The 72,089-nt window shown below is 49.1% G+C and overlaps 1 protein-coding gene across 2 annotated transcripts; it reads left to right on the top strand.

Moving 5' to 3' along the window:
- The first annotated feature begins 41,850 nt into the window (after window positions 1–41,850).
- Window positions 41,851–71,555, top strand: LOC116942707 (R-spondin-3-like). 2 transcript variants are annotated; one of them, XM_076067316.1, is made up of 6 exons: window positions 41,851–42,116; window positions 42,596–43,278; window positions 61,543–61,731; window positions 63,177–63,326; window positions 66,297–66,488; window positions 70,357–71,555. In XM_076067316.1, the coding sequence occupies exons 2-6, from the start codon at window positions 43,185–43,187 to the stop codon at window positions 70,512–70,514; spliced, it is 783 nt and encodes a 260-aa protein (XP_075923431.1). In that variant the 5' UTR covers window positions 41,851–42,116; window positions 42,596–43,184; the 3' UTR covers window positions 70,515–71,555. The 2 variants fall into 2 exon arrangements, with proteins under 2 accessions (XP_075923431.1, XP_075923430.1); XM_076067315.1 differs by having other exon boundaries at window positions 41,851–42,409.
- The last annotated feature ends 534 nt before the right edge of the window (window positions 71,556–72,089 follow it).

Genomic DNA, 72,089 nt, shown 5'->3' with positions numbered 1-72,089 from the left:
TAGTAAGCAATCCAAATCAAATTATGTACACGTAGTTCTCCCCTCTTCCAAGAGTTTGAGATACACTTATTATTCTTGCCATGCCGCAGTTATTTTTTTTTGTACCTCAGAGGTGGCAACCCCAGTTGGAGCTCTGGGTATTGCTGCCAAATGAGTGTGAAACCACCCCGAGTGGCAAGACTCGCAGAGCGACAACAATGTCACAGCAGCCGCCAACGCACCACCGTTCTGGGATGTCAGCAGCTACCCAGCACGTGCCACTTCATCTGTGTGCTGTGTGTTTTTTTTTTTAAGATCTCCTTTTAAAGTTCGCTCTTCCAGCATGAAGACCATTTTCCAATGGCCTTCAGTGCCGGCATTCATGGGAATGAAAGGCCTGCTGCGAAGGCTTCTTTTTTACGCCTTCACTAGTATACATCATGTAACGCCGTTCAAATCTAAAGGACCTATATTGTGCCGTTAGAGGACCGGCGAGTAAGACGTTTGTTTAAGTCCGCTCTTGCCGAGGCCTCGCCGATGTGCGATTGAAGCTGTGGCACTTGTATTGTAAAGATGGAGTGTCTCCAGACAACTTTCTGAGAATCAAGTTAAATGGGAAACGATGTACCCCATCACATTTCCTGAAATGGGGAACTAGGCCGGTGTCCAGGCCTGCAGTAAAGAAAATAATCTAGAACTGGATTAACAAAATAGTGAGGTGATTGATCACTAATCGATTACGCGTCTTATCTGATAAGACTAAAATAGTTGGGGGGGGGGGGGGAGAAATATGTATTGAGGTTTGTTCCCACGTTTGCCGATTGGACGGGAGGCGATGGGCGGGGCTTGGTGACACCATCAGCATCATCAGCCAAATCACAGTGGGCATGGCTAATAGGGGGTTTCCTGCCTTCAGGAGGCAAGCTGCCATTTTAAAAGGGGCTTGAGGAATCTACCACAAAGAAACGAAGTCGATTATAATTGTTTCTTCATTAATCATCCTAAGTAAAACGCACATTATTTGTTAATCGATGTTAACGTGTACGACATTACACGATGATCTGTCTGCCATTGATTTAATTTAAAATAAGTTGGGAAAAATGTAATAAAATGTAAGGCAATGCTTTCCATATACATTAAGCATGGCTTTTTGTCAGCGGAAATTGATGACACGTATTGTTTATAAAGGTAGCATACATTGTTATCAATTAAAAATGATTTTTTTTGAAAAGTTTCTCAAACTAAACACGTACACTTGGAATGTATCTAAATTTTATCGTATGCCATTCCCCCCCTCCTCTAAGTCTCCACATATCCGCCTGGCATTGGCAAAACACATCACGTCGGTGTGTGAGAGAGTCACCGGTGTGTTCACCAACATTTCGGCTGTGATTGTTTCAAACGCTTTTGTTACGTACACCGTGGGACGTTGCCCCAACTTTCGGTTTATTGGCAATACATCTGTGCCACAGCCCGGACATTCCACCCCGCGGTGCAAAGACTTGTTTATCGATAATTATTTAACAGTATTCTTTGGGTCTTTCGGTAAAGTCACGTAGATAGGTTCAAGAACATTAGGACGCTGTCTTTCCGACAGCTCTGTTTTGTTTTTTAACCTGAGGACGGCTGTTTGTGTTGTGGCCGAAACGTCGTGAGAATTTTATTTTGTTTTATTTTTATTATTTTATCATTTCCCTTCTACGTGACTTTACCGAAAGAACCAAGAATATAGGTTCAAAGAAAATAACGAAAAATAACAAACAAAAACTACGACGTTTCGATCGCAACACAAGCGTTCGTCATCGGGAACAAAAAAGAGAGGGGCAGAGGGGGACAGCTGTCCCCCTCTTTTTTCTTCCTGATGACGAACGCTTGTGTTGCGATCGAAACGTCGTAGGTTTTTTTGTTCATTTTTTTTCATCCTATCTACGTGACTTTACCGAAAGACCCAAAGAATATGAATTCCTGCAGTAACGAAAGCTTTAGGTCAAGATTTAACAGCAGATGATGCTTTTACGGACACCCCTATATACACAGCATACTGATTAGAACCCAGTGACAAGTTAAAGGAGTCAAGGGAAGTTTTGGAGCGGGAGAAAGTGGGCAAGGAGTGAGACAGAGTCTCGTGCCATTGTCTGCTCAGTAGCCTGCCCCCCCCCTCCCCCCCGTGTGCCTTTAGCACTCTGGCATCGCGGGGGGCTTGCTGTCGCACCAGACGTAGGGAGCAGTCTGCCATCAAAACACCCTTTTTTATTGAATTCCCACTTGCATTCGATATTGTTAAATCAGTGCACTTAGGCCGTGCCCCCTTATAAAGGAACCCCAACACACATTTGAAGCCACGTGGTGGTTCTTTGTTCGGTGCGAACAGTAAAAGCGGTCGCGCCGACAATGCCGGGCTCCCCGCTAACGCTGACCAGGTGGCTTTACAAGTTGCCTTGTTTACAGAGTCTGGAACAATGCTTGTTTACACGCGCCAATAATTGACGGGAATCTTACTCGAAGCGCACGTTGTTTTTAATATATATGAACATCAATGTGTGAACATTGCTCAATGTAAAGTAAAAAAAAATGGTCGTTTTGATAAAAAACAATGTTTACTGGGTAATTTTGTATATTTTTTTTATATTGAGACATGCAAATGGTACGTCGTAAGTTGTTATTGTTGTTGCAGTTGTGCTGCATAGTTCCCTGATGTGTTTTCAGGTTGTACTGCGTGCTGTTGGCCACGATGCCCATTGCATTGCAACGGAATACTCTTCAGATTTTTCAGGAACTCAAAGCTCCATCAGACATGGAAATACGACAGTAATAATTCCCTACAAGAATGTCCCGGCACACGGCGCGAAACATCGGACATCGCGCCGAACAGCACGCGGCGTGAACCGAAAACTTATCGAAGAGCGGACGTGCAAGCAGCATCCGTGCCAAAACAAAATCTGCTCAGTCTTGGCAGACGCACTGCTGGGCAGCGGGGGGCTGTGAGGGCACAGGGGTGAGGGGGCTTGAAAACAAATACCCCTACAAAAAAAATGGAATGCGCCTTTGTCACAGCGTCCACCTGTTAGCGTGGAAGCAGCCTTAATGAGGCCACACATGTAGGGAATTAGCTGCAGAATGCTCCATTTTTATAGGGGGTAGTTTTGACCCTGCCCCTTCACCGCTGAATTCAGACATTATTCTATAAATGGGGGAAAAGAAATACAAAAACACGTGGAAAAAGAGCTAGAAATAATAAGAGGGCAAAGACAAGTTAAGTTTACAAGTGAAATATTATGTCTATTAATAGATATGTTTTTGTAGAACTTTACTGAAAGATAACAGAGAAATGTAGCTTTATCACGGTTGTGTTTTCGGGGTTGTACCGCACACTGTTTGGCACAATGTTCAACGCTGCACGAATTTCCATTCAGCACTTGAAGAAGCTCCCGGCATGTGCAGCGAAACGTCGGACAACGCAATACAGCCCGAAAACTCATTCCGAAAGTCAGGGGGGGAATAAGAAACAAACAGCATCGTGAACAAGTCACGTGGTGCCTTGAGTCGTTTTTTTTTTGCTCTGGACAAGGCGGCCGTTTATGTGCCCAATGCCTTGCCGTACCTGGGCCCTCCCTGCTCGCTCGTGAACACAATGCAATGTTTATTCACACACGGGCACAAGAAAACATCGCCTGCTCTTGAACTCTCCGCTGCACGTCGCTGTCCAACAATAACTACGGTGATGCTTCTCTTGAAGATATTATGCAAATATATTCTTGGTTCTTTCGGTAAAGTCACGTAGGAGGGAAACAATAAAATAATAAAAAATATAAAACAATAAAATTCTCATGACGTTTCGACTGCAACACAAGCAATCATCATCAGGTGTGAAAACCACAAAATTTCTTGTTGTCGAAACGTCGTGAGAATTGTATTGTTTTATATTTTTATTATTTTATTGTTTCCCTTCTACGTGACTTTACCGAAAGAACCAAGAATATGAATCCGTGCAGTCACGAAAGCTTTAAATCAAAAGATATTACGCAATTTATATAAATATTCATGTTTGCTCATTCACATCACAAAATAAAAAAAAATGTCGGGGGTGGGTTTTTTTTCTCTTTCAAACAATGTACAAATTGTATATTTCCCCCCCAAAACAACAACAACAATCTCCCATGAATCATTGCAGGGTATTTTCAGCTCAGTTTGTGCTTTATTTAAATTGTATTCCCATTGCTGTGCGCCCCAGTATCGTTCCCGTTCCATTGTAAAGTGCACCGATACCTACTTTATCGTGGGCGATATTGGCACGTAAGAAAAAGATTCATTGATTGATCATATACAGTTGTAGGCACACACTCACATGCACATCAAGCGTAAGACGTTTACAAGGCCATTAATTTGCCCGATTAATATTTATTACTGTCAATAATCTAAATATTCTAGATTTGAAGCTTTCGTGACTGCAAGGATCCATACTCTTTGGTTCTATTCGGTAAAGTCACGTAGGTTATTTTATTTTTACCTACGTGACTTTACCGAATAGAACCAAAGAGCATGAATCTAAATATTTCTTGCAAACGTATCCTCGGTGGTATACTTTGTAGACAATGAGTTGGTATATTCCATTTTCTAAGTATATAAATTATAGAGCAGGATCTCCGAAACGCCATTCCTTGAGATCCACCACCACGCTTCGTCTTTCCGCGTTTTACCAATTTACCCCTCCCGTTCAGATACAAATGAACTCGTTCCACGCTGCACGCGCCCGATGATTGTCTAAACATCGGGCGCGTGACACGCTAAGCATTCACCGCTGTCTGCATCTCGCGGAACACACGTACAGACAGACACGTGGAATATCTCTACACATACACCGGGATCTTAATTAACGCAGAGCACGCGAATTTACATCCCGTGGCGGGTCGCGGTTGCACTGCTGAAATCCATGTTACTCTTTAACACGTAGGCTTTCGCGACCAATATCATCCATAATGCAGGTTTTTATTTGGGTTAGATCGCGTAAATATATAAATGTGTCGTTAAACCCGCCACCACCTGACACAGCCAATAAGTAGGGGTTGTCACGTAAATCGAACATGCCAGTTTGTTACTAGTACAGAACACCGGTGTGTTGGAGAGCAAATCCACAACATTTTACAATCTGCCTAAATATTTGACGAACGTGGCCACCTTTGGATCCTCAGTTCTTGGCTTCCGCTGATCGCACTCAATTTCCAAACTTCATTTCGCTTTTTGAAAAGAGACACTGCCTCTGCCGATCGTGTGTTTCACTGTGGGGGGCAAGTTGCCTCCGGCGCGGTGAATCGTGTGACACGGACAGACACGGACAGACACGGACGTGCTGACAATGCACTGACTACGCTCTCCGCGTAGACCAACCTTCGTCTCGAGGGCATTAAGTCGCGTCGTCATGTTCGTTTCCTCGCATTGTTTGGGAATGACGTCCGACGCTTTCCCTTCACGAGCTTGGACCACGTCATGAAGAGCGACAACGCAACAAATCGAGCGCACTAAGACAAAGATCCCCCCGTGTAGCCTTAACAGACGGTAGGAGCAAGCGCTGTTAGCGAGCAGCACCTATGAAGGCTGGCACGGCACACGAGGTGATGGGTGGCCAAACCCAACGCTAGGTTTTAATTTGAGGCTGAGTCGACCTGGGTGAGACCCAGCACCGGTTCAGATAATCGTCAATGGTGCTGGCCGTGAGCGGGAATCGAACCCGGGTCGCCAGGTTCGTAACACAACGTGCTGACCACTACACTACCGCTCCCCATCAGCAATAGAGCACAACCGCAAAGACCTAGGCAGGAATACAGGTGTAGTTTACATCGCGGATGTCACTGTGTAATACCAGCCCTAGAGAAGCACGGCGTGCGGTGTATTCACACATCGCGGGCACCACGTGGATGTGGGTGCAGTACCGGCCCTGGAGGGGCTCGGTGAGCACTGATTGACAGCGCTGGATGGCACCACGCTTGGCGTGCAGTTCCGGCCCCTACAGGATAGGGTGTGAGAGTGCCGGCCATGGGAATGTGGTTACTCAGGGCCATGGCATTCTGGTTGACCCTGAAGGACACGTGACCGGTAAAGTCTACACAGGGGCCCCCAGGTACGGGCTAGGGGTGGTCACGAAGGTAGACGTGGACAAGGGCGGAACCAGCCACACCACGGAGGATATAAGCCGGGTCCCCGAGAGGGACCGGCTGCTGTTGTTCATCCTGAAGAATCTACGTTCTACGTTTTACGTCCTGCAGAGTCTCCAACACGTGAACCTGGACCCAAGCTGTGGTCCGGTCCGTTGTAGCAAGTTACCGTGTAATTAGTGCAGTTAGCCTGGTGGTCCACCACCATAGGTTGTTATCCTGTTAAGGGGAAGTTATCCCGTGTATTGGTGTTAATAAATGTGTTGCCTCCAAAGAGTACGTCTGCAATTCAGTTGAACTCACTACACAGGCATTTTTCATGGCTTCCGTCTTTGCGTTATTGATGTTCAATGCGACCTCTTTGGCTTTGCGAGATAATTTGCTTTCTACTGCATCTCCTCAAAGGACCTGTTTATAGGGCAGATGTCACGCATAAACGATATAATTCAAGAGACAGCACGTGGCCTGCACATTTGAGCATGGCATGATGTCAATGCGAGTCTGGAGGCTCCTGCAATGCACATTTGTTCTAATGTTTATAAATCCAGATGCTTCAAATACAGGCGAAATGTTTCGATTAATGCCTTGAGCAACAGTGTCAACCCTGTAATTGCAGCTGATGTTCGTTTGTTTTCAGTTATTTTATAACTCTTCCATTTAACACGGTTTTTTTAATGTTAAAGTTGTCTCTCTTTTCATTTTTAGCCAGAGTGCATGAATAATATTGGTGGGTGACACCTGGCAAGGTGAGAACTTTTTCCAGAGTAGATTGAAAAAAATAAACCTGTATATTAGAATCAGATTCTGTATTTATCTTGGAAAAATCCGATGAGCTATGAAGCTGTTTTTTTCACAGATGTCCAGTAGCGGCAGGTCACAACGGTACAACATCAGTACAAAAACGGTATGAGTGGAGACTGGATAGACGGAACGTATATCTTACGTAAACGCAATTCAGGAATAAATAACGCACACTTACATTACACTGGTGAAGGGAAAGCAAATGGTAACTTCTGATACAAGCACACTACTTGTGTTATAAGCAGACAAGCGAACACCCACAAGGAGTGTGCTTAAAATAATGAATCTTTGAATTTAAAGTTAATGCAATTTATGAAACTAGAGTGCACATTTATCGACACATTAATCACATATATTTTTTTAATCTATAGTGTTAAAATACATCCACAATATATTTTAAATTGTCTTTTATATCGTATTGATTTTTTTAGTTATGAAAGCAAATAACTCAAGATATTTACTTGGATGGCTTATACGTGGGGCTCAAATCCAATTCAGTTGACTGTAAGAGAAAAACGAATATCTCATCAGAATGCCTTTCTTCTATTCTACATTTACACCCATGGAATCCTCGGGCATATTTTCATTTTATTACATTTCCGTGCATTTTTCTGGCAAGAAACAATTTCTGTGAAATTCTAAAATGTGTGTTTTTATTCGAATATTTATAGACGCAGTAAAGTGAACCCCCTTATCTGCTTGTACGGAGGTGGGTCAAGAGTAACAATGTTCTTACAACACGCTTGGAAGCACACGAGCCTCCGCATGCAATACCACATCGGTAACTTTAAAGGCGATGAAGGGAAATGCGCTGCAAGCCCAGACACCAAAAAATGCTATCTGTTCAGAAGTGGCTGACAAGCTCAACAGCTGTGCTCAGCGGGAACTATGGGGCAGGAGTCGACGTTATGTAAGCGATGTATTTGGTTACCGTGCGTTTCCTATAAAGCGTCGCTGCGCGTTGAAAAGGGGTTAACACAATTAAAATCATATTCTTGGTTCTTTCGGTAAAGTCACGTTGAAGGGAAACAATAAAATAATAAAATATATGTAAAACAATAAAAATTATCACGACGTTTCGACTGCAACACCTGATGATGACTGCCTTGTGTTGCAGTCGAAACGTCGTGAGAATTTGATTGTTTCATATATATTTTATTATTGTATTGTTTCCCTTCAACGTGACTTTACCGAAAGAACCAAAAATATGAATTACTGCAGTCACGAACGCTTTAAATCACTACTAAAATCACTGTTTTATGTCAGTGAGCCTGACAGGTTGACGCAAGAAGAATGTGTTGGGTTGTTTTAGTTTGCAAAAGATTATCTTAGGTTAACAAATCACTTTCGATAGCCGTCCGAGGTGATTTGTTAAACTAAGATAAATCTTTGAAAAAAATAAATCAAAATGTTTTCGGGCAGCATTTCGAAGCAGACGGCAATAAAAAAATATAGAGGTGGATGAGAGCAGCTAAAGTTGATCGTGAAAAGTAAAGAAGAACATGTGTGTACTTTGAACTTCTTCCACCCCGTACGTAACCAACCATGCTAATCGGAGGTGAGAGGGGGGGGGGGAAGGACAGCAAACGAAACACAAAAAGCAGTTCTAAATAAATTGAGTTTTCCATCTAGATTTGAAAGTGCATACCTCCAGTTGCTTCCAAATATCGGGAGGAAGAGCGTTCCAGACGGCCGCAGAAGCGCATCTCAAAGCGCGCGATGTGGTGACCGTCTTTGTTCGATAGCTAGCCAAAAGCCGCTGTTGCGAGGATGGCCAGAGTGTACGTGATGGTTCTTGCTCCTTGAGATCAGCAAGGTATTGTGGTTCATTCGTGGCAAACACGTTGCGCGTTCAAGTGCGCACTGTTTAATCAGCATGTACTCACTACTATGAAATTTGGTTCAGAAACTCAGCCTTTAGCAAACAAAATTCAGAGTATAAACTAGAAAAGTGCGCAAGGAAGAGGACATACGCAGGTTAATGACATCATCCACAATAATTGGCCTTGGGCAGGATGCGTTACTAGAAGGAATTACAGAAGGTCAAGAATAATAACGGCATTGGAAGCCAAGAAATGCAACGCATCCGAGAGGCAATCCACCATGGAGATGGAACGGTGATATCAGTGCATGTGATCGTAATAATAATAATAAACTCGAATTTCTGTAATAGCGCAATTTGCACACAGGGCCTCAAAGTGCTTTCCAAGAAGTTCAAGTTACGGAGAAAGCCTGAGTGTGTAAAACAAGGGAGTTTTAAGACAGGATTTAAAAAGTATTGATTTTAAGATTATGTTGCTGGTATTCAAGGCCTGAAATGGACTTGCTCCTCCCTCCATTCACGACCTCCTTCAGCCACATCAGGATCATTAAGTTCCATCAGATTGACCATTGCTCACGGTCTAGGCTTCACATTTGGAGGTAACGGCGTCTATGCGATTGCGACAGCAAGACTCTGGAACTCCTTGCCCCTTCGAGGTCAGGGGACTTCCAAGATTCTGTACTTACAAATCTTCAAATCTCGACTAAAATGTATCTGTTTAAAATGGCTTTCTCTCTCTAGTTATTTTCAAACGTCTTTCTCACTTCTTCTTTCCTTTGGTTGATGTTAACTATTTCTGTTTTTTCGTGCATAGCGCCGTGAGAACGATTGTTTAAGGGAGCTTTATACATTCCAATTATTCTTAATTGTTATTATTATTATTGTTATTCCAGAATGGACCGAGAAAGGAAGGGAATTCCACAATCGCGGAGCCTGGCTGCAAAAAGCTCCGTCTCCTGTAGAACAACAAAGTCAATGGTCTTTGTAATAATGAGAAGACTAAGCACATCTAAGTTTCCGCAGTGGAATATACAACTTTAGCAGATCCGTGAGATATTTAGAAGCCAACTCATGGATTGATTGTTGCACCAAAGGATCGCGAAAGATTGCGACTTGGGGAGGCCTTCATCCAGCAGTGGATTGATCATTGCTTATTATGATGGAGATATCCTCTCTGGTTACCATCTCGACATTCGAAACACCACTTCACATTCCATTTATTAATTCGATGTTTACTTGCATCAAATAACACCTAAATGATCATTCATAACACACGACCAATCCGAGTGACGGCCTTTTCACGCCGTGCTACTCGTGGCAGTGGTTTGACGATTCTTCACCGCGCTGGTCAGTGCGGGACGGTGAAGGGGCAGGGAGTCAAAATTGTTTCAGGTATTACTCACCACTGCTAACATCACTGATCTTGCGCCATGGCCAATGGATTGAACTCAGGCGGATGGGTTTCATAGATCAACACGCGAAGCAGTGCCGCCACCCAAACTACTTGCCTGGTAACATCATTCAAACAATGGAGATGAGTAGGCAGGACACGTCTTGATGGCCGCTGGTCAAGAATAACGATCGAGTGTTAGCAAATAAATAAAACGTGTCCGAGAAGTCGTACATCTGTATGTACGTTGAACTTCTTTCGCACCGTACGTAGCCAACCGTGCAAATCGCAGATGCGGAGGAAAGACAACAAATGAACCACAAAAAGCAGTTACAAAGAAATGCGTTTTCAATCTAGATAATTTAAAAGTACAGAGCTCCAGTGCCTTCCTAATGTCGAAAGGAAGAGCGTTCCAGACGGCCGCAGACGCGCATCTAAAAGCGCGCGATGCGGTAGGCGCCTTTGTTCGATATCCAACCAAAATCCGCTGCTGTGAGAATGATAACAACTTCAATTTATAAAGCGCCCTCAAGCAATCGTTCTCAGGGCGCGTGGTGGTTTACGCTCCTTCACCAGATCAGCAAGGTATTGCGGCTCATCTGTGGCAAGCACTTTGTCTATAACGAGTGCCACCTCGTTATGAATTCGTTCGGGAACCGACACATTTCGGTCGCTTCATCTCATAGACGAAGCGATTAAAATCAGCTCGTGCAATTGCGCTCGGCGGAATATCGCATCGCAGGATCGCGAGAGATGGCGCCTTCTTGGGAAAGCCTTCATCCAGCAGTGGATTGACTATGGCTGATGATAAATTCGTGTGGACTGCACCGACACGTTCTCGATATATATACCCTGAACGTCAACTAGAGCCAGGTACTTTTATGGGGACGTGGGAGTTGTGGAGAGTAATAAAAAGTACACAACCGAAGGGCGGCACAAAGTCACCAATAGCCGCCAAGGCATGCACAACTCGGGGTATTTAAATGGGTGTCTAGAGCAAGTTTAGTGCCCGCAAGCTGTCTTGGCTCTGCCGCCGGGCGCTATTGTGTGCGTGTGTGTGCGGAGCTACAGTATTTGTTTTAGTTCTCACATACTGCTGCGGTAGTTTGTCTTTTCTCTACTCGACGTGAACAAAGAGTGAAAGGAGGAACGCGTGCGCAACTGCTGATTAATATACCGCCAGTGAAGTGTCTGAATTTCGGAGATGTGACGTGAGCCGGTGGTGGGGGGAGGGGGCACATGTGAAAACACAAGTTTGTTTCCCGTGAAATGGAGAAGTATTTCGGGCGACAGATTTTTTTTTGCTTTTTGACGCAGACGGTTTGTTTCCAGCTTCTTTGCGCGCCGTTGAAACCCGCGCGGAACGAGCGATCGGCAAAATCTCGGTCCGATTTGTCAAACTAAACGAGCGTAACGAACCGCTAATTTCATAAGCTGGTGTCACTATGCCGTACCCCACTGCCGATGGTATCATTTTCCCTTCTTTCACTGCCATATCCATTACAAATCCCATAGGATTTCAAAAATGTCCTTCTAAAACCCAGTAGGATTTTTTAGGTATTTCTTTACGTTCTAATAATAGACCTTCGTGAATCTTAAAGAATGTATTTCACTAATTGAAAGTTTAGTTATATTTGAAAATGGTAAATGAGAAGCAAATACACATTCATCGTATTCTTTTCAACTATTGAAACTATTTTCGATACATTTCGTAGGAAAAATGTTTATGTAAGAAAGTTAAACCTTGCAGCTTTATTCACCTAAAACAACTGCGAAAATCCAGTCGATATACTGTTACCAAATATGATGGAATATCGTAATAACAGCCATAACAAATTAGTCGTTACATGTTGTTATTCAAAAAACAAAACATCCATTATGTTTTGTTTACTGGAAGCACAATATTGCTTTGTTTTCATGAAATAATATAACCCATCTGTGTATACAGCGTCAGTGAATGCAAACGCATATTTCATAAACGATTAAGGAAACTAATTTCGTTCACAATTAAAATCATAATGAGTAAACCAATAATGTGCTACAAGATTCCAGCATTTCTAAAATTATATATTTATTAAAAAAATTATATTAAAAAAGCAAAACTCACTGAATGCCACGTGCGTCATTGTATGAAGTGCAGGACAGATTGAGGTTGTGTTGGGGGGGGGGCTGTGTGGTATATAGACCAGCTGTTTGCTACCCGCTTTGCACACTGCCAAGAGGCTGTCATCTCTGTAAATGAGACCAAATGCTGCCGTTGTAAAAATGTTTGCAAGAGTGGCGGGAGGAAGGATGGGCTCAGAGCCAGGTGGTACAGCTGTAAATTTACTCGTTATGCTCGATGCTCGTTGCGAGTGGGGAGAGGGGGGGGGGTTATTTTTTTTGTTGCTTTGCCCAAGGTTTCGAACACAAATTGATGAACAATGTCGTTGTGTCGTTTTTGGCGTGTCGCTCCTACTTTCAAATGGCAGCAGCAATTTCGAGTTGTGCGCCCCGCACCCCTGCCGCCAAAAGGGCAAGAAAGAGAACGTGAACGCATTCTGCGTGCAGACTGCGACCTTGCTGATCGATATCGGCCCAGCACCCATAGTTGAAGAATCGCAGCGTGTGTTTCAGCGCACGATTGCATCAGCGAGTGCGGCCTCCTCTTGATGCGCGCCTTTTTGAGATCCAGCGATAAGGATCATGCGTGTGGTTTCTGCTTCTTCTTCTTCTTCTTCATAGGATTGTTCATCAAATCCCAATTTCTCATGTTCATCCCAGGTCTCCCTTGTCGTAACAAAAAAAAAAGATTCGCTGCCCCAATGGTCTCTCGAAACAGCCATGAATGAAGACATACGAACTACATCGTTTTCACGCGCTCGCGCGCGCGCGCTCATTAAGTCGCATTGGAACCATGTAGCGCTGCTGTAAGTTAACCTGGGGCTCACCGTTTCCCCGTTCGCCGTTTCACTTCCAATTGTACGAACGCTTAAAACTACCGCGTGGAAATGTTACGTGACAAGCGCTTCGAATTACACACGCGCGGCGCTTCAGAGCCGTTCAAACGCAAGCGCCTCCGTGCTGGAGTCGTCGCCACCTTCATCTAACATTTCGTACACAACCAAGGGCTCGTTTCGTTCACGCGGCGTCTCGACGAAAAACGAAAGCGAAACATGGGCCAACGTTTCTGGCACCTCTCCTGGAAAGCGTTCGCCGACGTTCCAGCGTCGCCGATGAAGCGACGTTCGAGAGGGGTGGGGGGGAGGGGGCAGAGCGAATGCCGCGCGCTCCCTAGTGCTAGCCCGTCTTCGTGCTGTGTATGTAGAACTTCTTTCGCACCGTACGTGTGTGTATGTAGAACTTCTCTCGCACCGTACGTGTGTGTATGTAGAACTTCTTTCGCACCGTACGTGTGTGTATGTAGAACTTCTTTCGCACCGTACGTGTGTGTATGTAGAACTTCTCTCGCACCGTACGTTTGTGTGTGTAGAACTTCTCTCGCACCGTACGTGTGTGTATGTAGAACTTTTTTCGCTCTGTACGTGTGTGTATGTAGAACTTCTTTCGCACCGTACGTGTGTGTGTAGAACTTTTTTCGCACCGTACGTGTGTGTATGTAGAACTTCTCTCGCACCGTACGTGTGTGTATGTAGAACTTCTTTCGCACCGTACGTGTGTGTATGGTGAACTTCTTTCGCACCGTACGTGTGTGTGTGTAGAACTTCTCTCGCACCGTACGTGTGTGTGTGTAGAACTTCTCTCGCACCGTACGTGTGTGTGTGTAGAACTTCTCTCGCACCGTACATGTGTGTGTGTTGAACTTCTCTCGCACCGTACGTGTGTGTGTGTAGAACTTCTCTCGCACCGTACATGTGTGTGTGTAGAACTTCTTTCGCACCGTACGTGTGTGTGTGTAGAATTTCTCTCGCACCGTACGTGTGTGTGTAGAACTTCTCTCGCACCGTACGTGTGTGTGTGTAGAACTTCTTTCGCACCGTACGTGTGTGTATGTAGAACTTCTCTCGCACCGTACGTGTGTGTATGTAGAACTTCTCTGGCACCGTACGTGTGTGTATGTGGAACTTCTCTCGCACCGTACGTGTGTGTGTGTGTGTAGAACTTCTCTCGCACCGTACGTGTGTGTGTGTAGAACTTCTCTCGCACCGTACGTGTGTGTGTGTAGAACTTCTCTCGCACCGTACGTGTGTGTGTGTAGAACTTCTTTCGCACCGTACGTGTGTGTGTATGTAGAACTTCTTTCGCACCGTACGTGTGTGTATGTAGAACTTCTTTCGCACCGTACGTGTATGTAGAACTTCTCTCGCACCGTACGTGTGTGTATGTAGAACTTCTTTCGCACCGTACGTGTGTATGGTGAACTTCTTTCGCACCGTACGTGTGTGTGTGTAGAACTTCTCTCGCACCGTACGTGTGTGTGTGTAGAACTTCTCTCGCACCGTACGTGTGTGTGTGTAGAACTTCTCTCGCACCGTACATGTGTGTGTGTGTTGAACTTCTCTCGCACCGTACGTGTGTGTGTGTAGAACTTCTCTCGCACCGTACGTGTGTGTGTGTAGAACTTCTCTCGCACCGTACGTGTGTGTATGTAGAACTTCCCTCGCACCGTACGTGTGTGTGTAGAACTTCTCTCGCACCGTACGTGTGTGTATGTTGAACTTCTTTCGCACCGTACGTTTGTGTATGTAGAACTTCTTTCGCACCGTACGTGTGTGTATGTAGAACTTCTCTCGCACCGTACGTGTGTGTGTGTAGAACTTCTCTCGCACCGTACGTGTGTGCATGTAGAACTTCTCTCGCACCGTACGTGTGTGTATGTAGAACTTCTCTCGCACCGTACGTGTGTGTGTGTAGAACTTCTCTCGCACCGTACGTGTGTGTATGTAGAACTTCTCTCGCACCGTACGTGTGTGTGTGTAGAACTTCTCTCGCACCGTACGTGTGTGTATGTAGAACTTCTTTCGCACCGTACGTGTGTGTGTGTAGAACTTCTCTCGCACCGTACGTGTGTGTATGTAGAACTTCTTTCGCACCGTACGTGTGTTAAACTTCTTTCTCGCCATGCGTATGTTGAACTTATTTTGCATTGTTTAAGAGTTGAACATTTTTCGCATCATACTAAAGTCGAACTTCTTTCATGCCATATGTACGTACGTTGAACTTCTTTCGCACCGTACGTAGCCAACCTTGCCAACCAGAGGTGCGGGGGGAAGGACAACAAACTAGACGAAAAAAACAGCTCTAAATAAACGAGTTTTGAATCGAGATAAAAAAAAAATTTGCATAGCTCCAGTGGACTTCCTGATATCGGAAGAGCTTTCCAGACGGCCGCAGAAGCGCATCTGAAAGCGCCACGCGATGCGGTTGACCCGCCGCCTTTGTTCGATGGTTTCGCCAAAAATCCGCTGTTTGCTGCGAGGACGACCGAGGGCTCCGCGTGATCATGGTTTATGCTACTTGACGAGATCAGCAAAGGTATTGGGTTTCAAGCCGACGAAGTTTGGACACAGAGAGCAAAGTTTCATTGCCTCGGCACCCACCCCACCAGCACAGACTGCAACACGTGTTGGTACATGTCCAGACTGCAGAGTAAATATTTCCTGGTAAACGAATTACGTTAACTAAAACAAAAACAATAAAGGAGTAATGTAATGTTTTTTTCTTGTTTCAAACAAGTAGCGTCAGAGTCGGCGCGGCGTTGCTAGATTGAAGAGTTTTACGAGACCAAGCCAGTCATCTCACTGCGAGCCAAGCCTCCTCTGTAAAAGAAGCACATTGTTTAGCTGAAAGAAGAAAAAATACTTCCAATAAAAAGAGACCGCAACTGGGGGGGGGGGGGCATAATTCATTCCGAAAGCATCGGGCGGTGAAAACCTTTTCCGATAAACACATCCCTGTATTTTATGATTAAGTGACAGTAAATATTAGTGCCCCCCCACCCACCCAGCCACCAATGTTGAGGAAGTTTTTTTTAATTATAATATTTAAAGTTACGTTCGTTCATCGTTCGTGCGAGTAAATCAACGCACGGGATGGTTTAAAGATCATAATTATATGTGCACAGCAGCATTGGCCAGCCCGGCCATCTGTACACCACATGGCACGCCTCTTTACGCATCCCCGGTGTGTAAATATTACCCTTACAGTGATTCCATATATTCGAGAGAGAGAGAGAGAAAAAAAACCGGCACTGCAAGCGAGATGTTACATTACGGTTGGGGAATGCTTGGCGTTTGACGCAGATTTAAAAAAAGGTGCACGTGAAATTGATTGCGTTGTCATTCCGCCATCTCGTTTATTTAGCCAGGAAAGCCTAGCTGAGTCTCAAGACGATTTAAAAAAAAGGTTTTTTTCTGCGTTGAAATGTTTGGCCAAACTCAAAAAAGCGCGTGCCCCAATGCCTTCTACATTTAACTTCTCAATTCTGAGATGGTCAGGATATATCTGGTATCCAGTTCGTGGGTTGGGTCCCGACCCTGGAGCCTTAGGAATTGGAGTTTGCATGATCTCCGTGTGGTAGCGTGGATATTCTCTCCGGGTACTCGGGTTTTCCCCTCCACAATCAGAAACATGCGTTTAGAGTATTTGGGTGCTCTACATTTCCAAATGATAGGAAGCTTCGTTGAGCTATCATTTGCGGTCAGGACGCTTCTAAAAGAACTCTATAGCTCAGTGGGCCTTACTTGGTAGAATAAAATCAAAAGTTCAGTTTATATCTCATTCAGTGGAGTAGGTTGACTTGGGCCCTGGTGGAAGGAACGAAATGCAGCCTCATTTTCCCTAGCCCCATGTCCACTTGCCCCAGCCCCATGTCCGCCTTCCCCAGCCCCATGTCCACTTGCCCCAGCCCCATGTCCGCCTTCCCCAGCCCCATGTCCACTTGCCCCAGCCCCATGTTCACTTTCCCTAGCCCCATGTCCACTTGTCCCAGCCCCATGTCCGCCTTCCCCAGCCCCATGTCCGCCTTCCCCAGCCCCATGTCCACTTGCCCCAGCCCCATGTCCGCCTTCCCCAGCCCCATGTCCGCCTTCCCCAGCCCCATGTCCGCCTTCCCCAGCCCCATGTCCACTTGCCCCAGCCCCATGTCCACTTGCCCCAGCCCCCATGTCCGCCTTCCCCAGCCCCATGTCCACTTGCCCCAGCCCCATGTCCACTTGCCCCAGCCCCATGTCCACTTGCCCCAGCCCCCATGTCCACTTGCCCCAGCCCCATGTCCGCCTTCCCCAGCCCCATGTCCACTTGCCCCAGCCCCCATGTCCACTTGCCCCAGCCCCCATGTCCGCCTTCCCCAGCCCCATGGCCCACGGTGCAGTTGCACCTCCTGCACACTCGAGAGCTCACGCCACTTATCTCACTCGTAAAAATCAGCGGGACTCTCGGTTGTGAAATTCTAAGTTCGGTTTTGGTCCCAAAAAAAAGAAGAAGAGAGGCCACATTTCACACGTCGAACTTTGTTTAAAATGGTATTCGTCCCCAATGAATCCAAGGACACGTGGTGCCGGGATGTGCGCTGAGGAGGCATGCGGACATGGAGGCGCGCATCTTCAAGGTGGTTGGGCAATGGGCCAAGAGCGATTCGACGAAGGGACAGCCCGTGCGAGTTAGCAGTGCGGGTGCACGAGGTCTTAATGGATAGCGCGCATGACAGCGTTAACTAAACACATCAGCCGGGAAGAAATTAATCCGTGTAAACACAATCAGTAGAACGTCATAAATTAGGCCTCGAAAGTAAGTTAAATGAATTGTGTTAAAAGACTTGTTTAATACTTCTCAAGGCAGAGTGGAATTATTTTGACTTTAAGTGGTCGCTGTTAGAGCATAGATGTTTGGTATTTATTGTACTAAACCTAATATGTATTTTAACTTGTTTCAGAAAGACAAGGATAATGCAAGCACGATGTCTAACAGTAATAACAAATGAAATAGCATTCGCGCAAATGTTTACGTTTCATCGGGGTTCCATCGGAAAGGCAATTTTAGACCTGTAATAAATTATAATTCACATGGGGATGGTTTTTTTAACATAAAACCAGAATCAACATGCACTTTGCTTTAGCACAAAAGCATCGCAGCGGATGTAGGGTTTAATTACGCTTCAATTTCCTCGACTTAAAAAAAAAACCCAATCAAATGAAATAGCACGTACGAAATTCTACTGACACAGTTCCGCACAATGGTTTTGACAACTGAAGTATACCGGTCATAACGTGAAACGAAAACAATGAAAACAGCCCTTTGTCGATCCATTGCTGGATGTTCTCTGTATGCCGCAGTTATGGAGGCTGCTCGACTAAACTTTACTGTGATCGTCAGTGCGGGTTGGAGATGGTGGAGGTATACCAAGGTTCGGTTCATGAATCACATGGCACTGATCATAGTAGACATGGCTGAGAATCGATATTAAAGTGTCCGCTGTTCGTCGTGCAGTGCGCTAACCACCGTACCACCGCTCCCCATAAGTAATGTAGGTGTGTCACGCATTCTGTGTCAAGTTAATGAGAACAAAACTTTACCTCTCAACGGACGAATCTGTTGACTAAAACACGTTAAATTTTGATTTAAAGCTTTCGTGACTGCAGTAATTCATATTCTTAGCTCTTTCGGTCAAGTCACGTTGAAGGGAAACAATAAAACAATAAAATATATATATAAAACAATTGTTATGTTTTATTGTTTCCCTTTAACGTGACTTTACCGAAAGAGCTAAGGATATAAAACACATTACTTTAATTCCTACTTTTAACATATAACCGTTGGGGACAATGCACAATAAACCAAGCGATGGCTAACATAGCCTTCATCTAGCAGTGGATTGACAAAGGCCTGCAATTATGATGCAAACATTTTACACAGGTATTTCCACAACTGCATAAACGAAGTATGATTTAACAAAAAAAAGTATGCTGCTTGGATATTTTGCCAATTCCTCACCTTCCCTGGCGAGATGTTAACAAGAGGTCGTGGGTTCGATCCCGACTTCGACGCCTGCATATTTGGAGTTTGCGTGTTCTCCCCGGATTTTTCTCCGGGTCCTGCGGTTTCCCCTCCCCATTTAGACACGTGCGTTTCGAGTAATTGGCTTGTTACATTTCCACGTGAGAAGCCACTTCATTGGGCTATCATTTGTGGTCAGGTCGTTTTTGAACAGGAACCATAAAGCTCAGTGGGCCTTACCTGGTAAAATAAAAAACGAGTTTACTATATTTGCGTCACCTAAGTAGCCCTATACACCACTCGTCATCCACCACCCATTACGACCCCCCTTGCGACACGGCTCCAGTACACAACAAGGGTCATCCTTGTGTTGCTTTCGTGGTCTCGGCAAAAGCAGAATGACGGACAGGACATTCAAACCGTGCATCTAAATCAGCTCCAGCCTCCTGTAAAGCACGTGACCTGCGTGTGCCCCCCCCCCCTCCCCACTCTGAATCCCTCCCCTCTCTCATCCCCACCCACTGTGACCCACCCACTGTGAAAACAGACGCCGTTCCTCCATCCGTACAGCAGCGACGAGGCCCTTGTGTCGCTTCTCCCTATCCTCGTCTATCCTGACCATTTTCTCCTGTCCCTCTGTTCCTTTACCATGCTTTCTCTTCTCTTCTCTCTTCCATTTTCCTCGTCCCACACCATTATATCCTTGACTCTACTCCCCTTACCGCGGTGTGTCGTGGGTGAAAAGTTGTGAGTGGCAATAACTAAGTATCTGATGTCGATGATGATAACACAAATATTAAAGTATCGATAAATAGGAGTCTCCAATCAGTCACCACAACCAACCGGTCACTCCAGATCAGGTCACACGCTCTAAGAAAACCATTGAATTTGGAAAGGAGTTTTCTTTGCTCATTTTTGGGGGGGCAGCTCAAATCTTTTTGTACCACGTGCTCTTTTCAAGTCATAAGAAAAATTGACACACATCACCCAACAAATGAATACTAATAATATGCCTATATGAGTTATTGAACGTGCTGTTTTGTTACGGTGTAACAGTTTATCGTGGAATAAAAGATACTCAACTTTCCTTTGTTTCAGATAGTTCCTCTACCCTGCCCTCAACTTCTACCCATCATCATCATTATTGACATCACCTTTAGAACACCGTCTTAATAATACACCTACAAACAATGTGGAAACATCCAACCCTGAGAGCCTATACAGGATAGTGGGGCAAGGGCCATTAGCAAAAACTTATAAAAGCCGGTATGGAGCACGAGGGAATAGAACGGACAGGACCACGCCCGGCCGCCTTTGTCTCCCCAATGATTGACATTGACACGCTGCACCAGATACTCATTTAAGGAGGAGTCGACCTAGGGGAGACCCAGCACTGCTTCTCAGCTGAGCGATCAAATCTACGAGCAGGTCGCTTGAAAGTAGAGTTCGTCTTAGCTGCAAGCAACCGGTTGTACATACGCAATTCAATTGCATGCAACCGAGTCACTCAACTGATGGCTCAAGTGTGGACCTAGCCTTAAGAGTTGTGAAGAGCAGGGCCCGACCTCGGGGTGGGGGTGGGGGCAGTGAATCCACCAGCACGCGTTAACGGTGTCGTGGAAACGAGACGCCACCCGACCCGCTCCAATATTTGATCAGTAGCGCTTGGACGGAGAAGTAGCCCTCCTAGTGTGTTGCGGGAGGAAGGGGTTGGGAGGGAGGATGAGAGGGATGGATGGATGGATGGACGGAGAGAGAGGAGCAAGCTCCTCGGGGGGAGTGGGGGGGGGAAGAAGTGGTGGGGGGGGAGGGAGGGATGTACCCCGGGTGAGTCATTAGCAGTGCGATGCTATCTCGCGCCGTGTTGTAACACAAGCCGGGGATTTATCTCGGTATCTCCGAGCCGGTCGTGGTCATTGCACGTGTCGCCGAGCCGAACGGACGAGTAGGAAAAACAAAAAAACACCAGCCCGACGGGATCCATCACGCCGACGTGCCCGCTCTCAAGACAGCGGCGTAATTGATCGGCTCTCATCATCGGTGGCTTCCGAGGCTGCATGAGAAAAACAAAAAATTGTTGTGAACACCGTGCGGTAATATCACGGGTATGGGCATATTGTGTGAGATGTTAACTACCTCGCCTGGTACGCAGGAGGTCGTGGGTTTGTTTGATCCCGAACCTGACGCCTGTATATTTGGAGTTTGGATATTATTTCTCCGTGGACGCTTGGATTTTTTTCCGGGTCCTCCCGTTTTTCCCTCCACATTTAGAATCAACATCACGCGTTTATGAGTATGTGGCTGCTATCCATTTCCACGTGATAAGCCACTTCGTTGAGCTTTCATTTGTGACCAGGTCACTTCTGAAGAACAGCTATATATATATTCTTAGCTCTTTCGGTAAAGTCACGTTGAAGAGAAACAATAAAATAATAAAATATATATAAAACAATAACAATTCTCACGACGTTTCGACCATAACACAAACGGTCATCATCAGGTGTGAAAAACCAACGGCAAGAAACATTTGAAAGAAGTGAGGCACCTGATGATGACCGTTTGTGTTATGGTCGAAACGTCGTGAGAATTTTTATTGTTATATATATTTTATTATTTTATTGTTTTCCTTCATTGTGACTTTACCGAAAGAGCTAAGAATATGAATTGCTGCAGTCACGAAAGCTTTAAATCAAAATTTAACAGCTATATAGCTTAGTGGGCCTTCCCTCGTTAAATACGATTTTTTTAGTTTTAGTTATTCATTACAGATAAAGTCTAATAATTATTACAACGGCATGCTGCCACTGCACATAATTGTTAACTACAAGACTGGACTCGCGATCCAGAGGCAGTCGGATTAAATTCCCGGCGCGGCAGTTGAGCCAATGGGCGAGTTTCTAGAATTTCCCCCAGCCACTCTCCCACACTTTCCTAGACGTTTGGCCACCGGGCAAGAGGAAGCCAACAGTATCGTCCAGAGGAACCCTCTGGAGCTCTCTCCATTGGAGCCACTCTCGGTAGCAAGTGGCATGCGCAAAGCTGCGCCTTTACTTCAATGATATTGGTGCTTTGTACAACACAATGAAAGCTGGAGTCTCAAGACTCAATTTCAGGAGGGGTCTTGCGACATTCGTGTGTTGGGTCGATTTCCATGAAAGGGCCATTGGGTCCGTGTGCTCGGAAAAACCAACGCCGCGTACGAAAGGGTGACACTTAGCGCTGGCCATCGTCCTGGTCACCTCGCAGCCCCAGGCCTACAACACCTGGCAAGCCCTGGTGGTCAATCGTCCAAGTGATGAGCAGGCTCAACCCTGCTACTGGGGCGGATGAAACCAGGCACCTTTGAGTCGTAGGCAGATCATGAGATTGAAGATGTAGTTTTAGATTTGTTATTCACTCAATTGTCTGTTCACTTTTTAGTTTTCGTGATAACATTCAAAGTTTGTTTTCAGGCTCTAACAACTTGGCACACTTTGGCTGTACCCTTGTAAAATATGGCTCCACGTGATATTCAAAACCTGTTCTTAACAGCAGTCGGCGAATTCGAAAAAGCATTAATACAATTAGAAAGAGCACCAATTTAGCAAGTACTGGATAAACGGAAGGCCTTATGTCTCACTCATTCCGGAATGCATCTAGGCTGGCTTGGAGAAAGAATTGTCTGCGTTGAAGGCACTACCCCGCGAGAGCAGAGTGTATGACTCTTCATAATATGAATGATATTAATATTATACCCGATGCTGCTATAATCTTATGCACGAGTTGAGCACAAGACTGAGGCGGCGAATAGCGTTCCGGACTGGTCCCGGATGACATTGAGCGCTGTGCCTAAAAACATTAAAGCTGTCTGGTAAAAAAAAGTACTTATTTTGTCTAAAGACCATCTACTCTGAGCTCAGATAGAATAATAATACAAAGAATCCCACCTCAAGTCGAGATCTGCTGCAGATAGTTGTCACACCCCGAGCAATGTGATCACTCAAGTGGCCCCTTGAGTTATCTGTAACAATTAAGACGTCCTCCCTGCACACTCAATTGCTCTTGAAAAACCGGATATTTGAAGCTGATTGACTGATAGGGGCGCACACAGCGACGATTAATTTGCGGGATGCAGTCAGTAGGCCTATCGTATTCTCCGGAATAGACGACGCACTTTTTCTCTCCCGTATTTTCAAAGTAAATAACAAAAGTGGTTTAGAGTGCGTCTTATACACCGGTGTTCGTCCTTGACCGGACTTAGCACGATTGGCTACGTACGATGCGAAAGAAGTTCAACGCACACAAATAGTTATATTGAGACCGAGCACACGTTTGTGGGTGCGTCTTGATGACTTTCCCGAGTGCCTTATAGTTGGAAAAATACGGAAAAATCGACTACTACTGCCGCTCCCGTTTTCATTACAGAGGCCGTTGGCATGCAAAGGTGGATGCAAGGGTTGCTGTAAATATTCAAGCAAATTGTAGTTGTACTTAACGTATAATATGCTGGTTGAGGAGCATTAATGTCGTACGTGCTTACATGTACGTGTAATGTGTGCCATATGGAATGAACGTCCGAGTATTATCTACATTATTATTCAGGTGCACATTTGTAAACATCGCAAATAATGACGCTAAACTACATATAAAATAATCGCGACTGGAATATCGGAAGGTCAGCAGGGTTATTTGAGCTTGGAGAGGGCTTGCTTCATTGAAGACAGGCAGCGACAGCAAGTTTCGTCGTTGTACTATACTTCTATGCTCACGTGTCAAAGCTTCCCGCCTGTAGCTCGCATCGACCGGCGCGGTGATAATCCCCAGGGACTTGCACGGCGTTGAGAAGTCTTATCCAGCAGTGGCTTGACGTAGAGGGGCTGTGTTCCGATTGCAAGACAGTCTTGGAGAGAGGCATGGATGGATGGTGGGAGAGGTACGATGGGAAAATAAAACAAAATCGACGTTAGTTTTCTCTGCTTGGACCGTGTTAACGGAATGTTTGCAACCTTTGGACGAAAAAAAAAACTAATTTAGGCGACACGCGCACTCGCTGGAAACTAAAAACAAATCATTTTCGGTGCTCTGTGTGTAACACGATGCGTCGGGTTTGTCTTATGAGTCATCTTCAAAAGGTTCCAGCGTGCAGAACCCCCGCACTCGCGGCTGCCAGGAGGACAAGTAAGGATGAATTGCCGTAACAATGTGCAACTCACTTTATCTGTAATGAGTGGGGGGGGGGGGGAATGTCCGCCTTATGTTAATTTACAGCTTCATGTCGGCCTTAATTTCTGTGCCAGCATTGTCGGGGGAGCGAGAGATAGCAAGGGGAAAACACACGTTGTGATGACATGTGGACCCGATTAATATTTATAGCGACTCTGTGCGAGCGGTGGCGCAGTGTGGCTACGTGCAACTGTGCTATTAACCTACAAACCTGAGTTTGGTTCCCGGCCACGGACGGCGAACATCAGTGGAGAGTGATATCTGAACCGGTCCTGCCCCCCCCCCCCGTCCCACCATTCCGCTTCAGCACTCCGCACTGACCAGTCTGGTGAAGTATGATCAAACAGCCCCTATGATCGCCACGGCATGGAGGAGCTCCTCAACCGGCAGTGGATTGAATGACCCTAAATACTGACGCTGTTATATTACCGTATTGCCGTGTATTGAACACCAAAACGCGCTATATATGGCAGAACCGTTTTCTATTTCACTTTTGCACTTTCTGATTTAATCTTAAATTCTGAAAGAAAGATAGGAGTACACGTCTTGCCCCTGCGAAGCGAGAGTCAATAAGTGATACGTGGCCGATGAAACGTATACTGGAATGCATTGCAGGTAACCCCCCACCCCCCTTCTCCCCTCCGTCGTAGCCTTTGGGTAAAGGCAAAATAATGGGGATACGCCCGCTAAACACGCGCTCGTTTTAACTGTTACACATGTTTACGTGACCTTAAGGTATGGGCCACTTTGCCCCAAAAGGATTGTAAAAGAGCATTTAGACAGACTCCTGGCGGAGACAGCAACCATCTCTCCCTCTCTCTAAAGGCATCTTTGGCCTGAATCGGCCACATGCCCTTACGACGTTATAAACAATGGGAGACGTGGGGCAGTGACGACGTATAGGGTATAGGCGTTTGATTTACTGTTGCATTTAATATAACCAGGTAAAGGGGCCCGTTGAGATTCACTTCTTTGCAAGGAAGACCACGGAAAGTGGCTTGGTATGCACAATATAATAACAATGATTTAAAACCTCGATCTGAATCCACCGCTGGACGGTGTTGTTTTGATCATTCTTTAATACGCAATTTAGTGCGGATTGGTGAAGGTGGGGAATGATCCAGAACCGGTTCGGATAGCAATCACCGCTGATTCTGGTCCTCCCCGAGATGGTAGCCATGACTGGAAATTTAGAACTCAAAGTTGCCAAATTCATAGCGCGGTGAAACAGCCACCGAGTCTTGCCTCGAACTCCATGAGTAGTATTTAGTATGGGAAAGCGGTTCAAATCGAAAAATCTACCCCAGTTTATTGTACGCGAATACATTGGTCGACAGGCGTCTTTGTCGCGGAATGTGATGTTAAAATTTGAGAGTCGACGTGAATTGCGCAAAGCACAGCGTCAGCGTTGTCCTCTGATGCAATGAGGAGCGCGGCTTCTGAACAAACAAAAACGATCGGTTCAAAACTCGTTTTTAAATGCACACACTTTTATTTGCACTCAAAAATTATAAAATACATTCTTTGCACCACAGAAATAATATAATAAAATTAAATGTGCTGAATAAAAGTGGGTGGCTTTAATAAATAAAATATATCGAGAGGAAACCACCCACATTTATGCAGCACGTCAAATGAGATTATTTTTGGGGTCAACATAATTTATTTTCTACTTTTGAATGCAAATAAAATTGTGTGCATTGAAAATATTGTTTTTAACCTAATTTATTTTATAGTTTAGTCTTACTATTTGCTTTCAATGCTTTGACGATTTCTCTCTCCCAAAAAACTGAAATAAAATATAAGAAATAGCAAGGTTACATGCGTAAAGTATGTAGTTATAAAAATTGGATGAGTGACTTTTCTGTAAATTTGAGATTTCCTCATACAGACAGAGGAATAGTATCAAAACATTTTGAAAGCATCTTCAAAGGTTTACTGTCCTTCACAATATTTGGGCAATTCTATCGAAATGCTCTAAAACCGGGGGGGGGGGGAGTCAAGTCACAGATTGGACTGTGCCACTCACACAAGGGGAGAGGGGGGGGAGTCAAGTCACAGATTGGACTGTGCCACTCACACAAGGAGAGAGGGGGGGAGTCAAGTCACAGATTGGACTGTGCCACTCACACAAGGGGAGAGGGGGGGAGTCAAGTCACAGATTGGACTGCGTCACTCGCACAAGGTGAGAGGGGGGGAGTCAAGTCACAGATTGGACTGTGCCACTCACACAAGGTGAAGGGGGGGGGGGAGTCAAGTCACAGATTGGACTGCGTCACTCACACAAGGTGAGGGGGGGGAGTCAAGTCACAGATTGGACTGCACCACTCACACTCGGGGAGAGGGGGGTGCCTAGTCACAGATTGGACTGTGCCACTCGCACAAGGTGAGAGAGGGGGGAGTCAAGTCACAGATTGGACTGTGCCACACACAAGGAGAGAGGGGGGAGTCAAGTCACAGATTGGACTGTGCCACTCACACAAGGTAAGAGGGGGGTGCCTAGTCACAGATTGGACTGTGCCACTCACACAAGCAAAGAGGGGGGAGTCAAGTCACAGATTCGACTGCACCACTCACACTCGGGGAGAGGGGGGGGGAGTCAAGTCACAGATTGGACTGTGCCACTCACGCAAGGAGAGAGGGGGGAGTCAAGTCACAGATTGGACTGTGCCACTCACACAAGGGGAGAGGGGGGTGCCTAGTCACAGATTGGACTGCACCACTCACACAAGGGGAGAGGCGGGTGCCTAGTCACAGATTGGACTGCACCACTCACACAAGGGGAGAGGGGGGTGCCTAGTCACAGATTGGACTGTGCCACTCACACAAGGGGAGAGGGGGGTGCCTAATCACAGATTGGACTGCACCACTCACACTGGCTGAGAGGGGGGTGCCTAGTCACAGATTGGACTGCACCACTCACCCTCGGGGAGAGGGGGGTGCCTAGTCACAGATTGGACTGCACCACTCACACTGGCTGAGAGGGGGGTGCCTAGTCACAGATTGGATTGCACCACCCACACTCGGGGAGAGGGGGGAGTCAAGTCACAGATTGGACTGCACCACTCACACAAGGGGACAGGGGGGTGCCTAGTCACAGATTGGACTGCACCACCAGGTGCAACCTGTAACTCCCATCTTGATTCTCAACGCTGCCATGAGTCCGCCATACAGGGGCCTCGCCCTGCCCTGGTGAGTGCACTGTTTTATCTTATTTAACATTGTGTACCATTAACAGTATATCGCATTTATGTTTATCATCTGTATTCTAGTTCCAATAACCCAATGAATCCCTAATGTGTTCGTCGTAGGTGATAAATTACGATGTCGGGAACGCATCTCGATAGGGCCAATGCTATAATGATCCCGTATACTGCTGATTGACCTAGCGCTCTCGTTTCCAGGCACGCATCCCCCGCGCTAAACGGGGTATGCCTGTATATATCGCGACATCGTATTCAACGTGCACAGTTAGCACTTTCATTCAAACAACGTGTCGGGTGGTGGTGGCGGGTTTGACGACACATTTATATTTACGCTATCTAGCCCCCCCCCCCCCAAAGCAACTCTATTATGGATGATGTTGATCGCGAAAACCGACTGCGTGTTAAATTGGACAAAAGCTTTACTGCTTTAGCTGTGCACGAGTGGAATGATTGGACCGGATTTTAAAAAAAAATTCTGGAATTGTCACGCGAGGTGGCGAGTCTGTGTCGAAAATGTAAGCTCGTTCGGCTTCATAGATCCGAAGATTTTAAGCGTCGAAGATGTTAAACAATATGAGCGGACGACAAGGCAAGTTCAATAACAAAAGGCGCCTAGTAACATTAATAACAATTAAAAACCACCACGCGCGTCCAAGATTGTCAACGCGCGTGTTAACCTTGCGACTTGTTGGGCCCTGCGGTCACCATCGGCCCCGTGCTGACGGCTTTGCCGTAGCCCAGAGCCCAGGGACGAGCGCACAGAAGGAGGCACTCTGAGAAGACAAAGACCCCCCCCCCCCCCCGTATAGCCTTAACAGACTGTTGGGGCAATTGCTGTGAGCGAGCACCTATGAATACAGGCACGGTACACGAGGGGGTGGGTGGCCAACACCACACCGGACCGCCTTTGTCTCCCCTAGTGGCGATGTTTACCACACACCGCACAAGGTACTCATTTGAGGCTTAGGTAATTGTCACCGTTGGTGGCCGTGAGCGGGACTCTAAGTAGGGGCCGCCGGGTTCGTAGCACAACGCGCTAATCGCTACACTACCACTCCCCACTCTACTCACCCCCAGACACCCCCAGACACCGGAGTCACCCCCAGACACCCGAGACACTCCCAGTCAACCCCAGACACCCGAGTCACCCCCAGACACCCGAGACACTCCCAGTCACCCCCAGACACCCGAGTCACCCCCAGACACCCGAGTCACCCCCAGAGACTCCCAGACACCCGAGTCACCCCCAGACACCCCCAGACACCCGAGTCACTCCCAGACACCCGAGTCACCCCCAGACACCCGAGTCACTCCCAGACACCCGAGTCACTCCCAGACACCCGAGTCACTCCCAGACACCCCCAGACACCCGAGTCACCCCCAGACACCCCCAGACACCCGAGTCACTCCCAGACACCCGAGTCACCCCCAGACACCCGAGTCACCCACGGACACCCCTAGACACCCGAGTCACCCCCAGACACCCCCAGACACCCGAGTCACCCCCAGACACCCGAGTCACCCCCAGACACCCCCAGACACCCGAGTCACTCCCAGACACCCGAGTCACCCCCAGACACCCGAGTCACCCACGGACACCCCTAGACACCCGAGTCACCCCCAGACACCCCAAGACACCCCCAGACACCCGAGTCACCCACAGACACCCGAGTCACCCCCAAACACCCCCAGACACCCGAGTCACTCCCAGACACCCGAGTCACCCCCAGACACCCGAGTCACTCCCAGACACCCGAGTCACCCCCAGACACCCGAGACACCCCCAGTCACCCCCAGACACCCGAGTCACCCCCAGACACCCGAGTCACCCCCAGAGACTCCCAGACACCCGAGTCACCCCCAGACACCCCCAGACACCCGAGTCACTCCCAGACACCCGAGTCACCCCCAGACACCCCCAGACACCTGAGTCACTCCCAGACACCCGAGTCACCCCCAGACACCCGAGTCACTCCCAGACACCCGAGTCACTCCCAGACACCCGAGTCACTCCCAGACACCCCCAGACACCCGAGTCACCCCCAGACACCCCCAGACACCCGAGTCACTCCCAGACACCCGAGTCACCCCCAGACACCCGAGTCACCCACGGACACCCTTAGACACCCGAGTCACCCCCAGACACCCCCAGACACCCGAGTCACCCCCAGACACCCGAGTCACCCCCAGACACCCCCAGACACCCGAGTCACTCCCAGACACCCGAGTCACCCCCAGACACCCGAGTCACCCACGGACACCCCTAGACACCCGAGTCACCCCCAGACACCCCAAGACACCCCCAGACACCCGAGTCACCCACAGACACCCGAGTCACCCCCAAACACCCCCAGACACCCGAGTCACTCCCAGACACCCGAGTCACCCCCAGACACCCGAGTCACTCCCAGACACCCGAGTCACCCCCAGACACCCGAGACACCCCCAGTCACCCCCAGACACCCGAGTCACCCCCAGACACCCGAGTCACCCCCAGAGACTCCCAGACACCCGAGTCACCCCCAGACACCCCCAGACACCCGAGTCACTCCCAGACACCCGAGTCACCCCCAGACACCCCCAGACACCCGAGTCACTCCCAGACACCCGAGTCACCCCCAGACACCCGAGTCACTCCCAGACACCCGAGTCACTCCCAGACACCCGAGTCACTCCCAGACACCCCCAGACACCCGAGTCACCCCCAGACACCCCCAGACACCCGAGTCACTGCCAGACACCCGAGTCACCCCCAGACACCCGAGTCACCCACGGACACCCCTAGACACCCGAGTCACCCCCAGACACCCCCAGACACCCGAGTCACCCCCAGACGCCCGAGTCACCCCCAGACACCCCCAGACACCCGAGTCACTCCCAGACACCCGAGTCACCCCCAGACACCCGAGTCACCCACGGACACTCCTAGACACCCGAGTCACCCCCAGACACCCCAAGACACCCCCAGACACCCGAGTCACCCACAGACACCCGAGTCACCCCCAAACACCCCCAGACACCCGAGTCACTCCCAGACACCCGAGTCACCCCCAGACACCCGAGTCACTCCCAGACACCCCCAGACACCCGAGTCACTCCCAGACACCCGAGTCACCCCCAGACACCCCCAGACACCCGAGTCACCCCCAGTCACCCCCAGACACCCGAGTCACCCCCAGACACCCGAGACACTCCCAGTCACTCCCAGACACCCGAGTCACCCCCAGACACCCGAGACACCCCCAGTCACCCCCAGACACCCGAGTCACCCCCAGACACCCGAGTCACCCCCAGACACCCGAGTCACCCACAGACACCCCCAGACACCCAAGTCACTCCCAGACACCCGAGTCACCCCCAGTCACCCTCAGACACGCGAGTCACCCCCAGACACCCGAGACACCCCCAGACACCCCCAGACACCCGAGTCACCCCCAGTCACCCCCAGACACCCGAGTGACTCCCAGACACCCGAGTCACTCCCAGACACCCGAATCACTCCCAGACACCCCCAGACACCCGAGTCACCCCCAGACACCCCCAGACACCCGAGTCACTCCCAGACACCCGAGTCACCCCCAGACACCCGAGTCACCCCCAGACACCCCCAGACACCCGAGTCACTCCCAGACACCCGAGTCACCCACAGACACCCGAGTCACCCCCAGACACCCCCAGACACCCGAGTCACTCCCAGACACCCGAGTCACCCCCAGACACCCCCAGACACCCGAGTCACTCCCAGACACCCGAGTCACCCCCAGACACCCGAGTCACTCCCAGACACCTGAGTCACTCCCAGACACCCGAGTCACTCCCAGACACCCCCAGACACCCGAGTCACCCCCAGACACCCCGAGACACCCGAGTCACTCCCAGACACCCGAGTCACCCCCAGACACCCGAGTCACCCACGGAAACCCCTAGACACCCGAGTCACCCCCAGACACCCCCAGACACCCGAGTCACCCCCAGACACCCGAGTCACCCCCAGACACCCCCAGACACCCGAGTCACTCCCAGACACCCGAGTCACCCCCAGACACCCGAGTCACCCACGGACACCCCTAAACACCCGAGTCACCCCCAGACACCCAAAGACACCCCCAGACACCCGAGTCACCCACAGACACCCGAGTCACCCCCAAACACCTCCAGACACCCGAGTCACTCCCAGACATCCGAGTCACCCCCAGACACCCGAGTCACTCCCAGACACCCCCAGACACCCGAGTCACTCCCAGACACCCGAGTCACCCCAAGACACCCCCAGACACCCGAGTCACCCCCAGTCACCCCCAGACACCCGAGTCACCCCCAGACACCCGAGTCACCCCCAGACACCCGAGACACTCCCAGTCACCCCCAGACACCCGAGTCACCCCCAGACACCCGAGACACCCCCAGTCACCCCCAGACACCCGAGTCACCCCCAGACACCCGAGTCACCCCAGACACCCCCAGACACCCGAGTCACCCCCAGACACCCCCAGACACCCAAGTCACTCCCAGACACCCGAGTCACCCCCAGACACCCCCAGACACCCGAGTCACTCCCAGACATCCGAGTCACCCCCAGACACCCGAGTGATTCCCAGACACCCGAGTCACTCCCAGACACCCGAATCACTCCCAGACACCCCCAGACACCCGAGTCACCCCCAGACACCCCCAGACACCCGAGTCACTCCCAGACACCCGAGTCACCCCCAGACACCCGAGTCACCCACGGACACCTCTAGACACCCGAGTCACCCCCAGACACCCGAGTCACCCCCAGACACCCCCAGACACCCGAGTCACTCCCAGACACCCGAGTCACCCCCAGACACCCGAGTCACCCACGGACACCCCTAGACACCCGAGTCACCCCCAGACACCCCCAGACACCCGAGTCACCCATAGACACCCGAGTCACCCCCAGACACCCCCAGACACCCGAGTCACCCCCAGACACCCCCAGACACCCGAGTCACCCCCAGACACCCTCAGACACCCGAGTCACCCACAGACACCCGAGTCACCCACAGACACCCGAGTCACTCCCAGACACCCCCACACACCCGAGTCACCCCCAGACACCCCCAGACACCCGAGTCACTCCCAGACACCCGAGTCACCCCTAGACACCCCCAGACACCCGAGTCACTCCCAGACACCCTAGTCACCCCAGACACCCGAGTCATCCACAGACACCCCTAGACACCCCCAGACACCCGAGTCACTCCCAGACACCCCTTGACACCCCCAGACACCCGAGTCACCCACAGACACCCGAGTCACCCACAGACACCCGAGTCACCCACAGACACCCGAGTCACCCACAGACACACTCTACTCCACGAGCCCTGGCTGATGATTCCCTTACCCTCTGCTCTCTCTCCATTCTTCGTCCCGAGCCCGCTACCGATCCTGCGGGCTGTATAATATGTAGCAGGACTTGACATCACCGATCGTCGATATGGATAAAGGACAATGGCAGAGCGAGAAGGTCCCGAGTTAGATTCCCGACGTAGGCGCTTTTCTGTGTGGAAGTGTGTGTGTTCTCCCCCTTGTCCTGGATGAGTTTCTTCCGACTTCTCTGATTCATTCCCATAGCTAACAAAAAAAAAGTATGATGTGTAACTGCTATCGGCCAAACATCACAATGCTGCAAAATGAATTGCTAATTAATAAAATTGGGATTACGCAAAGCAACATCGCCCCCCTACTGCAAAAAAAAGACAACCTTGGCAGGACCCTCCTGAAATAAAGTCTTGAGACTGAGTGAGGCTTGTCTGAATAAACAGGCAGAATCAAGTAACGAGAGCAGACACGGTGCCACCCCCATCGTCCATACGACGATCTACACCGAATGACAAAAAATCTGTCCGCAGCTTGCTTGTCTTAAACCAATGCTGCTGAAAAGATGCGCTCCTACAAGGCTGTGCGGGCCGATTCAGTGGACGTGTAAACAATGCGAAACTTGTTTTTGTTTGTTTACGTGGAGAGACGACACGTGGAAAGGTGGTGTCGTGTGCACGTATTTACTTCTGTTTCACGGGTCTCACGTTTACAGGTGTGGAGGAGCTCCGACTGACGGCACCAGACCGTGACGAGTGGCCACGTTGGATTTGCCCATCGTTCTCAGTGACACGGGACCGACTACGCAACGCAGTCGTGTGCGCGTGTCCACGTGGGAGCGGTGGGACAGTAGTTAGCGCATCGCGCTTCGCACCTGGACACCCGAGTTCGATTCCCGCTCACGACCATTATCAGTAACAAATATCTGAAACGGTCCTGAGCGTCTCTTAGGTCGACTCAGCCTTAAATGAGTAGTACAGTACTGTACCTGGTGCGGTGTGTAAGCATGAACACCAGGTGTGGCGCTGGCCATCCACCCCCCCCCCCCCCCCCCTCTGCAGTTTCGGTCTTCATTGGTGTTCGCGAACAGCACTTGCTCCGACAGTGTGTTGAAGGCTCCACGGGGAAGGGATCTTGCTGTGTGAGGGGACTAGTGGCCACGGGAGGTAATGACAGGGGAGTCAGCCTACAGTGCGAATGCACTAGTGGGCACGGGAGGTAATGACAGGGGCATCAGTTGTGAGTGCGAAGGGACCAGTGGCTACGGGAATGTTCGAGAAGGGAGCGTGGGCCTCGTGTTGGTGTTAAAGGAAGATGCACGGGAGACTCGGGGCTGTTGCAGTGGGATCACCCGCCTGATGTCACGTGAACGTGTCTTCAATAAAGTGCCATCTCAAGAGAAGTGTGTCAAACCGTCATGCCACTTGTGCTCACGGCAGCGAGTTGGCTAACTTGAGCGGTCGAGCCTTTCAACGCGAGTTTCGAATGGATTCTTCATCTCATTTCGCCGACAGCACAATCGGGATATATTTGGAGGAAACACAAATGTATACACGTAGGCTTTCGCGACCAATATTATTCATAATAAAGGTTTTTTGGGTTAGATCGCGTTATTTATAAATGTGTCGTAACCCTCCACCACCCGACAGGGCCAATCAGCAAAAAAAAGTGTCACGTTGACAAAATACAAATAATTCACTACTTTAGCCCACTGTAAATGTTGTGGATTCACTCTTCAACACACCGGTGGGCTAAAGTAGTGAACTATTTGTCTTTTGTCAACGTGACACTTTTTTTGCTGATTGGCCGTGTCGGGTGGTGGAGGGTTACGACACATTTATAAATAACGCGATCTAACCCAAACACTTTTATCATGACAAATGTTTACATATACAAACAACGCACTGTTCTCATGTAATGACGGCGAGTGCAACACTGCATCCATGCATAGGCTATTAGGAAATTTTATCTGAACGCTTGACATCATTGTTGTTTTTTGTATATGTTGCAATTGCTTAACGCGACCCCCCTCCCCGCTACGAGCCACCAGAGGCCGCTATATTCCCAACAATAAAAAAACATCGCGATGCATTAATCGAATCGCGTGGGTAAGAATCGAGGTTTTTTACTTCACGCGGATTGAGAGCGTGCAAATATTTAGACACAAACTCGACCGAAAAGAAATGGATTATGGAATTGAATCGCTGGACTAAATCTAGAAAATTCATGCAATTGCTGGGACTGTGAACCTTCGTCTCTCTGTTTTGCGCAAACAGTCCACTCCCGGGTGCCGATGACGAGATGATTTTGATGAGCAACTCTCTGTCAGTCTTCAGTATTCGCCGCCGTCGTTGTTGTTGCTCAACCATACTTCACCACATTGGTCAGTAAAGGTTGGAAAGGGGGGGCGAGGGGGTGTTTCTCATTTTCGTTTCGGAAATCACTCGTCACTGATGTAGGGCCGTGGTCCTCGAATCGACATGGGCTCTCCGGGTCCATGAGCGCAGTGCGCGAACCACTGCGCCACCGCTCCACCTCTGGGTGCCAAGAGAGAATTGTGCCGCGTGGCACCTCTCTCTGTAAACGGAAGCTCTGCGTTCACGCGCCGATCGCGAGCGCTCACCACGCAACGTGAAAACGCGTCCAAAACGGCAACTGGTTTGCTTAATTCGATCAAGCAACTTACCTGCAAACAAAAAATTGTACCGCGCCACTTAACGTCATCCTCGACCCAATCACCCGTCCTGCCGCTACCCCCACGCCTCACCCCCGGCTATACCCCCTCGCCGACTCCCACACTCCTGCGGCTTGTTGGGGAGACCCCCCTCAGCGACACGAAATGCCTCACCACGCGCGCTTAGAGTCCTGCTGCCACTCCTCCGCCTCTCCTCCTTCCCAGGGCGAGGCGGGGGGAGAGCTGGGGGGGGAGAGATTGAGGGGGAGGGCGAAGCGGGGGGAGGGGGAGATTGAGGGGGAGGGGCGAGGCGGGGGGGGAGGGGGAGATTGAGGGGGGGGGCGATGGGGGGGAGATTGAGGGGGGGGGCGAGGCGGGGGGGGAGGGGGAGATTGAGGGGGAGGGCGATGGGGGGGGAGATTGAGGGGGAGGGGCGAGGCGGGGGGAGGGGGAGATTGAGGGGGGGAGGGCGATGGGGGGGGGAGATTGAGGGGGGGGGCGAGGCGGGGGGGGGGAGATTGAGGGGGGGGCGATGAGGGGAGGGGGAGATTGAGGGGGGGGGGCGAGGCGGCGGGGGGGAGATTGAGGGGGAGGTTGAGGGGGGGCGATGGGGGGAGGAGATTGGGGGGGGGGATTGAGGGAAGGGGGCGAGGCGGGGGGGGGGAGATTGAGGGGGGAGGGCGATGGGGGGGGAGATTGAAGGGGGGGGCGAGGCGGGGGGGGGGAGATTGAAGGGGGGGGCGAGGCGGGGGGGAGGGGAAGATTGAGGGGGGGGGGCGAGGCGGGGGGAAGGGGAGATTGAGGGGGGGGCGAGGCGGGGGGAAGGGGAGATTGAGGGGGAGGGCGATGGGGGGGGGAGATTTAGGGGGGGGCGAGGCGGCGGGGAGGAGATTGAGGGGGCGGGCGAGGCGGGGGGGGGAGATTGAGGGGCGGGGCGAGGCGGGGGGAGGGGGAGATTGAGGGGGTGGGCGATGGGGGGTGTGATTGAGGGGGGGGGGGGCGAGGCGGGGGGAGGGCGAGACGGGGGGGGGAGATAGAAAGTGTCACTGTGTAGGTTGCCGCCGTTTTTCCGCGCGTTCTTCGGCATGGCGACCGACGTTTCGCAACTACTTGCTTAGGAGCTTATTCAGGAAACTGAATATATCATCTTTTGCTGAAGAAGTTCCGAAAAGTCCACTTTCCAGAAGAAGCTCCCAGCGCGCTACGAACCGCCGAAAACGTCGCGCGGGCGGCTCGAGAGAGAGAGAGGAGAGGCCGAGCGGGAGAGTCACCCTGCCTGAGTCTCGCTCTCTCGTCCCCCCACGCCGCTTGAATCGCGGGCGGCAGCCCCGAGCCCCTCGAAGAACGAACATCCCTCCACTCGGAGCATCCCCTTCACCTCGCCTCCGTGCTCTGGAACCATCGCGGCGCACGCGCGCGGGGAAGGAGGGAAGCGCTGTGGGAATGTTTTATTTTATTACCCAGGAAAGCCTCGCCAAGTCTCGAGACTCATTTTCACGAGGGGTCCCCGCCAAGTTTGTTGGCAGTCGGGAAACAATGTTTGCTACGCGTAATGATAATAGAGTTACATGCAGGTAATTTGGAATATTACATTGGGGATGGGGTTTTTTTTGCTATGGGAAGAAACCGCTGAACCCGGAGGAAATCCATGCAGATAAAGTGGGACAATATACAAACTCCATGAAGAAATGTGCCCGAGTCAGGAATCGAACGCAGGGGTTTTCTTGCTGTGAGTCACAAGTGTTTCAGCTGCGCCATCCTGCCGCCCAAGCAGAGTGGATCCGTGATGCAGGATCTCCCGTTGTCTCCGTTGAAGATGTCTGCGTGTGTATGCGATTAATTACGGAGCGGTCGTGTAGCGGTTAGTGCTGCCTCGCTACGAACCAGTGACGATCATCTGAACCGGTCTCGAGCCTCCCCTAGATCGACTCAGACTCAAATTAGTACTTGTTGCGGTGTGTGAACATCGTCACTCCCTCGTGTGCCTTGCTGGCCTTCGTAGGTGCTCGCTAATAGCACTTGCCCCAACAGTATGCCAAGGCTATACGGGGCACCTTTGTCATTAATTACGGCCATCACCCCACTGTGCAGTGGCATAGCGTGGACTGTATTGGGCCCTGCTGCAAGGAGTGAAATTAGGCCCCTGTCAAATGTTTCACCCCAACCCCACTTTCCTCCCCCGTAGCCAATTGCCTTCGGCCCGTCCGCCTCCTGGGCCCCCAGTGTGCAGTTGCCCGGCATGGCCACTCGATCGCTACGCCACTGTGCGTGTAATAAGGCGAGGTCCGCGACGACCCGACACAACCTTCTCCGCGAGGTGTTCTCGGAAGGACAGCGCGGTAAATGACATCTTGATATCTATCTTAGCGGAGTTTCCTCCGGTTAACTTCAACTTCTTCCCCCCCCCCCAACTCGAAGCCCTGCTCTCATTCATATGGAATTTGCCTCGAAGTGCGTAACAAACGTCAAAGCTCAAACCCCTCCTAAAAACAACAAAGAGACTCTCTGAATTCGAAATACGGCGTGGCTAAATCCTAACGCGTAACGCTGCGATGAACGCCAAAATAAATCCATTGACCTCGGTGCGCTCGTGCAATTGCGTAATGTTTGAAAGTAATGCATATATGTATGAAGAATAACGCACGGTGACCGTTCATTTTGGCTAAAGCTACTCATAATCAGCCTTTTATCAATCCACTGCTGGGTGAAGGCCGTCCCACAACTTTTCTAGTTATGGGCGTTGTCTAACCATACTCGATCACGCTGGTAATTGCGATTTGGTAAAAGTGCCCGCGTCGGCCTTTAACGCTATATCGCACCGGTTACCCATCTGAGCACGAGCCAGACTCAACGCTGTTTATCTTCAGAGTTCCGATTAAAATCGGGCAAAAAAAGAAATGTGTATAGTGATTTTGTTCAACGGAAGCTTTGTGCTTGGTGCTGCCCCGTAGGCTGGAGCCCTCACCACGAGGAGCTCATTAATCAAAGACAAGGAACGAGTGCAGAGACGAGCGGCGGCGAGATTTGCCAATGGGATCTTCTCACGATGAGCCGATGTGAACGCGATGCGTAATGCACTCGAGTGGGCAGATCCGGGTCGCGGACGCCAGAACGCCAGACTGAAATTTACACGACGCAAGGAATCTACTTCAGCAGAGAGAGAGAGAGCTTGGGCTAAACTGACAAAAAGTGCAATCACCGCACGTATCACAGTCGTAGAATGGACCGTGACAAAAAATTGATTTTAAAAACGTGTACGTTGTGATGTAGTAAAATACTGCCGTATGCGTCGTACAGCCAATGAGTGAAACGAGCTCCCCCGTGACAATAGAGGACTTTGCAACCGACATTAATGTAAAAAAAAACTAATCATGTATTAATAATAAGCCTGACGTGTGATAAACTGCGGTATTATGCACATTACTCTTTGGTTCTTTCGGTAAAGTCACGTAGAAAGAAAAATAAATTTAATAATAGCATACGACGTTTCGATTGCAACACAAGCACTCATCATCAGGTACGAATGAATGAGAAAACAAACCTAGTGAAACTTATAAATATAATGCAATACAACACAGAGAGTCGGCTAACATAACAGTCAACACCCTACCTGGTTGATTACGTTCTTTCAAAGATTGCTAAATTTGTAAATTGTTGTTCGCCACCGGGACATTGGTCCCAGTGCCGACGGAATCAATAGACTACACTGAAGTGAACTGACGCTACTGGTGTCAGCCGTGGCAGGGAATGGAAAATTCACGTCGCTAGCTTAATGAGGCAGTGGACCCCGAGCCACCACTGCAGCACCGCTCCCTGAAACCACCCAGTTTATCTCTTACCAACGAGATAATAATAAGAAGAAGAAGAAAAGGAAAGAGCCGTGGGCCTCTCCCTGGGTGAGAAACAGCAAGCTCGATCGCATGGAAGTTGAATTAGCAGTGGATCGGAGCGTGAGTGGGATACTTGGAGAGCATTCCCGCCGCGCGCTCGACAGCCGACGCCTGCCATCGTTTCAAAGTAAGCGAGCCAGCCGCACATGCATGCCGTGTGAGTGGGAGGCCACATTGCTTAACAACAACAAACAACAACAACAACAAAAAGGTAGAATGTGTCATCATGTTGCTGGTGTTCTGCTAGTCCGAATAAATAACCAGAGCCGTTGCATGTATGTTGGACTTCTTTCGCACCGTACGCAGCCAAGCGTGCTAATCGGAGCTCCTGCTGAAAGGGCAACACTCGCTCTTTACGTACGTACACATTTATGGACATTATCTGTAAACTGTTTTGCGAATCGGTTAGCGAGGTCATTTTAGCATGTTGCTACTTCCAGCTTTAAAACAACAAAAACTCGCCGTTGTTCGTACGTGTGCCGTCTGCAACGTACTCGCTTTGCGGTGTCCACGCGTGTACTCCCCCGTTTCAGTATAAAACGTTAGAATGGGATTCACCCTTTTTGGCAATCAAATAGGTGTTAAGATGTTCAAACACCAAATAGATCACTTCTTCAAGCAAGCAAGCCTGCATCACCCACACGTGCATGCAAACAAAACACGCTCTAATAATTAATACACCCATTGTCTTTTAAACTGATCGGTCTGCACCAGAGACAGCCTTCTTAATGGCCCCATGATACTCCTATTTCGTTTTCTACGTTTCCTGGTGCAAAGGCATTTTTTTAACGTATCATTTGTGTAATTAACATTGTTTTTGCCACGGAGGCCAATGCCCCGCACGAACTTCAAAGCGTCCCTTACATGAAATATACAAAACGCAAACGATCGAATCTCCCAGAGCGCCGCTCCCTGCGCCCTATTCGGCGCTATCAGTCGGCTGCATATTTTGCGTGCACCTCGGGGTCTCCGTGGGGACATGAGGGGTATCCGTGTCTGCCTCTGTATCTCCATGTGTATCGGTATCTCCCTACGGTTCTCCGAGTCTCTCTACGCTTATCCGTCTGCATCTGTTTCACCCTGTGTCTGTGTGTCGCTCGACGTGTATCTGTGTGTTTCTGTGCGTGTCTCCAAGCTTCTGTGTGTCTGTGCATTTCTGTGTGTCTCTATCTGTGCATGTGCGTCTCTCTCTCTCTCTCTCTGTGGTCCTCTGTACCTCTTCGCGTCTCTGTGTGTCTATGATTGTGTCCGCCTCTCTGTGTTGCTTTGTAGCTTAACGTGCTCTTCGTAACTACGGCCAACGACCCACAGAGCAAGTGAAGAGCATCGTATCATCATCACCATTATCACCAACCATAGACTATCCACTGCTGGATGAAGACCCAAACCAAGCCGCCTCGTCGCTCCATCTCCGCGGCGGACGCGTGCTCGCTCCTTTGACGCACGCGTATGCAGGCATAGCAGCATGAACTCCTACCGACTTTGTGATGTGTCGAAAGGTTCTGCCAAACAACGAGGCTATTTGTGTGAAGGGCAATTGGGTAGAGAAAGAGGCGCAGTTTTTTATTATTATGATTATTATTATCAAGAGCTGGCATAGAAGATAAAGGGTATAATTAAATCATTTGCGGTCGTAGTCTTACAGGTGTCGGTTAATCTCTGTTGAGGTTTGTTATAATTCCCTGGTAGTTTAGGGATATTCTGAAGTTCAACTGGAGTACATATTGTGGGCATTATTCAACACTTAGTGAAGAAAAACAGATCCCGAAAGGCTGCCGAGCAGCCTCTTGCAGCGTCACGACACACACGCGCGCGCGCACGGTGCCATCAAAGCCGTCATGTTTAGATTTCCACATTTCCCTGGGCGATATTCCCAAAGAAACAAAAACACGTGCCGATCCCCCCCCCCCCCAAAAAAAAGCGTGGCGCTGCGAAGACCTCTACCAACATCTCGCGCCCACGGCACAATCCTCAAAACACCGCGAGCTCTCGGTGCCATCCGTGGTAGAGGAGGCTGTCACGGCGTGGTGTACACTCCTGAGATGCGTTGGCACCGTTTCCGTTCTTTCATAAGAAGTGCGCGCCTTGCACTCGGTAGCCCCAAGACGCACATTTACACCGAATCCTTAAGATTCTCCGCAAGCCGCAAAGCAAGATGTTTGGCCGATGCCCTCTCCAGCCAGCCACCCCCCACCACCACACACACACTCTCTCAACCCCCCCCCTCCACACTCCTCCTCCATACCTCCTCCAGCACAAGCCACTCTCTCCTCTCTTCTCCGTCCCACCTCCTCGCTCCCCACCCCCCACTAACCTAACACCGGCTCCCACCCTCCCTACCTCCCTCCCTCCCTCCCCCCTTGTCGAGACTCACCCAAGCGCCGCCCTGGCCCCCATCAATTCCTCCCCCCACCTCAAGCTGCCCCCCCCCCCCTTGAGTCCCCCTCGTAGCGCTGACGCCATCGCCAGGATCTCTGCGGGAGCTAAAGAGGAGCGGTACCCATGAGTGGAGAGACCCATTCCTGAGCTGGGAGGCGAGCGAGCAAGTGGCCGGCCCGCTCCTCCCTCCTCCTCCGTGTCTCCCCACGAACCAGAGCCCCTGAGCTGCGCTGTGCCGTGGCAGGCACATTTGTTTTAAATTAAAACTCGTTTTCCGTTCGCTGCTCGCTCCCGGCAGCGCACTAACGCCCTATCGCTTACGCCGCCACTCGCGAGAACTTCATCCGGTAATAAATTTCCAAGTGTGTTTCTCTCCCTCCTCTCTCTACATCTCTTCCTTTGACTTGTTTTGTATTATAGTCATTATATTATTACGACCGTTATCGTTTTATTATTTTGTATCCCAGGAGGAAACCCGCCTTCTGTTATAACCAGTAGACATTTGAAGGATGTTTTATAACTTGAAGGTTACGCGCCACTACCGCCGGCACCACCACCGCCACCGCAACCCCCCCTCGTATTAAATACAAACGCGACAGTGAGCAGAGCGCATGCTGTCTCCAAGCCCGGCGTTGCGCAGGTAAGTCGGGGACAATTTATCCCTCCGGTTAACCGAACCGACCTTTGTGGAACAGTCGAGTTGTTTTTGTTCATTTACGTGAACGCATATTTGCGGCGAGCTTTGAGCCGTTCCCCGAATCGTCGGACCCCCAATTGGAGCCTGAACCTCTTGAGACCGTGGCTCATGCTCTCCCTTCTCACACAGGCGATCACGGAGGCGACGTGAGCCAGACTCACGATGCGCACACGCGAAGGCAGCGTGCCCAGTGAGCGCTCGCGTCTACCTGGCGGGGCACGTCGCTGAGCCGCGACCAAAACAAACAGCACGGGACGAGACACACTCACACAGAGTGAGAGATAGAGAGAGACACGCGCACGCACACAGAGAGAGAGACACACACATAACGAGAGACAGAGAGGATCACATCCTCCGATTTCAAGGTACCAAGAGCGGCGCGTCCGTTAGGATAAAAGGAAAAGGCGCGCGCGCGCGACTCTCCGAGCCAAGAGCGTGACCAAGAGCACGGAGCGAGCGGAGCGACGGCTGCGTTGACATGAGAAGCGACGGTGCGATGCACGTATTGCATCGGGACGATATTGTAGCCACGTAGTCGACAGTGCGGCATCCGCGCTACTCGGAAGCTCTTAAAGGGGGGGGGAGGGAGGAAAGTGGGAAGAAGACTGCGAGCTTCGACTCTCGAGGACGGGACGAGTTGTCTATGGGCAGCAATAGCTGCAGCCAAGCGCGTCTGCTCGAGCCGCAGTGAACCTGGCTGGTGCCCGGCAAAGCGACTATGCAGTTCCATGTGCTCCTGCTCATGGTCGCCTCTCTCGTGGATTTTACGGACGGCCACAACGCGACGGCGAGGGCCAAGCGGCACAGACGAAGTGAGTATACGTGTGTTTGTGTGTGTACACACGTGTGTTTGTGTGTGTACACACGTGTGTTTGTGTGTGTACACACGTGTGTGTTTGTGTGTGTACACACGTGTGTTTGTGTGTGTACACACGTGTGTGTGTGTATGTGTACACGTGTGTGTGTACACGTGTGTGTGTGTGTACACGCGTGTGTGTGTACACACGTGTGTGTATGTGTACACGTGTGTGTGTGTACACACGTGTGTGTGTATACACGTGTGTGTGTGTACAAACGTGTGTGTGTGTACACACGTGTACACATACACACACACGTGTTTGTGTATGTGTACACGTGTGTGTGTATGTATACACGTGTGCGCGCACGTGTGAGTAGCGAGTAGGGCGCGCTGCGCTGCGAACGCGGCCACCCGAGTTCGATTCCCGCTCAGGGCCAGTGACATTGCTGTAATCTGAACCTCCCCTAAGTTGACTCAGCCTCAAATGAGTGACCTGGTGCGTTGTGTAAACATCGACACTGGGAAGACAAAGGCGGGCGGGCGTGATTCAGGCCACAACATCGCCTCGGGTTCCTTTCCGGCCTTCACGGGTGCTCTCAAACAGTACTTGACTCAAAAGTACGGTATGGCTATACGGGGGATCTTTGTCTATGTGTGTGTGCACGTCATATTTTAGTATCAACTTTGCGCATCCACGGCACAAATACAACGGCAATGCCTAGACCTCTGCCGAGTGTTTAGAGAAACTGCTGTTTGCGAGCACCTACTGGGGCCGAATTCCTACGGAGTGGAGTGGCTAGCACCATGCCCTAATTTAAGATTGAGTCGGCCTAGGGGGGGGGGGGGGGGGGCGAGGGGGGGCGGAAAGTCTCGGACTTGCAAGCGGCGATGTAATCCGTGTCCAGGTATCGAACCATTATAGTCGAGTTTCGTAGTAGCTCAGTGCGCGAAACCACCGTGTCACTGCTCACACCGACAGACACGGACACACACAACGACACGTGCAAAACATAAACACACCCCCCCCCCCCTCGTATAGCCTTAACTGACTTTTGGGGCAAGTGTTGTTAACGAGCCGGGTACGGCACACGAGGGGGTGGTTGGCCAGCACCCCCACGCACGGCCGCCTTTGTCTCCCTTCGTGGCGATGTTTACGCACCGGGGTACTCATTTGGGTCTGAGTCGATCGAGGGGTTAGGGCCCCAGCGCCGGTTGACAGTGTCGCCACTCTCCTTGGTCGCGAGCGGGAATCGAAACTCGCGTTGCCCGGTTAGGGGCGCAGCGCGCTAACCACTGCGCCATCGCCACCCCCCCCCCCACCGCTGAAGACACGCGCGCGTGACACGCACGCGCGCGTGTCACGCGAAGACGTACTCGACTTAATTGCTTTACCGTCGCCGCGAAACAGCTGTGAGCCCGAGTAACGATCGCTCGGCCGCGGAGTGGGGGGTTCACGCGAACGGGGCGCGCGCGCGGACGGACGACTTGACTGGTGAACGCGATTCGTGAAGAGTCACGGGTGCCGCACGGACTGCCAGTGGTCGCGGCGGTTCAGTCGTTGACTGCCGAGCCGCGTAAACCATCGTCCGCTCAGACATCGGCCGTGCCCAAAGTGGCAATAACCTCTTTGTTGTTGTTGTTGTTTTGAACCCGTGGTCATATTTACATGTGTCATTAAACGTACGCAGAAACTTCACGTAGGTCGACGGCGCGTCTGAGAGCGCACTCCTTGCGCTTGTGAAGTTGGCCACTTCCAGTTCGATTCCTGGCCCGCGACCGACATCAGTAGCGGATGCCGTAATGGGCAGACAAAGATCCCCCGTGTAGCCTTAAGAGACTGTTGGGGCGAGTGCTGCTAGCGAGTACCTATGAAGGCCGGCACGGCGCACTTGGCGGTGGGTGGCCAGCACCACGTCCGGCCGCATTTGTCTCCCCAGTGGCGTTGTCTACACACCGCACCAGGTACTCATTTGAAGAGGCTGGGTCGACCTAGGGGAGGCTCAGGACCGGTTCAGATAATCGTCACTGGTGTTGGCCGTGAGCGGGAATCGCTACACACACACGCGCGCTCCACCAAAACGCAACTGACCAGCGTGGTGAAGTATGGTCAACTAACTGATTGGCATGGTAGTTGTGAAAAAGGCTTTCGTCCAGCAGTGGAATGGCAACGGGAGTGTTAGTTAGTATGTATAACACACGTATATAATGGGGAGAGATGGAAAAAAATAACTACGAGTGCCAAAGACTCGCCGAGGAGTGCCCAGTTTCAGATGTTTGGACGGTATACTGTTATATATTAAATAAGTATTTGCTTGTCGTGGAAGGAACAACTCACACACACACACACGGGGGAGAACGCCAAAACTCCCGTTGCGAATGTGTCAACAACCGAACTTGACGTACTGCCCAACCTATGCGTAAGCATGCGTTGGCTACGTTACGGCATTATGTTGAACTTCTTTCGCACCGTGCGTCACCAATCATTGCTAATCGGAGGTGCGAAATAAGTTCAACATACGTTCGTACATCATATGAGTTAAATAGCTTTTTTTGCAGGATTGGCCAAAACGTTCATGCGTATAAATTAATAGTGAATTGTAATATATATCTAACGCACAGCCTTTCGTCATTCTACTGCTGGATGAAAGCCTCCCTAAGCCGTGTCCGCCATGCGGGGGTTGTTTGACCATACTTCACCACGCTGGTAGGTGCAGGATGGGGCGTGTAAGCCGCGGTCCCCAAAAACGGATTAGTTCTCTGGGTTTATAGCGCCATAGCGCTAACCACAGCGCCACCGCTCCACTCTAAAAGGTAATGGATAGTCACTAATAAATGTAATCATGTCATGTACCGGCTCTTTGTCAATCCACCGTTGGAAAAAGGCCTTCCTCCGCCGTGGTAGCCATGAGGGATTGATTGACTATACTTCACCATGCTCGATACAAGTTATTAATAGTTAGGCGCTATCAATAGTGACAAGACGCTACTGGGACAACGCATAATTAATACTAAACAATATTATATTATTATTATCCCTGTCTTGCGTAGCATCGCTTAGCACTCAGTTGCATCTCTGCGGCTTAAACAACGTGCAGCTTCAACATCCCCGTGGCAGGTTGGCACACTGAGATGCACGCGTGTGTCAGTACGGTGACAACACCACCATCACCGCCGCGACTCAGATGCACGCGTGTGTCAGTACGGTGACAACACCACCATCACCGCCGCGACTCAGATGCACGCGTGTGTCAGTACGGTGACAACACCACCATCACCGCCGCGACTCAGATGCACGCGTGTGTCAGTACGGTGACAACACCACCATCACCGCCGCGACGTTGACTCGTGAGTCTCCCACGAGTCACCTAAGTTTGAGTGCGCGACCACGGCTAACATCAGTGGTGAGTGAAATTCGCCGCGGTCTTGGGCACCCACCCACCTTCACTGACCCGCACTGACCGACGTGGTAAAGTTTAGTTGCACAACCCTTATGGCCTTCATCCAGCAGTGGATTGACAATGGGGCTGTTGACTATCGTTATACTATTGTGTGAACATCTACAGCCCTCGTGTCAATGGGCCAGTGGGATGAGACGTCTCTCTCTCTATGGCGTGCGGCTTCGTGGAAGTTGTATGACCATACTTCACCACTCTGACCAATGCGATTTGTGAAGTAGGCTCTTGCTTAATTCCATTTTAAAATCGCAGAATAGGTGAGGTATGAACTCAACATCTATATATTAAAGCAGAAGATGTTTTGTAATAGAGCAAAACATATACTAATATAATTATCTGGACTTCCAGCCGTATCATTACTTTGGCTAGCCTTGTCACTCTACAGGAACAATCCACTCACACATAATTTCAGGAAAGTTATCCGCGTCATTTACCAACACTCTTTTCTGTTCAGTTTGTTGTTTGTATCCACATTGAAAGCGCGAAGTCCCCGTTCAAGAATCCACCAAATTAAACCTCACAACTCATAAACACTGCACAATCATGCCCGGTCCTGGCCCCTCTGACTTGTCCACAAATTAAATCCTTCTGTTTGATTCTAAAAAAAAAACCAACCCCAAAGCCTCACTCACCGTTTCACTAAAACATCTGGAACAGACTGTCGTAACCTATAAAGGAGGTTTCAGAAAGTTACAAAGAAAACCTCTCGCGTGTTGTTGGCTCAAATGAACAACTGATGCAGGTTTAAAAAAAAAAGTCTGATGCCAAGGACATGATCTTTAAGGCTGAATGTCAACAGGGCTGAGCCGGTGTTCATCATTTTTTTGCGGTGGAACACGCCGAGCCACGGCGACGACGCCGAGTCGACCGACGCGACCGACTACCGTGCGGGTGCCCTCCTGCCGACCAAACCGGCGCAAACGTTGCCCCAACTTTGACCTTTGGGTCAACGCGCAGCTCCCACGCGATTTCACGCGACACGACCGTCAGCTCTGTACGACAGCCTGCGGCCGCTCGAGCACGTTGGGGGGAAGTGCACCCGTGGATAAGTGGGCGCGCAACAGGCGAACATTCTGCACGAAAAGTTCTCGCGGCTGCTCTTACGCGCAGTCACGAGGCAACCCTTTTGCCGTGCGTGGAATTGAGTGGCTCGTTTTTTTGTGCGAGGATTGTTTTCGCGGCTGCATTATTAATTAGCTGGGGAAAAACAAGATTTTAAAAAGACCACTTGTAATGAAGGAATAAATAAATGCACATCTCCATATGAATGCTTTATTTCTATTAAGCACATCAACATTTTGATCGACCATATTTCATCCACGACTGGATGAAGGCATCCATCCCCACGCTGTTGCTATCTCACACGATCTCGCGACTAAATGCAGCAGTGCTCTCTATATTTCCCTGCACGCGTATTGCTAATACTGTTGTTGTTATCCATAAGAGGTTTTTTGGGTTCGCTACGGAGTGTTGTTATTATATTGTCCCATCGTTTCGGGGACTCGCAGAGTATTGTGCCTATGAAGGCTTCGCGTGACTACGCACTAAATCTGGCGACCTGAATTCGGTCTCGCAGCCAGGACTGACATCAATATGGGGATTGATAACTTGACCGATCCTGCCACCCCTTCCATTGCCGCCCTAACAAGCGTGGTGCAGTATTTCGAAACAACTGCGCGACCGAAAAAAGGCCTTCATCCAACGGTGTAATTTGTCAAAGCTCTGCAAAACATTATAAGGTGGCATATAAATTAACTGGCACAGGAATGTCAGCGAGCATAGCACTCGCACACACAGACTACACATTTAAAACCTCATGGCGCTTGTGTGTATGTAGGTTGGACTTATTTCGTACCGTACGTAGTCAACCGTGCTAATTGGAGGTGATGAGACCTCAGCTCGCAGAAACGGAGCACAGGTGCATTGCTGTACTCTCTCTCTCTCACACACACACGCGCACGCGCGCACCAAAACTTAAAAAAAACCCTTCAGTGTAACTTAGTGGCAACGCAGGAATGTTCAAACTTCTGCACGTGTCACTATACATTTAACCGGGCCGTACATCAACGAGACACATACGCGCAGAGACGTATAATAATCCAGTTGTCTGTGCCCAGCTTACAGCCCACGTGCGTGCATGTGCATAAGCGACACATGGATCGCGACGGAGTGCTTGCGGATACCGCGGATTAAACGTGGAGATGCTGGGTTCGCTGCTGCTGATGATAATACCAGCTAGCCATTGTGCACGGTGGTGACTACCACATCGCGAGCATGCCTGCATCTCTTAACTATCTAGAAGAGCTCAACACCCTTTTGTCAAGCCACTGCTGTTGGTGAAAGTCTCTGCATGCTATTGTCAATCATGGGAGTTAAAACGAAACTATTTCATGTATTTATTATTTTACCAGGTGAGGCCGACTGAGCTGTAGAGCTTTTTTTTCAGAAGCTACCTCGGTCACACATAATTGCTCAACCAAGCGTCTTTTTCAGGTGAAAATTTACAGCAAATTCTCTAAACGCATGTTTCTAAGTGTGGAGGGGAAAAAACCAGAGGGCCTGGAGAAAAATCCACGCGACCACGGGGAAAACATACAAACTCCAAAATACATCAGGTGTAATGGTCGTGATCGAACCCACGACCTCCTGTATACCAGGCGAGGTAGTTAACATCTCATAGCCACCGTGGCGCCCGAATAGTTACTTGGCCATGCTTCCCCACACTGGTCAGTTTAGGTTGATGAAGGTGTGGGGGGGGGGGGGGGATGAGGTGTGCGGGAAAGAACCGTTCAGAGTTATCTCTCGCCGCTGACGTTAGCCATTGGCAGGACTCGAACTCGGCTCGCAAGGTTCACGACTCAGTACATGGACTACTGCGCTGTCACCGCTCCATCCTCTTATCCACACACCACTGTGCATATACACGGAGTAGCCAAAGTTATATACAGTGAGCGTGTCCTCATGCAGACCAGCCATCGTCCAGCCATTCCGATGTCAAAGGTCAGTTGGCGGAGGAGGTGAGGGACTTGAAGTTCACGCGGTGGGCGAGTGTTGGGCGTCAATAAAGTTCTCTAGAAGGCCGCTCATCCACATACCTACCGGATTATAAGACGCACCACTGACTTTTTTGGTTTTAATTACTGGGGGCAGGGAGTGTTATTATCAGGAGAATGCGTTAACGATGTATCACTCACCAGCACCATCACGCACCATCATTTCGGCGAACGGTCCCGATCCGAGTTAACGATTTCGATTCTACAAATCTATTACACAACTGAGTTTACTATTATTCTTGTAAATGTTGTTGGTCTCGGTTGATCAGTCGCGTTAGTCTGGCGGTCGAACGGTAGCTCCCAACGTCCACCCAAAATGTACGCGTGGGCATTTCATTTGAGTGCAATGGGCAGACGCGCGGTGAATTATTGGTCAATCGCATCAGCGAGTCCGATGTTCGTGGCTTGGGAGCGAATTGAAAATCTCATTTCGAGGTATCAATCGGCGGCGAACTCGTTCCCTTCCATCGTGCACGCCATCCACGCCGTGCGTAGCCGACGCAAAATGCGAACCGGCTTAAAGGGACGCCGGTAGACCTATTTCCGAGGTGTTTATATTTATATATTTGAAGCCTGACCTGACCCGAGTCTGCACCCTGCGCTCAGAATTGTGCCTTTAAATCGCGAGCGTGGAATGCGTGAAACTTGAAAAGACCTGCGCGCGCGCGCAAGAGAGAGAGAGAGGAGAAACGTGCAGCCAACGTTGTTGACCTTCTTGCGAGTTTAAAATGTGCAGCACAATATAACCACGGCGTGTGTTGTCAAACATGCGTACAGTGGAAGCTGGATATATGCACAGTCCTGATACAAGCAACGCATCGTTGGTATGAAACGCTTATTCATTGGCAAGACGACAACACCTTTGGACCCGACTCATCTCCCGGCTGGCTCGCCTTTCCCGCGTGTCTATGATTCCTCCTCTTAACCTCCCTTCGAAAGTTGAGAGTGAATACTGTGCGGAACCTTACAAGTTCAAATTGTTATTCTTATCGCGGCGGGGGGAGGCAAAGGGAGACTTCTCATGCAAGCACACATTACGGATATAAGCACGGGTGGCCTTGCTCCAGAGGGGTGTGCTTATATGCAGCTTCTGCTTTAGTCCGTGTAGGATGCCGTAGCTCTCGGTTGCAAAGGCCACCGATGAGCAACGATTCAGATAAAGCCGAGCCGACGATCATTGTGTGTAAGTAGTTAGTTCGCAGCTGCAATGAAGAAGCGAGTTCAAACAGGAAGAGCTCACGTGAACAGTGTCAGAATCTGAGTATTGATTTACACTGGAGAAATCCGACGAGCTATAAAGCTTCTTTTCACAGGCGTCCAGTATTTTCACAGATGCCCAGTGTAGTGTCGCTGACACAGCAGCCCGACAGCGCATCCATAATAGAATACAATGTAACCGCTGCCGTTCGTCCGCACACGTGGGATATACAAAGACGTTGACCTAGGACACTTCTGATGAGACACTGTGTGGTGTTTGAAACCGGCCCTAGAGGTTGATTGTACTGGGACTGATTTAATGCCGCTCAATCTGTTTCACTCCCAGAAGGCAGTGTGGCCGATGTGTTGTGTAAAGATAACTTGTATATTTTTTTTAATATAGAGAACACAAATATATGAATGAGACATTTTGCCTCATTTAAAAATTGTGTCCGCAAAGCAATGGCGGAGCCAGGATTTTCAGGTAGGGGCTGGGGAGGGCAACCCCTCAAGCAATGAAAAATGATAGAGGAGTAGTTAGTAAGGAGTTGTTAGTAAGTAAGGAGTTGTTAGTTAGTAAAGACTTGTCCCTTGCTTTTTATTCGACGCGTGTGTGGCGATGGCACAGCCATCGATCGAGAGTCGAATTCGAACCGCGTTGTGTGATCGGCATCGCGCTCACTGAAGGTGTCGATGCCTTCAGGGAAGTCGTGGACTCGTAGACGCAACTGCGCACAATTCTGAGTCACTTATAACCGCTTTGCCGTTACGTATTGCCAATTTTGGACTCAGACTATTGTCCTATCATCTCACAGAGTCCCTGGCACGTAATAATATGCTACACAGTGGCAGTGGGGGTCGCAAAATGCCGATTTATTACTAATAAACTCTAATGATCCGATCAAAATTAGGGATTTCGATCGGATTATTGAGGGGGCACGTGCCACCCCCCCCCCCCACTGGCTCCGCTAGTGTCCGCAAGAGTCAGGCAAATTGCATCTTTAAATATTAAATCTCTTTAGGATGGTGTAATCGATCAGTGACCTACATTTTGTTTTAAATAATCACAAAAAATCCTCTCGTAAAAATATAGCCGATTATCATAACCAGCTAGGGTCTATCTACTGCTAGACGAAGGCCTACCCCAAGCTGTTGTCATGTCTCAAGGTCTGGGATCCAACAATCGAGGAGTGACCTCGACTATTCACGGCGGGCATTGCAACGAATGTTTTAAAGGTCTATCCAAGTTTATTTGAGACTTGTATACAATGGAGCATGCAAAGCCGTTGTTAATCTCCTGCTGGATGAGGACATCTATCCTCGAGCTGTATAATCGATGTTCTTCCACCATAGTTCATACTTCATCACGCAGATCAGAGTGGGTTGATGAAGTGGATGGCTCGGAAACCAGTCCGGTTAGCACTAAGGAATTGAACTCAGTTCGCTGGGTAGGTCTATTGCATATATGTGTGTTGAAATTATTTTGCACCGTACGTAGCCAACCGTACTAATCAGAGGTGCGGGTGTGTGTATATAATGTGGTGTGTATATATAATGTGGTGTGTATATATAATGGGGGTGTGTGTATATAATGGGGTGTGTGCATATAATGTGGTGTGTGTATATAATGGGGTGTGTGTGTATATATATAATATTCTTGATAAAGATACTATGTATATACCCTCTTTGTATATAAATCCCCACTCTTATTTCACAGTCGTACAACAAGAGGCAGGCATTTGAAATACATTACGAGAAGAGTGCGTGTTATAAAGTAAATATAAAAACATTGTCTTCCTCGTATCCTCTTCAAGCACTGAAACACATTTTAAAAGAAAGAAAAGAAAAACATCTTAGCGCCTCTTAAACTTCGAGCACATGCCAATATTGGCCTCGACGTGCGAACAGCCTGACATTTACGAAAAGGAAGAGTAACGATGATCGAGAGGCGTGCATGTGGAGAGGCCTTTTGAAGGAGGGGGGGGGGGGCAGCGGGCGGTGGGGGGTCTCAGCGCTGCCGTGTTCAGAAGCTGAGACGAGCCCCACGGCCCCCCCCCTCCCCCCCTGTTCAAGACCCCCCCCCCCACCCCCCCCCCCCCCCCCATTGGCATCGAGCTACTGGCGGTTACAATGTTTTTACACACCTAGGCTTTGCATGCTTCACCAGCATGGGGGCCCCGGTTTAATTCACCTCGCCGGATTAAACGACGTGATAAATTACCATCCCTCTTTAATGGAAGAACAGGTCAACGGATTAACTCCGGGCGGCAAAAAAAGTGCGTTACAAAATGTTTCGCGTTTTTTTTTTTGTGCGCGTGTGTCGCATTAACATTCACGCGCCAACAGGCGAAGACGCACATTTATTGTAAATGCACAATAGGTGTTCGAATCGTTGGCCATTATCTTTATTCCATTTGCGAAACGCATTTGCGAAAAATGTTTTCCACATTATGCGACGGTGTGGTGAAGCGGTGGGTATGATGGTTGTGTGCACTGCGCCATAAACCCGGCGACACGAGTTTAATTCCCGGCCATAGGCAAAGTCAGCGGCGAGAGATATCTGAACCAACCTTGCCCCCACCACCCCCCGCCCCCCCCCCCCATCTGCCCTCCAAGCAACCCGTACTGAGCAGCGTGGTGAAATATGGTCAAACAACCCTTGCCACTGCTGTGTTTAGTTTTTGTCCTTCCCCCGGCATCTCCGATTAGCAAGGTTGGCTGCGTACAGTGCGAAAGAAGTTCAACGTACACAGAGGAGGCCTTCATCGAGCAGTGGGTTAGCATTAGCCTGTAAATTATTCGTTATTTTACACTGACATTTATAGTAGTTTGGTGGGGGTTTTTGTTGTTGCAAAATGGTCTTCAGTCCTGTGCACACACAGCCATGCCTTGTTTTCTCTGCATCACTCAGTGATGTCAGCGAGCACCTACTGAGCCCAACGTGACTCGGCTTGCAGTGTGCAGCTCGAGTCGACCTATGCGGTAGGCAAGAGAGATCGAAGACCCACGATTTGCCACTGGTGTTGTGCAGGCGCCCGGATTCGACACGGGCATTTTTACGTAAAAATTCTCATGCAGCGCCTATCTTCGCTAAAACTCCGTGTCTCTCTCTCGCACACAGAGTTGAGGTTTTTTTTCCCCCCATCTTGTCAACTGATCTACAGATCCTTGGCAAAAATGGCACACTGCCTCAGTTGCTTTCGGAATGCATTTGCTCGGTCGAACCGTGAATCCGATGACGAGGAAGGGCAAGTGTTGGCTCTGGGAACTCCTCGTGGAGAATTCGTTTTTTTTTCTTTTGGTCCAAGTTCGCTCCCCCTCTCAAGTTTAAAAAGCGTCGTCGGCTCAATTATCCTGACTTCCCCAGAAGCACCAACCTCCCGACTCCTACCCCACAACCTCACCCCAACGTCAACCCCTCTCTCCGGCGTCCGCCACTGACGGGAGCACTGGAGGAGCAAAAAAAAATCCCCATGCTCGACTCACGCTCCTTGCTTACAACGCTCAACTACGCCTCCGTAAAGACCGCCAATTTTAACCGATAATGTAATTAACTGTGGGGACCACAACACCGCACAGAGAGATTCATTGCACATGATACGGGATCTCAAGGCTCACCGCTGACCCACCCGATCGACCTCCTTATGACTTCATGCGCTAAAATAAGACGCTTACCTGGCTTGTAAGTGCACAATCTACGGCACATTGCAAGCGGTGCCTATGAGATGGTCATTTTAGAAGCTAGCTACTGGTCCCTAAAAGGATATTGATCTTTAATCATTGCTGGTGTCATCTCAGTATTTATTTAAAGTGTCAACCTAATAGCCAACATTTCAAACGTAGTGAGCCCTCCTATTGGGCCAACAAAGTTTGGCCATGATAGAGCCCTAAATTGTTTCGTGGCTCTAACACCAAAATACGACACAAGGCGCGCCAGAAACTTCCAGGGAGTTCTATTTCTTTATGTATTGATATTTTGTTTTATTTACTTTTAATTGCAAGTGCTTTCTTCAGGAGATCGACACATGCAAGTGCTTTGCTGGGAGCACTATAAGTGCAAAGCTATCGTCTTACTTGATAAATGATACCTCCTTCCGAAGGTGGTTTTTGGAAGAGGGAGTGGGGGGGGGGGGGTAGGTTTAAATAAAACGAAAACAAACAAAATACCCTCACCAAAATTGGAACTTTCCGTAATAAATTCTTACACCTGTGCACGTTGCCTCATCGACTATTAGGATGCCAAACTCGCTTAGGGGATAAGTAGAGCCCAAGGGTTTTTGAAAAAACTTAACACCACCGGCGACTCAACCCCTTCCGCACCCCCCGCCCCAGCCCTAGCAATAAGACGCATGAGCCAATGCGTCGGTATACACGCGTTGTGTCCACGCACTGCTTCATCGGCAAATTATTCGGCATTGAAATAATTGAGAGATCTTTCATCGAGGAACGCGCCGCACGGCAAACGCTGCTTGCCCGCAACTGAATTCCGCTGGACTTTAGGATCGTCAACACGTGGGTATCTCAAAACAGCCGGAGTTACTTTTTCGAATGGTGAAATGTAACAACAACAACTTTCCTGACGTGCATATAGAAGGTACAAGTATCATCGCAAATACGTTTTATTTTGTAATGATCGTTTAAAGCAGTGTTTTTTGTTACCTTTACTGTGGCCTTGCACTCCCTTAGTTCTCAGTATTTTTTATGTTAATAAATACATAGGTTTGATGAAACAAAGCAGTTGTACTTTTGTGCCCGTGATTAATTTGGGTCACGATTATTTACCTTCTAAAATAATCTGGCCATGTCTGGCACCCCCAGAAAGGGCATCTCGTACCCCTAGGGGATGCAGCGTGCACCCCAGGTTAGGAACCACTGCTATCAAGATATATATATCCCCTTTTGTTGGAATGTCATGTTAGTAAGCACCGTGTGGCTCAGAGGTCAGAGCGCTGAGCTACCATCGCTGAGATCCTGGGTTTAGATCCAGGCAGCTGCCCGTTATCAGGTCATGTTCTCAAGTACAGTGAGTCGATGGTCTGAGCCTGATCACGAATGGCTGCACAAGAAAAAAGCATCACGTGAACTTTGGTTCCGCACTTAATATGGCTAAATATTAGATCTGAAAAAAAAAACACATCTGTTTGACTCGCGTGATGAAAAATGCCGCGAGTAGCCGAGTGGGTGTGACAGAGGTCACTTGAAAGAAATGTCAGAGGTAGCTCTGAAATGCGCTTCCGTAGGACTTTTTCTCCAACGCGAAGGGCCGCTACTTCTTTGCGAGTGCTCCAAATGGATACCGAATCAATCACACAATGGAGGGTAACATTTTTCAAAATAAGTAATATTTACAACAACAACAAAAAAACACTGGCAGGGTATACGAGGGAATGGTGTGGCCAGCAGTGTGCCTGGCCGACCTTGTCTCCCCCAGTGCTGACGCTTTACAGACCACATCAGGTCCCAATTTAAGGCCGGGTCAACCTAGGGGAGGCCCAGGAAAAAAAGTTCTGATGGCGCCCCTCAGCCGCTGCCGTTCGCCACGGCTGGGCAACGAAATCAAGTTGCCGGGTTCGTACTTGTGCTGCGATGACCGCCGTGCCACCCATACAAAAAAATGAGACGTACGCACACGCGCAGATGTATGTGCACACGCACGTGACATTGGACACGTGCGGGGAGGCTGCATACCATGGGATATGCCGACACGGAATGCGTGGGTTCGCTTTAAAATGCACGGCCGTCCGTCGTAACCTCAGCTTAGTCGATCGGTGTCACGTGTCGCTCACGAAAGCAGCGCTTTCCCACTGAAACTTCAGCTGATCCCAAGTCGCCTTCCACCGGCCATTAATCACGCCATCGCGCACGGCTTGCGCTCTGACAGGCGTCATCCATAACACGCACCTTTATAGACCCAAGACCCCCCCCCCCCCAAAAAAAAAAAACATTCTTGCCGGTACAGACTTGGCCTGTGCGTGTTGTTTGGTGAAAAGTATTCGTTTTTTTTTCCCGACAGTGTGGATCCGTGCGTGCGTGCGTGCGCGTGTAAAAGGCAACCTCTGGACAGAGGCCCAATAACGGAGAGACCTCTGCCGTAATGCTGTGGCGCGTGAGGTTCCCTCTCTCTGCAGGAGAGAACGGATCGTGAGGCTGGTGGTGCTTTATAGCCTCCCTTCACTCGAGAGAAGCGTAGCCGTGTTTGTAAGTCTAGGGTCAGACTCGTCTCTCGTGTGTGAGAAAAAATATAAACAAAACACAATTGAAGCCAACAACAGCCGAACACTCTTATATATCGAAAGCAAGGGATAAGCCAGATACATATGTATAAAACGCAATTGTAGCACACACGGAGACGTGTTGCTTGTATTATTGGTGATGAAATGCAGGGACAGCAGAAATTCTGAGCACTGCAAGAAACTTTTGATGAAAATTACATTAATGATTGGGCAAACGTTTCTCGCGGATTTATTTCCCTTGAGCCGTGGATGCAGAGAGAAGCTAAGTGAGCAGGCATGTAGTGGATACATTGAATAGCGCAATGTACACGCAAACATACCCATGATCGGATCACCACCTGCGATGTGCCAAATGTCATCATCAGATCTCGGAAGCTAAGCTAGACAGGGTTGAGCCCGGATAGTGCTTGGACGGGTGACCACCACGCACAAGGAAGCTCGCCATCGGCGGCTGCGGGGATCCCGATGTAGGCAGCAGAGGGCAACGCAGCAACATCTGTTGCTCGCGCGACGCTCCCCCCCCCACGTCTACGTAAGGCGCCTTCGGCAATTCACACTGACCGGCGCGGTGAAGTATGGTCAAATAACCCCGGCGACCCGCGTGGTTCGGAGAGGCTCTCGCACGCAAGTGAGTTGAAGAAAAGGCGGTGTACATGTACACGTACCTACTGGACATCTGTGAAAAGAGCTTTATAGCTTATCGGACTCCTGCAGTCTAAATTAATAATCAGATTTTCATATTGTAGCCCGTATATTTTTTTACCTGGGTGGAGTAGTGGTACAATGGTGAGCACACTGTGCTCTGAACCTGGTGACATGAGTTCGATTTATGTGGCCACGGCTAACATCAGTGATGCGCGATGTCTGAAACAATATTGGCCACCCCTTCACCAACTCACACTGCACAGTGTGGTGAAGTATGGTCAATCAAACCCTACGACTGACATGACATGATGAGGCCTTCATCCAGCAGTAGATGGACAAAGGGATCTAAAGTTGTATTGTTCATTATCATATAGCAATCAAGTCTCCATATTAATTCATTCCCAAAACACTTTAAGAGTAAAACCTGTATTTCTCTATATAGAAAATTGTCAATACATACTCATACGTTTCTTGCCAAACACAAAAACTAAAATTATCGAGTGTGTAATTAACACTGCTTTATAACAGAAAACCGCATAATTATGTTAATGATGAATGTGGTGAATTTGTGCCAGTGAAGTCCCTTATGTATATTTTAAAACAGTTTTTCAATATGTACAATCTTGCCAGCTATATGTCATACAATGGGTTCTTAGATGCAGAGTTACATTTCACATTGACCCTACGCCTTTAGATAGAATCGGCACAGCAGCGGTGACGAGATGTTTATTGCCTCGCCATGTATGCAGGAGGTTGTGGGTTTGATCCTGACCCTGATGCCTGTATATTTGGAGTTTACATGTTTTCCCTGTGGTCACGTGGATTTTTCTCCAGGTCCTCTGGTTTTCCCCTTCACATTTACAAACGTGCATTTAGCGTATTTGGCTGCTATAAATGTCCACGTGGTGAGCCACTTCGTTGAGCTATCATAGTCGCTTCTGAAAAAGAGCTGTATGGCTCAGTGGGCCTTACCTGGTCAAATACAAATTTTTGTTTAGTTTTAGTTAATAATACACAAGAACAACCTTTTTGGCTGCTCTTCTCACAACGTCTCAGAGTAATTATACATCGGAGTAGTTATACAACTGAATCAGAGTAATTGTACATGAACATTCATCTCCGTCGATACCACCACATTGAACGTCCTGTCCTGCGAGTTCTCTGCCCCAAGTGCAGGCCCATGGCTCAAGCTGTCCTCATCCAATCTGAACCTTCTCCCCACTCAGCCCCTCGCAACACCGCGCTCCCTCCATTACTCGACAAAGGTCAACTGGGACCCATATCTAACGGAGCGGGACCTTGCCTCTAAACATTCGGCAGCTCACCGGCGTTGATTCAAGCGAGCCTGACTCTACCGACGAGACGATCAATGTCGGAACCGCTCCAGAGTTTGCTTGTGCTGAACCAAATGCTGCTGAAATGATGGACTCGCAGAAGGCCGTGGCGTGGCTGATGGAATGTGTAATAAATACCTTTATTTTGTCATGCGGAGGAAGAGATTTGGAGAAGGAGGCTTATTGCCCGCTCCATTATTTCGTTGCCGTTTACTTGGGGTTTTGAGCCGTAACTAGGGCCAATTGAGATGGTTTCCCCTTGGCTCTCTCAACAGCGTTACTTTTGAGGGCACTTTCATTGGATGCAGTTTAATGCCATGCCCGCGACGACACTTGAACGTGCAACGGGTTCATCACTGTGGGGCATTAAAAAATGCGCCCGGGGACCAATTCACCCGGAACGCGCAGAGTCGAATTAGACCTCGCAAGCTAAGCGGGGTTTTGAGCCTGAACACCCCTTGGATGGGCGAACACGTGCGCAACACAAGTTTCCGTCGGGCAGCGGAGCTTAGTGTTTTGGCAGCAGGGGGCAGTGCAGCAACACTACTGGTTGTGCTATACGCCTTTGGTCCCCAAATTGCACTGCCCGGCGTGGTGAAGCATTTGCAAACAGCCCCCACCACCCGCGCGGTGTGGGGAGGACCCCATCCAGCAGTGGATTGACAAGAGGGCGATTCGAGTAGACTGTTCGTGCACGTGGAATGCTGCACTTGAGTCTGCACTCCAGCGAGTGCATGACGTCCGTTCGGGAAGTCGCCACCTTCGAGTTTCTCTCTCTCTCCTGGATTAAAGCTCACCAGCCAGGTGCGTTTCATTACGGACAGAGGTCTCCCTGCCACTGAACCCCAGGCAATGCACAACATCGCAGCCGGCTGTAGGAATCGTTTAACAGTTGAGTCTTACAGTCTGCTGGATATAATAGAAGATGATGTATGGGGGAAATGCAAAAGCTCAACTTACAGCTGACGCAGATGCCCAATTTAAGCCTATCCAAGCAGCCCAAGTGATTTCAAAGCCGACTGTAAGTCTCACGTGTATTGGAATGCAAGTCGGAATGAATGTCTAATAAATGAAATTCGGTACAATTGAATTAGGCTCGAGAAAACTATTTATACGCTGCTATTTTTGTCAGTTTTCTTTGTCAGCTTCCAGATGTGTCGGAAACACGGAGATTGACGAAGAAAACGCAGTAAGGGGAGATTGGACGCACAGAGAAATGTGGCATTGCCGCATGCTCGAATTGACTCCGAGAGAGAAAGAGAGGAGTGCGTGGCTCCGAGAGGAGACGCCACTCACAGACGTCGTACTGAGTGCGAACACAAGTGGGCTTAGGCAGACAACCTCTGACTGTACGGGATGCTGACCGATGGTCAAGACCGGTGACGGAGTGGCAGCCGAAGGAGGGATGAGATCAGAGAGGGCGACAGCCACAGAGATGGAGGGGTGAGATCAGCGTCAAGTGCAGGAGCTGCACGGATTGTTGCATCCTAAGAATTGTAAAGGATGTGCGACAACTTGGGGAAGCCTTAATCTAGCAGTGGAAAGATCATGGCTCTGCTCCTAAACTGCACTTCATTATTCCTCTCCAAATGCAATCCTAACCTGTTGTTCTCCATGAAATGTGGAACATTTTCTCCTTTCTATTTGGTAAGTCCCTCATCTTCACATCTTCACTCCCTCCCTCTGCTAACCTTCGTTTTCCCCTTCTCCCATGCCATCCCGCCCCTCCCTTATTCTTCCCTCTATCCTCCTCCTGCCACCATCCTCACCATCCTCACCATCCTCACCATCATCTCCTCGTTCCACCATCCTCACCATCCTCACCATCATCTCCTAGTGCCACCACTCTCACCATCCTCACCATCATCTCCTCGTTCCACCATCCTCACCATCCTCACCATCATCTCCTCCTCCCACCACTCTCACCATCTTCACCATCATCTCCTAGTGCCACCACTCTCACCATCCTCACCATCATGTCCTCCTGCCACTACTCTCACCACCCTCACCATCCTCACCATCATGTCCTCCTGCCACTACTCTCACCATCCTCACCATCATCTCCTCCCACTACTCTCACCATCCTCACCATCATCTCCTCCCACCACTCTCACCATCATGTCCTCCTCCCACCATCCTCACCATCCTCACCATCATCTCCTCCCACCACTCCCCTCCTCTCCTCGCTCGCTCGCGCCCGTCCCTCTGCGCTCCCTGTGCCACCTCTCACGATGCCTCCGTGCTCTATCCTCCAGATACTCCCTCCTCACTCTCACAATGACCCCCCCCCTGTCTCCCCCCCCCCCCGTGTCTCACCCCCCCCCCCCGTGTCTCACCACCCCCCCCCCCCCGGCTGGCAGTGGGTGCAAGCAGTGCGCTGTGCCCGCGCGGATGCTCCGGGTGCTCGGATGCCAACGGCTGCCTCAGCTGCATGCCTCGCTTCTTCTTCCACCTGCAGCGGGCAGGCATGCGGCAGCTGGGAGCCTGCCTGCACATGTGCCCCTCGGGATACTACGGCCTGCGCGCCACGCACATGAACAAATGTGCAAGTAGGTCCGCCGTTGTTTTGTGTGTCATAATGTCGACACTTCTTTCGCACCGTACGGGGGAAGGACAAGAAACTCCAGCACGAGGAAATAAATGTCATGATGTGTATGGGCAGCGAAAGCAGCATTACCGCCAGCACCTTAAGCACAGTCGGCATCAATCCTTCATAGATTTGTGGGCGAGGCGGTGTCGTGATTTGGCCAATTATTTTGTCGGGAAAGCCTCCACCATCGGAACACGACCGCGACAAATTAAATTGTCCCGCCCTCGCAAGCCTCTCTCGCGCCGTTATCGTTTCAGCTCACAACCGTATTGAGAAATTGTATAATCATTGTGATTGCGATTGTCATAGGCAGCAGCAAGATTAGCAGCATTATAAATAACATAATCATCAACAACAGCAATATGATGATTAGTACCACCACTACCGTCATAATCGTCATCATCATCATGATCATCAGCAATATTTTCAGCAGCATCATGTGTCACCCACGTGAAGGAGTGTGCAAGTCGGTCCACCCCTACCTGAACACATCACCATCAATGTCGCTGTTATGAACATGAACAGCAGTCCTACCATCATCAGCAGCATCATTATTGATATCACCATCATCTTCAGCTTTGCATCAACATTATCAATACCATCATCAGCACATCCATCTCCACCATCATCAGCAACTGGCACCTTAATACACATTTTTTTTCCAAAGATTTCGAATGCTCAGTGACGTTTTCTAGATATATGATCTTTTTAAAAGAAATTTGAATTCACTCACAAAGCATTTTCCCCTTCTTTGGTTCTTTCGGTAAAGTCACGTAGAATGAGAATAAAATAATAAAATAAAATAACACAATCAAATTCTCACAACGTTTCGGCCACAACACAAGTGGCCTTCTTCAGGTGAAATGAACAAACCTGTTGGGACGACAGAGCTTCAATGAACGTTGTTAAGATTCGTAGCCTCTTTTAAGCTGGTTGAGAGAAGTGAGGCACCTTGACAAAGGGGTTTACATATCAAACAGGAGAATTTATCATTGAAATAGCTGAGGGATTAGCTTGTGACTGGTCACAGAAGTAGCTATGTTAAAGTCAAAGCCTACACATCCACAGAGGCACCTAGTACAAATCAAACAGGATAATTTAGCATTGAAATAGCTGAGGGATTAGCTTGTGACTGGTCACAGAAATAGATGTTAAAGTCAAAGCCTACACATCCACAGAAACGTCGTGAGAATTTTATTGTGTTATTTTATTTCATTATTTTATTCTCATTCTACGTGACTTTACCGAAAGAACCAAAGAAGATGAATCCTTGCAGTCACGAAAGCTTTAAATCGAAAAGCATTTTCCCATTTGCTCTTTCATTGGCAAATACAGACTCCTTAATTTCGCCCGTGGGAAAGTAACTCGGGTGCGAACGCTCTTGTCGCCGCTTCCTGATCCCAGAATGCAAGATCGAGCGCTGCGACACGTGCTTCAGCAAGAACTTCTGCACGCGTTGCCTCCCCGGCTCGTACCTCTACAAGGGGGACTGTTACGAGTCGTGTCCAGACGGCTTCTCCCCCACCAACCACACAATGGAGTGCGTGCCAATCGGTGAGTCACGTGCCAGTTACCCACACACCAATCGGTGAGTCACGTGTTTGTTACCCACACACCAAATTGGTGAGTCACGTGCCAGTTACCCACACGCCAATCGGTGAGTCACGTGCCAGTTACCCACACACCAATCGGTGAGTCACGTGCCAGTTATCCATACACCAAATGGTGAGTCACGTGCCAGTTACCCACACACCAATTGTTGAATCATGCGCCAGTTACCCACACACCAAATGGTGAGTCACGTGTCAATTACCCACACACCAAATGGTGAGTCACGTGCCAGTTACCCATACACCAATCGGTGAGTCACGTGCTAGTTACCCACACACCAATTGGTGAGTCACGTGTTAGTTACCCACACACCAATTGGTGAATCACGTGCCAGTTACCCACACACCAATCGGTGAGTCACGTGCCAGTTACCCATACACCAAATGGTGAGTCACGTGCCAGTTACCCACACACCAATTGGTGAATCACGTGCCAGTTACCCACACACCAATCGGTGAGTCACGTGCCAGTTACCCACACACCAAATGGTGAGTCACGTGCCAGTTACCCATACACCAATTGGTGAGTCATGCGCGAGTTACCCACACACCAATTGGTGAGTCACATGCCAGTTACCCACACACCAATTGGTGAATCATGCGCCAGTTACCCACACACCAAATAGTGAGTCACGTGCCAGTTACCCATACACCAAATGGTGAGTCACGTGCCAGTTACCCATACACCAATTGGTGAGTCACATGCCAGTTACCCACACACCAAATGGTGAGTCACGCGCCAGTTACCCACACACCAAATGGTGAGTCATGTGTTAATTACCGACACACCAAATGGTGAGTCACGTGCCAGTTACCCACACACAAAATTATGAGTCACGCGCGAGTTACCCACACACCAATTGGTGAGTCACGTGCCAGTTACCCACACACCAATTGGTGAGTCACGTGCCAGTTACCCACACACCAATTGGTGAGTCACGTGCCAGTTACCCACACACCGATTGGTGAGTCACGTGCCAGTTACCCACACACCAATTGGTGAGTCACGTGCCAGTTACCCACACACCAATTGGTGAGTCACGTGCCAGTTACCCACACACCGATTGGTGAGTCACGTGCCAGTTACCCACACACCAATTGGTGAGTCACGTGCCAGTTACCCACACACCAATTGGTGAGTCACGTGCCAGTTACCCACACACCAATTGGTGAGTCACGTGCCAGTTACCCACACACCAATTGGTGAGTCATGCGTCAGTTACCCACACAGCGTGCAGTGCATGCCGATCGGCGAGTTACGCTGGAGGATATTCCCACACAAGGGCTACGTAGATTGAACGCCAGTTCAGGGCAGAAGGGGTAGAGAGGGACAGTCAAGGGTGAGATGGGATGATGCGCTGGAGTGGGATAACGAGGAAAGTGGATGTGAATGAGAGAAGTGGCACAGAATAGAATCGCACGGAGAGAGAAACATCTGAGCAGCCACTCGCCACGTGACGATGGGACGTTGGGCGTGTAAGAAGGACGACAATTCCCGAGTGGAGCTTTGCCATCGGAACTCTGTTAAGTGGGTGCCAAGCGGTTAATTCTAAAGCCATCGTCATCAACCGAGTAAGATTTCTGAGATCACTGCATATGTCTAATGCTGAAATTAAGCGGCAAAAAATACTCGCTCAACCCAAACATAAGTGGCTGCTTTTCCAAACAACGTTCCTGTTTGTATAAGTAGAATGTTTTTGATTACAAGTTAGTGCCTTCAGATACGGTTGCATTGGGACGCTATATTAATTTTAATTGTATTGTTTGAAGAATCAACGTCGAACAGATAGGATTATATATGTCCATGCGAGGGATGTCAGTACAGCAGTTAATTATTAAATCTATCTGTGCAGAGCTTTGAATGTTTCTCCCCTCACTTGCTTGGTGCGTTTTCTCCAGTACTTTGGGTTCCTTTCACACAACCACTAATGACAATTATTTTCCAAGGCTTATTTTAGGTTCATAACAACTAAAATGACCAGCAATATATCAACCTTGGACATGTGCAAATGGTCAGTCATAGAATAAGAGCAGTAACTATCAGTTTGTTCTCAACTTTGTAACTATTGCTCTGCGCCGTGTAACACACTGGGCCGTTTACTTACACGAAAACACGACAGGATCCTACGGGTAAGTGTTAACATTTGCTAAAGATAGGCTCTAAAATTGGTCAAACGTACCAATTACAGGACTCTCCTGAGAAGAGTCTTGAGAATATTGTCAGGCTTTCCCAGGTAAATAAAAAGTGCATTGCTGTTGTAATTGTGACTAACCCTTTCCCGTTCTGATGACGGACGTGTACATCATTGGAACGGAACCGGAAGAAAAATTAAAATAAAATAACTGTACCGAGGCTTTTGATTTTAAAGCTTTCGTGACTGCAGTAATTCATATTCTTAGCTCTTTCGGTAAAGTCACGTTGAAGGGAAACAATAAAACAATCAATTATATATAAAACAATAAAAAATTCTCACGACGTTTCGACCATAACACAAACGGTCATCATCAGGTGCCTCACTTCTTTCAAATGTTTCTTGCCGTTGGTTTTTCACACCTGATGATGACCGTTTGTGTTATGGTCAAAACGTCGTGAGAATTTTTTTTATTGTTTTATATATCATTTATTGTTTTATTGTTTCCCTTCAACGTGACTTTACCGAAAGAGCTAAGAATATGTACCGAGGCTCCCACAAGGCCATTGCGGGAGGGCGCGTGACACAGTTTGGCGCCAGCTATCGTGGAGTGTGCGGATGTGTCACCGCAGTTCTCTGCGGTGAGTAAAATGTCTTAAAAAAAAAAAACATTGCCGGTGAACGGGGACACCCTACCGTGCAGCCTGCGGTCATCCTCGGAACGCGAGAGGGTTTCGGTGCACAGCAAGCACGTGACCATGGCTGTCCTCTGCCCCGCGCAGTGCACTGCGAGGTCTCCATGTGGGGGGAGTGGTCCCAGTGCACCAAGAATGGGCGGCACTGCGGGTTCAAGTGGGGACGCCAGTGGCACGCGCGGCAGGTCGTCCGCTACCCCAGCAGCGGCGGGGGGCTGTGCCCCCCGCTCCGGGAAGTGCGCAAGTGTCGTTCGCAGCATCGGACCTGCCCTGACGACGGTGAGTGAAAAGAGTACGCGTGGCGAGGGGGGGGGAGGGGACCAATAAGAGATGGGGCATATGTTCAGGTATGTTGTAAAGGGGCGTACTAGATTTAAAGCTTTCCGTGACTGCAAGGATCCATGCTCTTTGGTTCTATTCGGTAAACGTACGTTGTCGCACGTATGACCTACCCCCCCCCCCCCACCGGCCCCCCACCAGCGGACTTGAGGTGTTGGCGAACATGCGAAAAGGTCAGCTGTGTAAATAATGTACAGCACCTATTGCGCGTCACGACGGGTTTAGACTCTGCGCCAAGTAGGTTACGGGACAAAAATTAAATCACAAATCGTTTTGAAATGCGGGGAAATGCTTTGCCGGGACGTGAAAAGTCAGCGAATAATATGCGAGATTAACCATGCATTGCTCTTTCCGAAAAATTGTCAAGAGACAATAATCATTGCGCCCACGAGAACATTCTGCACTGGGTGAGGGTGGTTGATTGGTGAGGGCAATCGTGCGATGGTCGAAATGTGCGGTGTTGTGCTGTGCTACTACACGAGGCTGCCTCCAGCAAAGTTGGTCAAATGCTACTCAAATCATGCATTTTTGCAGCAACTGTATTATCACGTTTTCGGAAAGATTTATTTTGAATGTCACTATGAGGTGGTCAGGTTATGGCAGTACAACAACAGATTCATGCATCTATCTGTGCGGGGCTTTGAGCGTTACCACGCTCTGGGTTTTTTTTCCCACATGGTCATTGGGCTTCAACCGCATGAAGCCAAACACTCGTAATAGCAATCGGCCAAACGTGCCAATTGGACAGAATCCCCCTGCAAAAGTGAGGTTTTCCAGGATTAATAAAGAGCGCTGATACTTCTCCTTGCACAAGCTTCGAGTAACGGTGGCTTGCCGAGGACCAAATCACCCCAGAAGCCAAGCAGCAATCAGGTTCGGTAGTGCGTGAATGTGTGGCCACCGTGCGTCGTGAGACGAGTCGTAGCGGCGTGGTGGGCAGCAGGGGGTGGTGCGACAAAGCCCATTGTTGCGCTGTACCTCCATGCCCCGGCGTCTTTGTGTCCTCACCTCCACCAGGCCTAACACTGACCAGCGTGGAAGAAAACATGGTCAAACAACCGTCGCGACCCGCGCACGGCCCTGTGAGGGGCCCACATCCGGCAGTCGATCGGCAAAGGGGGGGCCCCCTGCTCGCGTGCACAATCGCGACATTCGCGACGATCGGCGTGCGAGTGTGGATATGTGGTGTGTCGAGGTCGTTCGTGTGTGTGTGTGGAGTTGGATTGGGCACCCAAAGACAATGTGATCACTCGCATCATGTGACCTCCCTTGCCAATATCAAAATATAAGAAAAAGGTTTGACCAGAAAGGGTAAAAACCCTTTTCTTATAATGCGATGAGTCGCGTTCCACGCAGCGCATCGTGTGATTCTTCCGCTGTCCTACTCGAGGGTGCGATCGAGCTTCAGTGCAATTTGAGTTGTTACGGAGCTCCATGGGACTCCAGCCTCGTGGTCCTATCAAACCTGAATTATAGAAGGTAAAAGTGCAGCCCTGCAAGTGCTCACTCGCGCCGCTGCTGACTAACGGGCCTCCACTAGGGGAGGCGGCTCTAGAGTGCTCCTCTGGAGTGTAATTTGGCCTACTCTTCCTCCTCGCGGGTCGTACGTCTTGGAAGAGGTGGGAATAACCACATTGTACCTAACCATACCCGACCTTCCCATGTCTAACCGTGCAGTAGTCAGTTTAACACGTAGGATTTTGCTACCAATATTATCCATAATAAAGGGTTTTGTTTACATGAAAACCCTTACTAATTGGCTGTGTCAGGTGGTGGCGGGTTTAACGACGCATTTATATTCTTGCTTCTTTCGGTAAAGTCACCACGTAGAAGGGAAACAATAAAATAATAAAAATATTCAACAATACAATTCTCACGACGTTTCGACTGCAACGCAAGCAATCATCATCAGGTGTGAAAACCACAGCAAGAAAATTTCAAAAAAAGACGCATTTATATTTACCAGATCTAACCCAAAAAACCTTTGTTATTGGAGTACTCATGCCGCTGGGTGGACAGAAGGAATTTCAACACATAGGAGACCTCTGTATTGCGAGTCAACCATGCTAAGCATTTCACCACTTGAGTAGCAGCATCCAAAAGTATAGCAGGGTGGTCACACAATGAGGAAATTCGTTTTGTTAGGATTACAGCTGTGTAGCCATTTTAAGGAGGGCACTAAAATGACAAAGCCTGCTCAATGCACACTGGTAAATATCAAATTCCATTTAACATAGAAAAATAAATGTTTTCAAATGAACTGTGGTTTATAATCCGAGTGCAAAAACATCGCTTCGTCAATTCTGAGAAATTTCAGTCTGCTATTTTTTCAACTCTTACCCGCGCCAATATATTATCCCTAGGAATAACTGAACAGAGCTACCAAAAATGTTCTGTATATATTGGAAGCACAGAACATTACCTCTTCCAAAGCAGTAAAAAAGCTTGTGTTCTCTATGTACAAGTTATCTTGGCTAAGTTAATAATGCCTAAAGAGTATGTGATTATACTTAATCTCGTTTATTCAGGGTTATGAGGTTTGGTGGCAGAGAAAATCCTTAAAATGCAACGTATTTTTCTTTCCCACATTCCTCTCGCATTATTGGACCCAGGTCTATTACTCTGGTGCGTGGGTGATGCCTGTGTATGTATGTGTATACTTTAATCAAAACAACATTTCTACACGATTTATTGTTCCTGCATGGTAGAGCAATGAACTCCAAAACATTGTACATCCGGATTATTTTAATTATAAATTAAGTACATGTATGCATCATGTACACAGTGATGCAATGTCTGGCTTAAGTGATTGGTGTGACTTATAATTAAAGGTGCAGTAAGGCTAGAAAGATGGAATTTGGCAAAACTATATCGGCTTATATCCAAGGGGGTGGAGGAAATTATACTTTGGACCCTCAGAGAATTATGATTCAGAGGTTAAATTAATATTACTCACAGGGTAGCACCAGCTTAAAATGTAATGTTACTTTAAGACCCGTGCTAAACAATTAAAAATACACGATCCCCATCATCTGTTAACCAAGTATTATACCTCACGTGGAGTCTGACACGTTCATTTAAAGCCCGCAACGTCAACTACGTCATGGGTATATGTATGTCAAATCTTTATTTCTTAATTCTGGACCAATATTTTATGCTAGTGCCATCTCACAGTGCAATTAATTACCAATTCGAAATCTGAACAGAAACTGGGAGCACCACATTTTCGCTCTGCAAAAACTGCACAAGTCAAACTTAAGCATCGTCTGGAAGAATTCTTGATGAAAAAAGGCCATAATTTCAATGAGTCGTGCAATACTACACATACCCACCCCAGCAAACACTTAGGAGCTAACACTTTCCAGATTGCTCCATTTCACCGTAACATTGCACGTTTGCATTTTCGTGTATGCATCTCTGTTTAAGTTTCTTACACTGTTTTATTGCACAGAGTGCACTGTGGCTATGTTAACATATGTAGGTTTTTTAAACGTGGTCAGACCTGACCAGAGAACATGGGCACACCGTCAAAGTGTAAGTGCCCTATCAGCCTTTACCCTCTGATGCTATTTAGTTGTTTTTTTAAAGACGTTCACATGTGTGGCACGGTTAACACCCTCCGAGCTAAACCACGAAGAACATCGCAGTGAGTGAAAGTTGACGCATTTCACCGTGCGAGAATTCAGGAGGCGCTCGAGAGCTCGTAAGAGTAAATCCTTGCCCCGAACCGCCGCGCTCCGTTGCCATCTCGCAACCTTTTCGCTTCCCTCCCCCCCCCTCCACCCCCGGCCACCTCCCGATCCCACAGACAACTCGCGCCACGGGCGGCGTGGCAAGAAGAGGAAGAACAAGCACAGGAGACCGGGCGTCGCGAGGGGACCCCAGGCGGCGCGCGTCAAGGACAAGCCGGCGACGCGCCAGCAGCGCACGGAGCGCACGGAGCGCACGATGGCGGGATCCGTGTGACACCGGCGGCGGCGCTCAGCCCCTCGTCCCGGCACTCCCCTCCCGACTCCCCCCCCCCGACTATCTCCGCTTCACGACTGAACGAGCGACGCTCCCTCCTTGTTGCCGCTTTTACTCCGAGCGGAACTCTTTTAACGGCCAACGAGGAGGACGCCCTTCGCCGCCGCGGTTATTTAAGGAACGTTTTTTGCTGAAGAAAGAAAATCTTGCTGGGGGAAGGAGAAAAAAAAACTCGTCGAGAGGGGGGGCAAACGTTGGTTTTTCCAACACTGTTTCGTTTTTATTTCGTCGCTGACATCGTCGCTGGCATCGTCGTCGTTTTTTTGTTTGTTTTGCCCCCCCCCTACCCCCCGTCGCAATTATCGCCAGAGGAACGTCCGTCCCTCCGAGGAAGCTTCTTTGCTTGCGAGGACATTGTTATTAACCTCATTCCGCTCAAGGCACGCGCGACATTCCTTTTTCCTCGACAGAAGAGAACCGTGGGACTATGTTGACTGATCGCGAACGAATGTTCAAAGCTCTTAGAAGAAAGTCAGAACGCTCTCTGCAAGCGCGCATAGAACTTTAAAGCTGCGGAGTGGTTTTTTGTCTAATTATTTTGTTTTACGTTTAAACGCTGTGCAGGATGTAGGAGACCCCAGAAAGCACTGTTCGCTTGGAATGAAGTACTGTACTGTAACCATAACGAGGCACGTTAATGCTTAAATGTGTATACTTGTACATTGCAATATTCTAGCCTTTGAATGTTAACTTTGTAGTTAAATTTACAGTATGTTAAACAAACAAAAGAAATCATCGTAAAACTAAATTATTGCTTGACAGTACAGATCTAACGTTGGCCCCCAGCTTGTCAAATGCATTTTGTTGCTTTGAGCGATTGTGCGACTGTTTTGACTGCGTTATTTACGGCATAGCAAAGGGGCATGGGCGATGAGTCAAAGGTGGTTAGGTTGTGCCAGTAAAGGGTTGTATTTCGCAAATCATAACAAGGTAACCGCAAGCATTGGTATCAAAAACTAAAATAAATAAGTACACGACTCATTTAGCTGTATACAGTGTAATGCTATTGTGAGATTAATGTTGAATTTCTATTGTACATCCCTATTTAAATTTGTAAATAAGTTTTTTTATATCTTATACATGAACAAAAAGCATTGCAAGATATTAAAAGTAATATCACAATTTAGTATCATGTGGTATTGAGATTATGCATATTTCAATGTCTATTTAAACAAAAAGCAAAGCATGATATGTCGTGAACACAGTCAATCTGTTTTCTCAACCAACCGGGCGCCGATACACGACAGGTTTTGCAACATTTTCTACACAAAAGCTGTGGCCTTCCGAAGTTTACGTGAACCCAACGCTATGCAATCCTCTGACAATCGCGGTGGCTTTGTTACTGGAGCGTGGAGAATATTTGCAAACCTTGTCACGGATCACCCAGATATATATTTTTTCTTCCTAACACACAAAGAGCATAATCGGTGCGGGTGACATTTTTTATTCCGTTGAATTTCACCAAAGTCATGTTGAAATGGGCCTTTTGTCTAGATGCCAATTATATCTACTGCC

The sequence above is a fragment of the Petromyzon marinus genome, chromosome 15 (genome assembly GCF_048934315.1).
Source record: "Petromyzon marinus isolate PM22_M1 ecotype Great Lakes invasive population chromosome 15, UKy_Petmar_22M1.pri1.0, whole genome shotgun sequence".
In the NCBI taxonomy this organism is placed as follows: Eukaryota; Metazoa; Chordata; class Hyperoartia; order Petromyzontiformes; family Petromyzontidae; genus Petromyzon; species Petromyzon marinus.
The sequence above is the reverse complement of the archived record's forward strand: the minus strand, read 5'-3'. Positions and strand labels throughout refer to the sequence as shown.

Coding starts and splice junctions, on each gene's coding strand:
- LOC116942707 (XM_076067316.1), top strand. CDS start 43,185: ATGCAGTTCCATGTGCTCCTGCTCATGGTCGCCTCTCTCGTGGATTTT. Junction 61,732..63,176: donor GCACATGAACAAATGTGCAA/GTAGGTCCGCCG, acceptor TCCTGATCCCAG/AATGCAAGATCGAGCGCTGC. Junction 63,327..66,296: donor AATGGAGTGCGTGCCAATCG/GTGAGTCACGTG, acceptor TGCCCCGCGCAG/TGCACTGCGAGGTCTCCATG.